We start from the raw sequence: 69,305 nt of genomic DNA, 5'->3' as shown, positions 1-69,305 counted from the left end.
TGGAGCAATTGTTGTGTAAGGACAAAGAATTGGTATCAAACTTGTATCATTCCATGACTCACTTAATGAAATGCCTTTATCTAATCAGCTTGATTAACATGCATGGTATAATTTGATTTAAGTGCTGGAAGAGTTGTTGGCTGGTAGAGTTTAAGTATCATATAATTCTGCTGTGTCTGATGTCCTTTCCCTAATGCGGTGAATTTTTGACTGTCATGTCTGATCAGAGCGCAGCCCATGGTGAGCCAATTACAAGTTGTCAGAGTCCATCTGTGTGACAGTCCAGGTAACACTTCATAACTTTTCAACACAACCTCTACCTCATCCACCCCACCTAGGAGGTCAGATGTCAGGATCATATTCTTGGAGATCAGTGCCCTGCTAAAGGGCACTTCAGCAGGGTGCATCCTAGTAAACAGGGGGCTTTCACTTTTGGTCACACCCACTGGGCCCCACACCTCCCTCTGCAAACAAGCTGATAAAGGCCTGGATTGGATGGCGATATCTCAGTACTGCACGCTCGAACGCACCCACTAGACCTTTGGTGCCATAAAACCGACAGTGCCTCGTGTCTCTTATCGAATACATGTAACATGTGGACGCTCATAAAAATGTTACTGGTATGGTATTTACAGATGCTGCTCATCCGTTTCGAGTGGGCGGACTGGTTTGCGCTTTATACCCATCTGACAGTCTATCCAAAGACGCATAACGCATCAGCACCGAAAACCCACGCGTCCCGCCTCCTGGTAGAAAGCGCTTCATATCAGTTAACCCTTCAGGCACACTGCGTTATTACGCACTCATTAAAATGCACCCCCTCCTTCCCTCTCGTTTACGCATATGCCTTGTGGGCTGTCATGGGCTATTATTGGGATGTTTGGAATGCACACCCCTCTCTCGCCTACCGTTTATTCCCGACACAATTTCCGATCGATGTGTTTGTGGTTCCGTGGAAAGAGGATGGCCAGGACATCCGAGACTTTTTCAGTCCTGGTCGGTCGCTCGTATCCACGGCGTCTGAGCGCTCCATGTGCCGGTGGTGATGCCGGTCGGTATCGGAGTACCCCCGGTGTTTGATTTTGATCGGGGTCCGGGGTTGTCTCCAAAGATGCTGCGGAGGCTTCAGAGTCGCCTGTCCTTCCCGGGGAACCGGGAGCGACAGGGACAGGCTCTTCTTTGCGCATGGTGGTGGTTCCATCATAGTGCAAACAAAATGTAAAGATCCCTTTTAAACTTATTGATTAAATGATATGGATGTATTCGTTTATTTGAAGCATAAAACAAAACGTTTCATGTCCCTTTCTGCCACTTGATCTCTGAGCGAACAAATCAAAGTGACCAAGTCCAGCACAGCCCAGATCTGAATCTTGTTTTCTGAATAACATCAAAAACTGTCACAGTGGTAATCTGACAAGTCATCCAAAAATCATTAATGTCATTGTTTTCAGTGGTGATCAGTTTTAATTTAGTATAATCGTCGCTCCGCCGTGATCCTCACGAGTCCTGGGTTTTGGTGATGAGACACCGGTCCTGCTGCTTCCCCTGAAGTTTGACGTCTCGTCGCCCATGGCGCACAACCGAATTACTATTTATTTGAGAGAATGTATTGCTTTTTATCAGCCACTTATTGCAGAGACACATAGATCGCCGAGGCTCGCTTCTATGCGTGTGTGGTGTGGTATTATTGCTGCCCTATGTCTTTCAGATGAGCTGAAATTTCCAAGCAATTTCCATAAAAGTACTCAATCTATCACGGTTCATGTAGAGCTACGGCATCTCTGTGTGCGCATAGACCGCAGAAGTCTTCAATAATCCCTCCATTGAGATGTTGCATCCAATGATTTTCAGCAAGATGTTGTACTGGACTCAATAACCATCCCTTCTCAAAACATCAGGATGGTGTGAGGAATGGTTGGACATGTCCAAAAACCACATGCGATCCTTTGTTCCTTACTGTCCAGACTCTCTTCTTCAGGTTTTGTTTTGTCAGAATGCATCATAAAAGGACACAAATTAATATTTGCGGATGTTCAGTCATCATGTTCAGTGATGTGGGCCATTATCTTCCCATTCTCATATTTGCTGGAGTTCGACGACAACAGCTTCACCACAACGCTCTCTCTCTCTCTCTCTCTCTCTCTCTCTCTCTCTCTCTCTCTCTCTCTCTCTCTCTCTCTCTCCTGGCAAGCCCAGTCTATCTGTGGTTGGGTGGATGTTCTCAGTGATTTGCCAGCACTGGAGGGTTTTGAACCTGTTATGTGCTCATCCATTATGTTTTGCCCCATGCGTGCATTCACTGCACAGACAGAAAATAAACACAGCAAATTGCTCAAATGATGGCAGTTGAAAAAGAGGCTTACAAGATCAGGCATGACATCTTATCATTTTGTAGCTGAAAATGTCACTTTGATTTAGCCAGTCCATGCTTGAGGAGCCTACATGTTTATATGCCCCCTGGAGTGACAACGCTGACACCTTCCAGTCCGTCCCATTGTGTTGCTGCTCCCAGTATTTTTAGATGAAGAACAAACGTAAACACTATCCCTTTGCTTTGTGAGCTGTGCAGGGCACTCACATTGTTAGGTCAAACTATATATTCCCATAAGGTCCACCACAGCTAATGGTAGCCTACTGTAAACACCTTGGATGAAAGCATCTGACTAGTGACCTTTGTGACAATGAGCTGACTTCTGTCTGTCTGGGATCAATGTTTTACTTCAGTATTTTGGTCTGGAGTGCATTTTATTTGATGCTAAATCAGATCGCACTCTTGATCAGACGGTGCTGGCTATTTAAGTTTTGTAGGTGCTAGTTGGGTTGTGTAGGAGTATAGGGAACATGCTATTATTTTCTACGGATTTTAAAGGATCACATTGGTTGTCTTCAGTGTTTATGCACTGCACTGTACATCGTGTATAGCCTACCTTAAATTCTCATGTCTTAAAGACAGCCATTGTTTTGTGTTTACGTAGCATAGAAATCTGATAGTGACTTAGAATACACATAACAGCAATGTGACATGGACCAATTAGATCTTTTGATTGCTAATAAATTATACAGTTAATTTTCTTCTTCTCTATTTTTGTACATAAGATTGACAGTATTAAGCCAGCATTGAACTGTAATCAAACACTCAGAGGTATTCAAGCCTGTTTTTGATTATACATGTCAAACTGGGATCAATGTGCAGCTGCAGTCTTGACAGTCTTTGGTTCAGTGACATTAGCGTGTATCTGCAGAGGTGTTAACCTTTTGTCCTCACTGAATTGGAGGGGTTTGTAGCTGAACATGACTAGCTTGTGATCAGTATGAGCGTGCCCACATCTGAGACCATGGTTCACTGCTGAATCATTGTGCCATTTTTAGATGGATCGTAATAGCTCTTCAAATGGAGGGGATCAGCTTTCCCTGTGTCTTACACACGGGTGCATTAAATGGAAAATAAATTATCTGTCCTTAGTTAAAGATAGAGCACATTTGCCTCATGCTCTGTAACGGGGTGAAGCACCTGGCTAAAAACAAGTTGGTAACACTTTACTTGAAGGTGTCTACATAAGAGTGACATGACACTGTCATGAACACATGAACCCTAACTCTAACCCTAACCATAACTTGTCATGACAAAAACCAAATGACACATGCTAAGCGTTATGTCATAAGCGTTTATGACTTGTTTATAATGTTTATGACACATTCATGACAGTGTAATGTCACTCTTATGTAGATATCTTCAAGTAAAGTGTAATCAAAAAGTTTCTTTTGAGAGGAGAAGGTTGTTATTGGTGACCTGCCAACCAGGAAGCATCAAGGCTGGACTCATTACAGCTTCAGCTGACCTGGGAGCGTCTTCAGATTCCCTAAGAAGAGCTGAGGCTGCTGGGAAACATGACATCTAGGCTGTTCTGCTTGTTGCCACTCGTGACCCTGACACAGATAAGGAGCTTAAAAAATAGACAGACGGATGTTTGGATGTACTGTAAACCTTTTAAAGTTGCTGCTTCTCTTCTTCCCCTGCCAGCGTAGTCTGAACGCTCTCATGAGTAATGCTCTGAATAGCATGAATGGCGGCACTGACAGCTATAAATTGTTTAAACGTCTTGGGTGTCAATGTGTGAACTAATGCTTCAGAAACAATTTACAGACACTTACATTAAGTTTTCACTTAGGACCATATGTCAAAAAGAATAACATCAAACCAGGAATGTGTCAAATACGTATAAAAATGATGGCAGTCCAGACTGTAGTACTTTGATAAAGCCATAGTGAGGGGCTGTGGTGAGTATTGGTGGAGGTCTGCTACTATCCCACCCACTGGCTCCATCCAATGCTGGCTGGCTGAACTACAGCGCAGGCAGCTCCAACCTCAGGCCTCACACCTCAGGCGAGTGGAGCTCATTAGCCGGAGGCCGCCAGAGACAAAAGCTGTGTGTAATACGCTGCAGCAGGAGAAAAGCTGTGTTGGGGGAGGAGTGGTGCCACTAAGAATTAACTAAAAGTCCACTTTTTTCTTTTTCTACCCTCAGGGGTCCCCTGAAAGCTTTACTTCATTTATCCCCAGTGGTGGCGCCTCTGCTCTCTGATAGATTGAAACAGAAGGGAAGAACGTGACCAGAAAGAAATGTTGGGCATATCTGGAGACTTCCTATGAACACTAAAAACCCTTTTTTGAAAATGTCCAAATATTACCTGTATTCTGACAATAAATCAACATTTTTATCTTGCCAACCCTCATAAATGTTATGGATTTATGGAGAACAAGTGCATAACCATAAACAGACGCTTGGTCTAAAACCACAAAACCAACCCTTTTGATTCATGTTGAGTCTCACAGCCTCACAGAGCAGTGAGAGTGGTTATAGATTTTTAGTCTGGTTTCTATCCATACCGTAATTACTGGCTTTAGAAACAGACTGACACTCTTAAAAGTTGTTTTCCTCTTGTCCAAATGCTTTGTCGCTCTATTTTATTCTGCCTTAACCTAAATTAAATCATTATTTTATTTTGTGCTCATGTCCAGCTGTCTGTATTTCAGAACAAGCAGGACAGAAACAGAAATACACTACTGTTGCATTCTTTTAGATGTAAAGAAATATTGCTTTAAACTACGATTTTCAACAGAGTGCGTATAGTATAAGGCATTATACAAAGGTTTTGATAAAAGACATTAAGCTGCTTTAGATGAAATGGCTGAAAAGTGTGCACAGGTTCAAGTGATATTGTATGTATGTAGCATAAATAGATTTTCTGTATGTTCAACCATGTGTGTTCAGATAAGCTTACTGTAGCAATACATAGTTTTTGTACCTGCTTAAGTATCTGCATCTGGAGTGAGCATCACTGGATATATCAGCACTGACACTGGATCATAAATTAAGCACTAGCAATGCACGTCAGCCATCTATAATGAACAAGAACCCTTGTCTTGCGGACCTAATGGACCTAAAAGTATTCACACATATACTGTGGTACTTGAACATGAACTGCTTTCCACAAAACTCAAAGTGATTTAAACTAATTTGGAAATTGTGTGGAACCTTCAGAGAAAAGCAGCAGCAGCATTTTAACTGGAGTCGAGCTGCAGAAGCTTGGCGAAGGCACGTACAGAAGCATTGCAGTAGTTCAGCCACAACACAAGCATTAATCATTTTGTCTTTCTTTAAAAGCCAGGGTCTAATTTTAGAAGTGTTTTCTCAGCTGAATTAAAAAAAGCACAATTAAACATGCTTTTTTGCTTATAGCATTTAAAAAAAAAATTTAAAAAAGGGTTAAATATGGCAAGCTGAAAACGTCAGGTCGATGAGGGGTCTTGCAGAAGAGTCTTGATTTGTATGTCTGATGTACCGCGAAATACACACAGCCAGCCATGTCTTGTTTTGATGGCTTTGAGAAATATCTGAGGACCCAGACAAGTGAAGGCTGAACACAACATTCAGAAACCTTAACTGTGGGTTTCTTTACAACAAAAACTTGTCAAATTAAATGATACACTCATTCACTTTCACTAACCAATGTCCCTTCAGAATTCACACAAATGTCACATTGGATATCAATGTACAACCGATTTAGCTAAAAGCAGTTACAACTGGTTTTTAACTGGTTATGAAACTCAATCGTGAGTCACAATGTAGGCTAATACTGATGTCTCTATATTACCTACCAACCCCCACCCATCAACACCGAAAGTTCCTTGTAGTTGCTTTAACAACGAAAAGAATATACTGTATATTGAATATTGACCTTGAAAATATGACGACTCTGGGGGTCTGTTCTCACTTTACGTCTTTGCTAAATCTGCAATTGAATTTCAACTTTAAATGATTATTTTTCTCTCAGGGCAGATGACATTCAATACTGTCTCCTTGAGAAAAGATTGCCAGTTTAGTACATGTCCTTAGAAAATGAATAGGGAAGAAATGACAGAGCTGTCTGTTACTGGATGTTAAAAGAATATGTGGAAATAACTGCATTTTCTTATTTGAAGATGATGAAACAATATAACAAAAGTGTTTTATTAAAAGGCTGTTATGGGTTCAGAAAACCCTAAATGAGCAACTCCATGCTGTTTATCAGAATCTCAGATTTGAGTATTGTTTATCTGGGAAACACTTGGGCCTTTAAAATAGTGACATGCATTTTCAATTGCGTTAGATTTCTCTCTAAGGAATTCCTCTCTGAAGAACAGTGAGAACAATTTCAGCACAACTAAACACATGATTCAGTCACTTCATCGGAATGTGAATGAGCACAAAAAGACTCCAGGAGTTTTAACTCCTGCATGCTAACAAAATAAACTTGACCAAATACGAAGGAAAACAAAAACATGCAGACCATTGGAATGTAACATGGGTAATATTCTTCTGTGAAATGCAAGTTTAAAAATTTAAAATATTGCCGTAACATTAGCAGTATGTAACTGATCTAATATTTGAACATAGAATGACATTGAAAGGGAATTTATATATATATATATATATATATATATATATATATATATATTCCAGATAAAGAAAGTAATGATATGGAGGATACCACAGATGAGGAAATGACCACAAAGCACAGTAAGGACTGGAGTACTCCATTGTGGTGTGGAAAAAAAAAATCTTTCCTCTTGCTTGAGTCAGCTGCACACTTCATTTAGCTAGCATCTGATATATGTGTTCAACCTCGCCAAATGGCTCTCCACGTTATACATTCATATTGTGAGGAATAATTGAAATGCCAAGCAGTCTTACTAACACACTGTATGTGGATGAGAGGGTTGTGCAGGCCACGGCAAAAAGTGTAAACTGTGTGAAATGCATTCTTGCAATTTTGATTTGAATATTGGTGGGTAGGGGTGTGTAGAAATTTAGCTTCAAGTGAACTTGTGAAAAGCTTACAGCCAATCACAGAAGGCAGTGACCCCTGCATGTGCAGCAGAAAGACCATCAGCAGCCTGTCTGGCCTCTGGCCCACACTGAGTCTACACATTGGGCATCAGGGAATGCTGGGAAATGGATCCCCTTTCTGCCAGTGGAGGGCCATGAAATATTAATTCACACCTCTTTCCTGACAGTGAGCAATAGTCTGGCAGCTAATGGCCATATGTGTGTGTGTGTGTGTGTGTGTGTGTGTGCATGTGTGTGTTTACACGTATGTAGGACAAGAGAAAGTAAATGGAAAGCACTTACTGTAGGTGGGTTTGTGTGAGTAAGAGAGGGTAAAATATAGGCATGTTTAGATGTGGTTGCAGTAAAATAAAACAGTGTTTCAGCAAGCTATTAAGTCATTTATATTAAAGTGTTAAAAAGGATTCCTGAAATAACTTCAGGTTGTCTTTTTCTTTTTCTGTGGAGGTGCAGTGGTGGGGGCGGACTGTCCTCCTGTCCACGCCGTGTGCATGTGTGTGTAAACAAACACTCGCACACTCATGCTGATTTAAAGCTGCATAAATCCTCCACACGTTGAACAACACGATCGTTCAGGAGTGATTCTGGGATGTGCACATCAGCATCAAGAGTGAGCCACCCCTTTCACCTCTTTTTCACTAACGTATCTACTTGTTTTCCTCCAAACCAATCAGATCTTGCTGAGTTCAGTAGAAGGCAAAGGAGGAGTTAGATGGGAAATGTTGCAACGGGAAGGCAAGGTTTCACTTTGTGGACAATCTGAGGACCAGTGAGACCACAAATGACATGATAACTGGATTTGAAAGCTTCTACAAACTTCTAATGATGTTGTGAAGGTATAATGGCAACTTGAGATGAGAATCAAGTGGCAGCAAAGGAAATAAGAGGGATGAGAGCTGCACTCATAAAAGTGATGCTTCTTGTAGAGTTTTTTGGGTGTTTGGTGGAAAGATTTCAACACTCTGTATATTACTTTGCTGGTGCTTTGCTTTGTTCATCTCACTGCTACAGTCCATGTCTGGATTACATTTGCATGCTGGGGATGTTTAATATTCAAAATTGAATGTAAGCATCTTTAGACAATAAAGACTGTATAACACTTCCAAGAAACAGACACACATTTAGTTTTTCATTTTAGAAACCAGTTGTATTGTTTTACCGCATAGAAGCAATAACACTGTGCTCAGAAACATTGCTTTTATTTCCCCATAACCAGAAATTATCTTATTTTGTCACGCTAAGGTGATATAGCCTACAATTACACAGAGGATCGACTGGAAATGATGAAAATGAAGAGTGTAACAATACTAAAGCTTAGTTCAGGGGGGGATAAGGGTGCGTGTTGTGGTTTAGATTTTAAATCCCTATAATAATATAATCTTGTTTGGGTGTATAAACAGGAGCAGCGTTCTAACTGAGTGGTTTCACCCTCTCCTGAATTAAGCAAAAGGCAGACTTGTATCTTTCTCCTGGACTATCAAGATGTTCTATGTGCTACTGTTTTATAGACTGTTTGTCACGGGGGGAGTGGGCTGTTTTCTATGACTAATCCTGCTATAAACAGCTCTTGTGACATACCCTATTTGGTTACTCTTTGTTGCTCGTATACTGAAACAAAGCTGTAATAAATCATGGCACATGTAAATTTAGTGTTGTGCACATAGATCCGTACAGTGAATCTGTATATTTAAATACATTCCTATTCAACCAAAATGGACAATATAGTGATCGGGAGCAGGTACATTTTAAGCACACATATAGGCACAAGAAATTCCGTTCCCTTCATTTGTGTGTTTATAATTGGTGATAAATGATGGTGCAGTGATCTGCCTTCAGAGCTCTTCCTCTTTCCTCTCTGTATTTGGGAAAATCGCAGGCTTCAGCAGCATGCACCAACAACTGAGCAGGGCGACTGTGTGGGTGGAAATATGAAAGGCAGAAATCTAAATGTGTCTGACACAGCGTCCACCGAGCCTCGGTGGATTCCTCTGAGAACTATAGGTAGACTGGTTGCAGGTATGAGAACATAATTTGAGGGTGCCTGAAGCATTACAGACAAATATCACAGAAATAAATCCAGCGGGTGGGAAAAACACATTAATATAATGCCAGTAGATTTAAAAAGAAACCCCATCATTTCTTCTCAATGTTCTCATTTCCATTGTCCTTTACAGATTGACGATCAAACAGGAGAATTTCTCTGTTTGACTTATTTCTTATAAGGGACATTCTATGACAGACCAAACATACGAGTTTTATGACAAATGTAGGCTACTGCAGTTTATTGCCCATCAGGGGAAAGCACCATCAGCTTAAGGCTCAGCAGGTCCACATGAATAAACAGCTAATCAAAACCTTTCATCCTGATGGCCCCTGAGAGGAAGAGGAGCTCTCTTCACCACCTCTTGCCCGCCCCTAGCACCTTAGTATGAATGGTGCGGCACAGTAATGAAAAGGGCTTAGTATTGCCACACAGTCAATCACCTGGCCAGATGACTTTAAGCTCAGTTTGACCTGCCATTACCTTCAGGGTCTGCCCAACAGAAAATAAGAGCATAGCTGACATTTCAGTTTATTCTTTAGTTTGTATTTTTAATTAAATCTGAATGTCAGTCTCTATATAGTCTTATCCGAGTGAAACATTTCCCTCACTTCTCAGTTTGACACACTCCTTGAGTTGTTTTTATTTCTTGAGTAGCCGGTCTTTATAGCTGCTGACTGAGATAGTTATTAAATTATTCATTCAAGCAGCACAATCCATCCACTCTGCAATAACTTGTTTAACATTCATCCAGGTCACATGCACAACAATACCACTCTCACATAGCTTACCAGAGCCACCCATGGTGCCTGAACGGTAACATTGTTTAACCCAAGTATACAGAAAAAGTCAGACCATTGTTATTAGGCATTATATACATACATCATGAAACACTATTACAACTGATTTTAGAAGTTATTAGCAACCATTTATTTTTTTTCTCCATATTAGGCAATGAAAGAAAAAGACTTGCCGAAGTGTACAAGCAGGATTTTTATTAGATTTTTCGATGCATCCTCCCTCATTTACTTCATGCTTTCTTTCTGCTGCACCCATTCCTCAAGATCCTTCTGCAAGTGCTCAGAAGCATTAGTTTTATGGTTGGTTGCCGAGCCAATAAAGCAAAACATCAGCTGGCTGTGCGTGCTGTCATCACTTACATAATCAGGCTAAAATTATGATCACTACTGCGGACCTCATTAGTTTGCCTATAACTTTTTTTTTGCATTACAACTCAAATGCTTTTGTTACTTTAATGCCAGCAGCAGAGGTTACATTTTTCCCTACTGAAAGAGGACATGATTAAAAGATTACACGAAACCAGGCAATTTAAATCATCCTGCTCTCAACCACATGCTGATTTTGCTTTTTACCATTGATTGTAATTTTACATTAAGTTTTAAAAAGGTTCTCTGAATTTAGCACAGACAATAAGTTTTTTTTTTTTTTTTTTTTTTTTGCAATCGGTTACCCACTTAACTCAAGAAAAAAAAAAAAAAAAAAAAAAAAAGATTTGGGTAAAATACAGAAATATTTCTAGGTTAACCCCCCAAAATGTCAAATATAGATATCAGCGCTAAAGTCTAAAGCTAGAGTTTTTTTTAAAAGGACGACTTAACAACAACATGTGTTAAATAACATTTACTTGCTCACATCACACAGAGACAACCATGGCGGTACAGAGGAGAAGATGGCAGTTAGAATCAAATCGATCAAAATGAATGATCATCATACAGTACGGCTGCATCTCTTGGTCCATACACAACATGAGCGGACCGCTGTGGCGCCACTCTTGGTCACACCAGCTGTCAAGCATACAGGCAAACAACAAAAACACAAGGAGCAGCAAATTCATTCAAAACACCAGACCAGAGGCAGGTTTGATTAAAGCAAACAAAAAAAATTGGACTCAGGAAAATTATCAAGCTTAACTATTTACACAGCAAATAACACAGAAATGATAAATTTAGATGGAAGCCAACACAGGGCAGGATGATGTCACAGAAAAACACTGTTAAGGCTCAAGTGTAGCTGCATTTCCTAGCAGAAGTCAGAGGTAATGGGTTTTCACAATCAAACTGTCAACCAGATAATTAAAAAAGAAAAAGAAAAACAAGGACAGTCATGTCACTGACCAATCACCTGCCACTAGCTTCCATTAGTACCTCCCCAGACTAGAGAGATGGCACACATCTCATGTCCATCGCCCCATCCACCCACCCAACTCAACCATCGAGGTGTGGTGTTTGGACTTAAGACATTTTAAACTTAGCAAAACATAACTCAAACACAGAACATATTCAACTCCTGGACATGTGAGAGTAGACTTGAAAATGGCATCTTATTAGGAGGTGAGAACAGATTTGGATCGTGACCTCCCAAGTGCGTCACTCAACCAGTGTAGAGAACAGACTCCGTAAACAAGTTGGAGGGTGTGAATCAGACAAACAACGTGGAAAAGTTAAAGGCTCGAGAAAATATGCCAGAATGGTAAAAAGCTTCACCGTCAAAATACACAGGCAGGTACATACAGCAGTCATTGGTGGATGGAAAGCTGCACGTAAACCAGTGAGGAGAGGCCTGGATGTGGAAATAGTCATACAGCAAAATATACAACCCTGTGGAAACAAAAACACCCATCTCATTACACAAAACTACTGAACTTTTTACATGGAATTTAGGAAGGCTATTTAAAAAGTAGAGCCTTTCAAGTAAAGCTCGTCTTAATACTATGCAAGTCCCTTTGCCTGAAATTGTGGACAGCATCACTTTAGCGGGATGTCAAACATAAAAAGCAGCCTATTGCTGCCATTGAAAACTGGCCAAACTATCTGCAGCTCTGCTGATACACCACACAACACAGGAATTTAAAAAAAAAAAAAAAAAAAAAAAAAAGTTTAAAAGAAAGTACTTCCATTTGCTAATTAACCATTTTTTTCTCACTGTACAAGTTTTTCAACAGAAAATAAAAAGTCAAAATTAAAAAGGGAGGAAAAAGTAAAAACTTAAATTACCAACACACTAAAATCATATATACACACAAAAAAAAAAAATACCACCAAGAATTCCCATGGAGTGACACAACTGTCCAGATAGCAACAGGCTGCACTCCCCGGCGCCCTCCAGGGGTCACTCACAGGAGTACACAGGAGACAAATCCAAGGACCACCACGCCATAAAAGTTCATTGGAAGAGACCCAGAGGAGATGCCATTGTGTTCTGGCTGTTAAATGGCTACTCCTACAGCAAGAAGCCATTCAGCTGTAGTTAGAATATACGCTTTCGCTTAAGGTAGGAGTCTGCATAATGGCCACCAAGGCCCTGGGAGTGCTGGCCCACGTAGCTGCCCTCAGGGCTCGGCTCTGGAGATGGGATCAACCGGGAGAACACACGCTTGTGGCTACCAATGGGAGTCTACAATTGGATAAAAACAAACAAAAAAAAAACAAAAGTTAAAAAAAAAAAAAAAAAAAAACACACAGCAGCTTGGTCTTATATCAGATCTTCAACAGGTGGTCCAGCCCCCCCAATGCAACTTAATTTTTTACAATATATGTAGTAGGGATCCCTGCTCTATCGCACTCAGTTAAGGGGTCCTTGGCTAAAACGTTGAAGACCCCTGGTCTAGTAAAATTATACAACAAGTAGATTCGACTGGACAATCTGGTCAACTAGACATTTAAAAAACGGGCTCAAATCAGTATGACAGCTCACCCAGAGCCATTTGAGCACATCTGGCACATCACATCAAATATTACTTTGCCATTTCCATGGCAACATTGTAACTTCCAGGGCTGAATTAAAAAAAAAAAATAAAATAAAAATGTAATGTTAGCCTACAATATTGATACAACGGATCATTTTGTTAATTTTGATTAATATGACGGACTTAGTTTTGACGAATGGTTGGAAGAGGAGGAGAAGAGAATCATAGCATGAAAACAACATTTTTACAACACGCTGGAGTTCATAGTTACTGGAACTGTTTGGATGCCACTGTAATGGATAATAAAGTTCGGACGCATAGTAGCTAAATCTATCCATGGAAAAAAATATATACATTTTCCCCAGTAGATATTAGTTATAACCAGATTAAAAAGGAACACGCCGACTTATTGGGAATTTAGCTTATTCACTGTAACCCCCAGAGTAAGACAAGTCGATACATACCCTTCTCATCTCCGTGCGTGCTGTAACGCTGTCTGACGGTTCCAGCATTAGCTTAGCCCAGCACAGATCCTGCAGGTAACTGGTTCCAACTAGCCTACTGCTCCCAATTGTGACAAAATAACGCCAACATGTGCCTATTTACATGTTGTGATTTGTATAGTCACAGCGTGTACAAAAAAAAACGTAACATGAGACACAGCCATCTAACAGTAAACAAACCGGGAACTATATTCTCAGACAGGCTTGCTGCGAGCATATCACTGCGCCAAAGTACTATATTCTTCATCCGGGGAATATAGTTCCCGGTTAGAAGACGGCTGTGTCTCATGTTACGTTGTTTTTTGTACACGCTGTGACTCTATAAATCACTACATGTAAATAGGAACATGTTGGCGTTATTTTGTCACTTATTCGGAGCAGGATGATTACTGGAACCAGTCACCTGATGTTCTGTGCTGGCCTGATGCCGCTGGAGCCGTCAGACAGCATCACAGCACGCATGGAGATGAGAAGGGTATGTATGGACTTGTCTAACTCTGGGGGTTACGGTGAATAAGCTAAATTCCCAATAAGTCGGCGTGTTCCTTTAAGTTAACAAAGCAGTTTGGGGTTTATATGTGTGGTAGTTATTACATTTGGAAAATTCCACGATCTCTACGGTTACAAAACTAATGTTAGCTTTAGTGGACGTTTAACAGGGAGAGACTAGAAAATTGGCGGTTGCCTTTTCTTTATTTTGAGAGCAAATTGCCCCACAATATGAATGTTAAATCAAACCCGCTCATGTAATATTGCTTAAATAGTAATTTAATAAAAAAGGAGGCAAAGACAAAAAAAGGGTCTAAATTACCTTTACAGCATTCCCCAGGCCTGGGGGGTAGTTGGTGGTGTGGCTCACAGGAGGCATTCCCACAGCCTGAGGATAAACAACCAACTTTCAGTGACCTGGACTTCTGAGGCTCATGCACACACAGCCTAAGATTAATTACTGCACATGAGATTATTCTTGGAACCTAATCTAACAGTTTGAAACCAAACCAAAGCTTACTTAAAAAAAATTAAAAAATTAAAAAAAGAATTCTCAAGAGTGAGGCTTACCCTGTTGAGAAGGGTGGTAGGGGGGCTACCATTACTCGGAGCATCAGGCCCTGAGCTGAAGTATGAGGACATTGGTTCGCTGGGAGGATAACCGTAGTGTGAAAAATGCTCACTGTAGTTGGGGTGACGAGAGAGCTGCAGAAACAAACTGTTAGTATAGTAATCCAACACTGACACAATGCTCACACAGTCTTGAAACGGTTGACTGTACACTACCTGCTGCTGACCAAATCCTGCCAAAGCTCCAGTATCAAGGTTCTCCTGCTGTTCATACAAGTGGGCCAGAGGATCCTGAGGAGAAACACCAGATGGGCATCGGACCAGATCACATCATATATGCTACTAAAAGAGCAGCAATCAGCTGCTATACTGTAAATGTCATCAGGTCACCATGACATCTAGGAAAGCTACATCCATTTGTGTCAAACTTTCTAAAAAAAAATAAAAAATAGGTATTTTCATTAACAAAGCAGTGGAAACCTGGTGGTTACCTGGTGTAGAGGAGGATATTCTGGGCTGTAGGAGTCCTGGTAGCGCAGGTTGTAATTTGGCTGAATGCTCTGGTGTGTGTGCTGGTTGGACACATTACTTAGTGTAGGCCTCTTCCTATACGGGTGAGGTCTGCAGCTTCCTCCTGGAGTAGGGGAGGATTGACAGATATTACATGCTGGAATATATTTTAGCATCAGGGTTCTCAAAGTTAAATTTAAGACCTTTTTAATACCACTTAGAATGAACAGCAATGCCAAATCACAGCCATACTGGCAAAAGTAAGAATGATATAATGGAAAGTCAGTGTGGATTGTAAGCCCCTAGAAAAACAATTTACCCTCGCAGGTTCACAGGCTGCACTAGATGATGCAATTTCTTCAGTATTGCTAGAAGTAACCAAAGTGGCGGTTTTTACGCATTGCGGTTTAAGAAAGCTAACACCACACCACCCAACAGAGTGAATTGTAACGCAACACACAAAACATTGTATATAGTTATGACGTTATGGTATTTAATACAATTTGTTTTTGTCCTTTAATGAAAGTACCATGAAGAAAAAAACAAAATTAATTTTATCCGTTTTTAATAAGTCCTTATTGAGAATATTAAATTCAATGCATTAATACTTTTAAGATCCTGTGGGTATTTACCGAAGTTGATGCAGCAAACTAAATGCAAAGCAGGAAAATCAAAACCCCACCGTGCACCAAAACATTTTTTTTTTTTTTTTTTTTTTTTTTTAAAAAGCACCTCACCTGAGGGGAAAACATTGTTGACACCAAGGAAGACACTCTGGGTATGGTTCACATCTTTGGGAGGATCTCCTAGTATGGATAACTGACAGATGGTAGGAGGTAATTTTTTACCATTTACACTTTGATAGAAAGCTGGACAGGAATACAAGAGGCAGAAAACATTATTGAAATTACTCAGGACCTCACCCCTTGAGCTGTAAGGCCATCTGCCCCCATCAGGGACATGGAGATGCCCTGCAGCGTGGGAGAGGAAGTCTGGGGGAAGGTACACGCTGCTGTGGGGGACTCCTGCTCTCTTGCTAGGGCTCTGCCAAGTGCCATTGGCTTTAGGGGGGCCAGAGGATCCATCTGTAGACCAAGGCCTGGGACACCACCACCTAGAGGAATTAAATAAGAGGAATGGTTGTAAATTACAATGACTGTAATCTTCAATGAATGTAAACATACATTGAATATTTTAGAGCTATAGGATTCTACTACATAACATTAAGACTTAAGTTGCATTGGGACAATATCAACAATATCATGGCCAAGGTAACGCAGAACAACCATGATTAACAGGCAAAGAATACAGATGTTTAGCATCATAAGTAAAGAAAAAAATAAATAAAAAAATATGCAGTTTGTGGTTCAAGGAGCTACGGCTGGGGTCGGCGGATGCCAAACCTTGGGGCAGGTCTCCGAGCAGATGGACTCCCTGCTGGACGGGCAAAGAAGCCAGAGGATTCTCCCCGATGAGTCCTGCCTGCTGGCCAAATGAGAGCAGAGTTCAGTGTCACTAGAGGGTCACACAGCCTGGTTGCAACACTTGGGCGGTGAAAAACTGCTGCACTACACAAGCAAACTTAATCTGCACCGAGGCTTACTCACCACACATGAAATTATGTCCTTGCAGAGTGGGTATTTACACTTTTAGTACACAATGGAGCACACCTACCACATCACTCAGCACCACTCAAAAGTACACCCCACACAGAAAAAACAAACCACTGTTTTCCTAGCAAGTTTCACCAAAAAAAATAAAAAATAAAATAAAGACCAGAATCCATCTAGCTTCACCACCACCTCACACACACACACACACACACACACACACACACACACACACAGATAGCCAAACACAAACACCATTATCACTCACACAAGGCACTAGAGGGTTTTCTTTATTGTGCAGCACCTGAGCCCAGAGAAGATGATTTCCCAGAAAGGCTTGCTAATAGTAAAGAGGGAAAGAGCAGAGAGTGGGGGGAAAAAAAGGGTGTATGAGTAGGAGAGGATGAATCAAAAACAGGCTGAGCAGCAAGGAGGCACATGTCAGAGAAATGGCAGAATGGTAGCAGTACCTGCTGCGCCTTGGCCTGGTTCTGAAGGAGCAGCTGGAGCAGAGCGGCGGAGAGGGCGGGGTTGGCCAGCAGGGGCATTGTAGGGGCTGCCCCGAGGAGGCCTGCACACAAAGAGGACATCAGGATCCACAGCACCAAAACAAAACTAAGAATTAAGGCATTGATTAAGAGCTAGCGAGAACTGCCCACCTTGCTTGGGTCCCTGTGACAGTGGGTTGAGCAGCATCTTCAGGGTGGCGGGGTTATTGAGGCCTGTAAGTATCTGCATGGCTGTGGGATCAGGGAGGAGACCTTTACCCCTATTCACAGCCTTGAAGGGAGGGGCCACAAGTCAGGCAGTCAGCACAAAAGCAAAGCCAAAATCATCGACATGTAAATACAGTGCATCAATCTGACTTAAATACCATGGTTTGGGCAGCAATCAGAGCAGCCAACATGCTTCTTCCAGGAGGGCCAGGGGCACAGAAGGACACCCTGATGTTTGTCCCGCCCAGCAGCCTGCCATCAGTGAGTCGCTGTGCCTCCTCGGACATCTCAGCTGAGGCAAACTCCAACATCGCAAACCGCCGGAAACTTCCATCTTGTCCCTGAGCCAACTGTAGAGAGGGGGCAGGAACAGTCGTTCTAATTTCACAGACAGACACACAATTGGCCCAAGTTCTGCTGCTAATAAATACACTAACAAGGTATGAGCTGACTGGCTTTTTTTAAACGTACATACTGCACGTTCAGCAGATACAAGTGTAACATCTATCTAAAAGCACATTTATTTTGAAAATGTCCTGCAAATGAAATTTACCAGAATCACTGCTCAAACAATAAAAAAATTAAAAAATTCTGGGTGTGTTAATTGATAATTGTGTGACTCCCATAACAGCCTCTCATTTAAGCCTTAGCTGATTTAGTGTTCCTCCAAGTCAAAAAAACAAACTTAATTTGTTAGATGCAGCAAGAAAAATGACCATAAATGATGATTAAGATATTAGAACATAAAATTCTTAATTGCGACTCATTTGCAGTGGATGAGTCTTTAAACCATCCACCATTTTAGTTCCTGTGAGAAAAGTTTGATGTGGCCTCGTGAATTAATACCACCAGACCAGTTGCAATCTTATTTAAAAAAAAAAAAAAAAAAAAAAAACACAGTACTGGAAAACTAAACTGATCCCATGATCCTTAATCATCACTACACTTGCTACAATCCTAAAAAACCCTGGAACCAGCAGAAAAGTACAACTATGCGCGCCGTTCTAAAAAGGACACCCCCTCTCTCGTTCCAGAAAAGCCTGTTGAATGACACCACCTGGGGGAGTCAGGTGGTCATCGCCATAGAAACCAGCAATGTCCATTGCTATAGAAACTTTGAGTGGCCACCGGAAAACTGGGGTAAAGGTTATTAAAAAAAAAAAAAAAAAAAAAAAAAGTACACACATCGACTAGTCAATTAATGGACTAAACGTTGCAGCTCTAAGCTGGCATTACATTAATTATTCTTGGCGTAAAATACAATCTGGATAATTTATACTTCTGAAATCACTGATTTGTAGCAGTGTGCAGCACAAGTAGCAGTGGGTTTGGGTGTGTGGTGAATTTGACCTGGCAGAAGACTGGCGCATGGGTGTCAGTCAGGGCGTTGCGGAGGTCTTGGGCTGTCAGCAGGTTTGGGGGCAGGCGGTCCACGCACAGGCATTTAGAGTGCAGCAGTGGATACGTGAGGGAGCCCACTTCAGTCCAGTGGACATATAGCATGCGGGAGCCCAGCTGCTTGCCTAATAGCTCGGACTTGGCCCTGGCAGCCGAGTCCTTCTTCATGTACTCCACAAAGCCATAGCCCTTGGAATGCCCCGTCACGGCGCTGTACACCAGAAAGCAGCGCTCCAAGTTACCAAAGGGTCGCACCAACTCCTCAAACTGCTGCTGGGTAAAAGCGCGGGGCAAGTTGGCGATGCACAGCAGAGAGTCTGTTGGCTGCAGCTGCACAGAGATCTCCCTGTCCCGTAGCACATGCTGGTGGAAGTCTTTGATGGCACACTGCGCCTGTTCCCCATTCAGCAGTGTCACAAATGCTGAGGGTGATGGGGGACAGAGAGAGGACGGGAGACAATAAACACAATTTGGTGTGAAGTGAGGGAGTGACATTTGCTCAGTTAGCATTAAGAGAAAGATTTTTTGTTATACAGAGCAGGGGCAAACCTGGTTGGGGACACCATTTCTCTTTTAGCAGGTCTGATAAAAAGGCAACTGGTGGCACAATATCACTACACACCTAGCTTTCACGTCACTGCAACATTTCCCCTATTGAGACTACAATAGGTGTCATCGTGGCTGACAAGAACCAAAGGCATGTTATCTGACTGAGCATCATGTTGATAGCTAAAAAGTCACATCCAGACCTGCATTACTTTTAATCTTATTGGCACTTTTAGAATGTCTACCAATGTGGCAGACTCTTGTAGAGCCCCACAGTTTGCAGCTCCATGTCAACCAAACCTCCTGTTACCCATATTTTGAACAAGTAGCAGAAGGGGAGCATAAAAGATTGCAGTTATTTATAACTGCAACACACTATATATCTATATAGAATCTTTGTACCAGCCAAATAGATTATGTACAAATACAATTCTTAATGTTACTCATCTGCCACAGTTTGGTAGATGCCAGACATACCCTGAATTTACCATATGGCTGATGCTATTTTCTGGCCGTTATTATCAGCCACTAAGCTGCTGTTTGTTTTGTTTTAGTCCGTTCTTGCTGACAAATCGACTTTGATACTTCTAATTGTAAGCTGATCTTTCATGCACTTAGAATCTTAAAAAATAAAAAAGCAATTCCCCTGATTTGAGACGCAGGTAACATTTTAGGGCATACAAGGTTGATTCACCCCCCCTAAGGATAATTTAACACTGATTATTTTTGTGTTTTAATTGCATGCAATGAATGACTGTGTTGGGACATTGTGACAAGCAAGTTCTACAGTTTGTCAACAAAATAGATCGGTAACTCACAACAATATGCATGATCGTCATAAGAACAGCACAAGTATATGAATTACATGTGCTATGTAAATGAAGCTTTGCATGCATGGTTGCCATCTATTTTGAAACATGTTGGCATTATTGCTTCAATTTCCAATTTTGTCCACAGTAGATTCATTTCCAAAATAGCTGCTACAGAACTTGCTACAGGGGGAAAAGACTCACTGGAAAAATGTTAGCTAGCCAGATGACCTTTCTTGCTAGCAAACTAACTTGTAGCTTGCCATCTCTGCTAGTGCTGCCAAGAGTTAGCTCACTGTTGTGTACTATACAGACTACAGTCACACCTCAAATACATACCAGCACAACTGGGGTACAATCAGTAGTGTTATTTATGCTACGTTTACACGTGGCCGGCTATTTTCATAAACGGACATTTCAACCTCTCCGTTTTCAGAAAAGTGTTCGTTTATATGTACCCGTGTATATATGCCGTCAATGCAGTTAAGAGCATGCCAGACCTGTAGGTGGCAGTGTAATGAGAAGCTCAAGCCCACGTTAGCCAATCAGAATCCCAACAATAGCAACAATAGCAACCAATCACTACCTCTTTCTCTCTCTCGGCTGCCTAAACCTCCGTTTGTCTCAGTTTACATGCAAACGTGGTTTTCCAAAATCTCCACTTTGGCCTGATCGTTTTCTGTGATAAAAACTGGGTTTTCGTGTAAATGAGAGGCCAAACCACAGGAAAATATCTGCGTCTTCCCTTCGTGTAAACGGGGCTTTAGTGAAAGAAGCTTTTTGTTCCTTTTAGTCAATATTTTCCTTAAAGTTAAGAAATGTGTCCTTATAAAGATAGTAGCAAACAGTGAACAGCTCTAAATGCAGACAACCCTTGTTTATGCGACAATTACAAAGTTTGTCTGCTGTTCTTTTATCATTCATTTTTTAGATTATCTGATCGATCATTTACTCCTGTAAACTGAACATGCAACGCCTAACATTGACAAGCAGATAGACCAACCTGTGCCCTTGTATTTGTCAACAAAGCAGTACTTCAAGTCATAGTTGCCCAACAGCTCATGAACCTCCTGTAAATAAGAAAAGACAATCATTACATCCAGACATTTACATGACTACAACAATTTTACCAGGTTCTCACACATAACATGTTTGACTTTCAACGTTGTAACATTGGCCATCATATAGTAGATTGCTTAAGTGTAGATTTTGGTCATCACATAACTCATTCATGTCCTCTGGTAAACTAGTAACAAGTTGCACCTGTGAAGAGGTGATAGGTTAATAACCTGACTCATTGTTAGGAGAAACTGTTTTGCGCTGCTTTTGACCAGTCACAAACGAATGGCGATGCTGTCTAGCATTTTCTGAAACGTTTTGTCTCCACACCTTCCACCTTTTGTTATATTGCAACTCACATCTCGAACTCCCCCCACCCTCTGTGAACAATGGTACCGCCTGCAGGCCCACCGCTCCCCACGAGTCAGGCACGTTCAAAAAAAAAAAAAAAAATATGTGGCATCATGAGTAAATCACTGGCTGGTCGATGCAACCAAACGCCTGCTTTAACAACAGATGGGCTGATGAAAAAGACCCAGCGCACCTGTAACTCCCATAAAGGGCAGTATAATCACCGACAATTTGGCTTGAAGTTGAAAGCTTGAATAGTGAAGAAAAAAAAAAAAAATCTGGAATATCAAAAGTTTTCAAATCCTTGCGAGGCCGGAATGTACGGCAGGTCATACAGGCCACAGATGACAATTATTGACAGTTATCTGACCACCTGGCAGTTGTCCCAACAACGCCAAACGAATTAAAACAATACTAATGGTATTCGGTGGCTGCCAATTAACTCTGTGTTCCCTTTTAAATAAACCAGTTGCAGATTCAATAAAGCAAAATATCGCATCAATCAAACTTAAAAGACAGCTAACGAGTTAAATGGCTAGCAGGCTAACATAGGTAGCATGGCAAAGCATATTGGAGCTAAGCTAACGTTAGCCAAACGACCCCGTCAATTAATCAATCATCCAATAGTTTGAACCTCCAATTTGTTAGTACTTTGTATTCATACCTGATTGCTAACGTCGGAGGGTAGATTTTTTATGATGATTTTCCTACGGTTGTAAAACTCCCGGCGAGTTCGCTCTAAACGGCTCTCAATCTCTTCGGGGCTCAGTGATGTCAAGTCCTCGTCGCCCCTCCGTTGACACTCGCGTTCCGACGTTGAGTCCTCTTCGCCGCGTTCGTGTTCGGGATACCGACCCGGTTCTCCGGACATCCAGTTTTCCGCGGCGAGGTCGTCATTTTCCTGATGTGGACGAGGGGCGAAACTGAGCCCTGTGTCTGTGCTTTCATCCCTGGCAGCTGTGCTAACAGACACGACGGCCGCCATCGCTCAGTTTGGTGGAAGTTTTATCGGTCTGAAAACTCACCCCGAGGTCCCCGATTTGAGCAGTTTAAACAATACACACATGGTCCCAGCGCCGCTTCTCATTGGACGATAGGGGACGCATTCTCCATGACTACGACGTAAGCGGGGGCGGGGCCACATTTGCTCCTTGTTTTCGGTTCAAAACTAGATGATTGCTATGGGATTATTTTTGTGCCTTTAATTCCAAGCAAAACTTCTCAAGTATCAAGTAATCCCATAGATTGCTGGATTGCTAGACAGGGATTCCCCTTAATTTGGAATTACACCGATTTCTGCCCAGTAAAGACACACATTTATAATCAGTTTTAATGTCTCCAAAGTCTATGCTACAGTAATACCAGTCTTGTATTTCTTGGCAGGATCAGAGATAAATGTTTGCTCTATAAAGATTTTTAAATCATTGTTTAACAATCTTGGATAACATCACGAGAATCATGACTAATAAATTAATAGGGTCAACACAGGGAAAACGACATGTTAAAGAACATAATAGCCTATATATCGAATAAAGTAAATGAAGTAATCAATTAAATATTTCTGATTCTGATATAGGACTATGGCAACATCTTAGTGTGTCAGGGCATTATATAAAAAAAATTACTTTAATACATGCATCCAGCCATATACTGCGCATCAGTTTCTTACTTGTGTTAATGCAGTTACTGTTTGTTTTCAATTATACATTTAAGATATTAGTTTATCTATGTAGTATACATATAGTATATTTTTATGTTTTTCCTGCATAATCTTCTTAATTTTTTTTTTGTACTTCTTAATGCCCACTGGTTTAGTGTGTTGGTTGGCTGGTAAGGAGACAAGCAGTCTTGTGTTCCCACAATGCACCATAGTATGCACACAGAGTCTCAGCTGATGGTTGCAATACTCTAGACTATTCTTGTATACCGGACGTGATATCCATTGTTGCATTCCCCATACTACCCTTTGGCCCTTTAGGCACTTTCCTTCAAACACATGGTGAGGCACTTGCAACAGGTCTGTCGTGTTTACAGTGGCTGGAAAGCCCCTGGCTAAACAGATGCCCTTCTATTGTAGTTGTTAATTTGCATTGTCCAAGACTGTGGCTGCCCAGACAGCTTTGTACAGTGGAATATGTGGAACAAATGCCTGCATTAGTGTTGAGGCTCTGTCCATGTATCAGGTTCTATGGTTATAGGAGACTTGGTCTAAAGGTGAATGCAGAACACTGATTAAAACACCTGTTGACTATGAATATTTCCTGCGTGCCAGGATAGGAGGTGTCAGATGACTCTTTACTGGTCTGTGAGGAATCTGAGTAATACGGCCTATCTCCTAACCACACAATCGTATGTGGTTAACGTTAGTATAAATTAGTAAAAGCAGCAGTATTCTTGTTGATTTTTTTCTTGCTGAGCAGCAAGATCATAAGTGCTATATTGCAACAGCTGGACTGGTGTTGTGCAGAAAGGGGTAATGCTGTTTTCATTTTTCACAAGTTGAACATATTTCCTTTCCTACCTATTAGTACATGAACAGGCATCTTAATGGCCAAGACAACACAGGGTATTAGGATAGACTATTCCCTGGGTCTGTGACCTGTCTGAAATTTATTAGTGTAGAAGTTTGTTATAGTACATCCCTTAGCTTGAAATCAGTGAGTTCTTATGTAAAATATACTTAGCTATACTTTAGAAAATCTGGTAACAGATCTAAATGGCACATTCTGTAAAACATTTGTATACACTTTAGGACACATGCATTAATCTGTTTCTGTTTTTAATAAAATGGCATGTGAAAATGTGTTATATTTTGAATTTGTTCTTTTGGTTTATACAAAATTAAACACAAAGTTAACACTCAAAAAAATGTACAAACATTAAACACAAATTAAAGATAGATAAGATAGTATTCTCCCAACCTTACAGGCATTCTTAATACTTACTGTGATATATGCAGACCTATTACTTTTAAAAAGACAAAACCTGACACTCTTCCCAATGCATCGCCCTTTCTCTTTAAGTTCAACTCATCAGTCAACAATAAAAAAACACTTATTGAGTTTATCATTGTGTTAACATCAGACATGAGAGGATAGCAGTGTGCTTTTATGAAAATGAAACCTACAGTATAAAGAAATCTATGTAAATGGAGACTGCAGGCATTTCCCAGCGAGAAACACATCACTGGCTACCCTGTAATATATGGTGGCCATGGTGGCAAAGTGATGACACGTAGACAATTAGATCTTCAGAGTCCTGATCAGCAAATCTGAGCCGAGGAAAAGTTTATATGAGACTGCCAGTCGTATGTTTGGCGAATAGCCTCAAACTTTTCGATGAGGGATCTGAATGATGGCCGTTGTGCAGGGTCTGCAGCCCAACACTGCTCCATTAACATCTTCAGCTGTTGGTAAAAAAGGCATTGTGAAAATATCGAGCTACTAATAATGCCAATAACATATCAGTTGTGTTTAATGGGCATGTTACCTCATGCGGGCAGTCTTTGGGACGAGGCAATCGCTGCTGTTTCTCCAACTGTTTAATGAGTACCATCACAGTCATCTGTCCCTGGGCTCCGTCCATCATTTCAAAGAACTTCTACAAAAACACAAAAGAGTACATTGCGCATTTAACACAGGGATTCAAAATTGACTTGATTAGGCTCACATGAAAATATATGCAGGTTTAAGCTTGTGAAAAAAGGCCAGTGATGACGTACTACTGGAGGGCTTTGGCGATGGTCACAGCGGGTCAGGATCTCGTACAACGTAACGCCAAAGGACCAAATATCAGAGGAAAAGGAAAATTTACTCTCCTTCAAGCACTCAATGGCATACCTATACAGTACGAAAAATACAGTTTAGTGGCCAAAATGATGGAACAAAGCATTGAATAACACTGTAAAGGTGCTTCATGAACTCACCAGAACACTGGACTGTCCCCATCCTCACGGACACGGTAGTAGATCTCGCCTTCTGGGATGTACTTTGTCAGGCCAAAGTCTCCAATCTTCACCAAACTCTCATTTTCCACTAAGACATTACGGGCAGCAAGGTCTCGATGGATGTATCGCTTAGAGTGCAAGTACTCCATACCCTTTAAAAGAGAACAGAAATAAAAGATTGATACACCAAAAGATACAGCAGAGTACAATGTTTTTGAAAAGGAAATGGTTGTCTGTTAAAGTGTCCTTTAGTATGTAGTTTTTAGCCATGCTACCTGCATATATGGCTCTAGGGATGTCAGTGTTTGTCTGTCTGTCGGCCTGTCCAGACTAAAACATCTCAACAACTATTGGACAGATTACCATGAAATCTTGTATAGACATTCATGTTCCCCAGATGACGAATCCTGCCGACTTTGGTGATCCCCTGACTTTTCATTTAACACGCTACACTACGATGGTGAACATGGCTTACATTGTATCTTCAAAACATCAGCATATTAGCATGCTGACATTAGCATTTACAGTAGAGCCACACAGAGCAGCCAATGTAGCTGTAGACTCCTAGTCTTCTTTAACAATGTCCACTTTTTTTAATAAAACTTTAAACCACAAAGTGTATTACAATTTATAAAATTACAAATGTACAATGCCAGGGCTGGCTGGAAATGTACTGACTGGCTGACAAAGATGCAAATGATGTGACAATCAACATCATGCTGAGTGATTGTTTCCTGGTTACTGAGAGAAAACAGTGTATAATAATGCAGGTTCAACTTAACTACTCACCCTAAACAGAATGAATTAATGACATTAAACCTTAATGTGATGAGTTATCTACTTTAGGCTAAGGTGACCAGATTTCTGAGACAAAACCCGGGGACATTTTCAGCTCAGAAGCGTAAATACTTCCAAAACAGGTAATGTTTTTATCTTTGTAAAACTTAAAACAGGGACGGACCTAGAGCTGCACTGGGGCACAAGCCCCCTCTAGAGAGAGAGAGAGAGGGGGGGGGGGTTCCATGGGTATGCGCCCCTGTAAGAAAATGTTGTCTATTTTAACGTTTAAAAGCATCATTCTTTTGCACTTTGAAAAGAAATTCAGAGGTTAGACTTGATTATTCTCATCTATGGATGCCAATATTTGTGCTGTAGCCTGAACTATTTTGCACTTCAAAATTTTAACCATGCACACACACAGGTTGAATAGTTTTTTCTTCATATTTTTGCATTAATGTCAGTAGGAAGCATACCAGTAGAAATATAAATTCATATTTGTAAGTGGGATAAATATAAGTAAGTGGGATTGTCTGGAATCTGGCAATATAATAACCATTATGGTGGGATACACTGGCTAAGCAATTTACAAAAATGTCTGTTTGGACATAAATAGTTTACATAAGAATAAATTATAATTTTGTTGCGATTTCAAAACCGGATTACCCGGGAACTGCTTGTTGTACCGATGCATGTGTTGAGTGAAGAGTTTGTGAGATATTTAACAGAGAGTAATGGGTGTGCAGAGATTTATGCAGAATGCAAATATGATAACAATTCATGTAAGTTCAATGTTAATTTTCTCGCAAACCATTTGTCACAGCAACTGGCGCTAATATCATTGGAAAGCTTAGATTCTGGTTGAGGTGGTTGTACCAGACACACACCTTTGACTGAGTCTCTGTCAGAGGGTGAGCAGGAGTGCGGTTGTGAAGGAGTTGGTAATTTCATGGCGCAGATTAGCACTTTTGTATGCGCAATATCCGTGTCACATTCTCATTAGGGGCTGAGCCCCCCTAAAGGTCTACACCTCAGAGGGAAATGTTGTAATGTTTACTGCACTACATTTATCTGACAGCTTTTGCTTTATTGCTTCACGCTGGGCTTGTTTCAACAGCTCATTGAGTATCTGATACAATTAAAACTATTGAGGAAATAATTTCCTTTGACATTGGTCCAGTATTAAACGACATCGCTGCAGTCGGCAGCGGCAAAACAAGCTGTAAGTTAATAGGACGTCAACTGTCCAGCTTGTATTTACGTTCAAAAAGTGCTCTTTTTGCCACTGACAGGTTCAGATTAATATTCCAAGTGTCTGACAACATTATGGAAAGGATTTCTAAGGAGGTCGATCTTTCTGTTAGAGTAAGATCTTTATTTGTTTTGTTTTTTTAAACATAAAAAGTCCCAGAAATTGCATTCGCTAAACCCACCAGACTCCATGTAAATAAACATGGTCATTTTAGCATCATAAGATATGGACATTCTAGAACATCTCAGTCTGAGCTCTGAGCAGCGCTTGCTCTGGCTATACATTTGGTCAATGTTTTCTTTCTTTCATTCCAATTTCAGTCACAGTGAAAACCGGGGACAGCTCCAGCCGGGGACAGGTCACCGAAACCGGGGAATGTCCCCGGAAACCGGGAACGTCTGGTCACCCTACTCACCTGACAGATCTGCTGAGCAAACATAAGGCACCGGGACATTCCCAGTTTATGTGTGGGAAGGTACTTTTGCAGACTCCCCAGAGGAAGGTACTCCATTATCAGCTGCACCACTTGTCCTCCTGTCAATGGACAATGCAACCATGCTTAACCTCCTATTTCCAATATTTTTCAAAGGCAAGAATATCCTGTTGTGTGATGCTCATTCAGCACGCTGTGTGTTGAAAGCTCAAAATATTGACATACAAGGGAAACAGTGTTGCACTTCGAATAGATTTTCAATATTTACAGAGGAACAGCAGGAACCAAAAATCAATTCCCTGAATCATCTACTGAGCACTGCAAGCTAAAAGAGAGTACTGAGCAAGCACTCCTTTGCACATGCAGACACTGTATGTTGCTATATATTTCAAGAACCGTTTTTGAGGCGTTTTTGACAGCTGAGGACTCACCCAGTTCAGTGCAACAGCCCTTGTACTTGACAATGTTGGTGTGATAAAGGGACTTGAGGATCTCAATCTCCTTTATCCAACCCTCAGGCACATGACCGTTGTCCTGTTTCAAAGCCTTCACTGCCACAAGCTCTCCTGTCCCATCGTTGGCCGGGTCATACAAGTAGAGAGTGACTTTTCCAAAGTGACCCTGGAGACAGAACAATGAGCAGTGGATTACTCTCTAACATACAGGAAGAAGAAACTACAGGCAATGTGATATTAGCACTCACCTCTCCTAAATCCCGCATTTTTTTCAGGTAGCGTTTATGGAACACGCTAGGGTCTGTGTCAGGGAGAGTTTCACTGGGGGAGATATCAGGATCTGTGTGCCAAAAAACACATTATCAAATGCCCCGAGTAGGTTGAAAGAAAAACAATAAGAAAGCTGAGCAAGTAAAGACCCACTTTTGATCATGATTTCTGTGAGCTCTCTGAGCACAGTGCGGAAGGAAGGCCTCTCCACAGGCTCGTAGGTCAAACACATGCTAATGAAGCTGGCCAGTTCCTGGGAGGATGGTTCAGCTAAACGACCCTTTTGCTGATAAAAGCGCTCTTTCTGTTTGGAGGGGGAAGTTACCATGTTACTATTAGAAGTCAGAAGGATAAAATGGGCAGGCAAAGCTTATGGCTGTTGGAAGAGAAATAAAGGGCCTACCTCAGACAATGTGCTGCCACTCATTGGAAGGTCGCCATTGTTGCAGATTTCGAGCAGCGTGATGCCAAAGCTCCACTGGTCAGAAGCACTGAAAATGGGTGCACCGCTGTCAACACACTCAGGGGCAATCCATGGGATACGCTCAAGACGCTCTGCAGTGCAGAATAGTGATAATTAAAATAACAGATGTGACATGTGTCATGTTAAGGTGATTTCAATCTCCAGGTGCCCTGGTTGAACTTCTTTAAAGAAGAACTTCACTTGTTGCAAATGGTTTCTGTACTTGTATATGAAATGACCATTCAATAGAAGTACATATGGAATCTGTAAAGTTAATTTTCTACAAAAATAAACTGCTACTTTATGATATCAGGTCTTTGTTTTTTCAGCCCTGTGTGTAATGTGCAATGACAACACAGTGTAAAAATGTCTACTTCTTCTTCTTGCTCTTCTTTGCTTTGGGAGTACCTTGTTCATAGACTACAGACAAAACTAACTAGGGGGGTTGGAGAAAAAAACAAACACTTCTGAACAGTTTGAGAGGGATTCTTTTATTTTGGATAACCTTAAATGACACATGTGCTGCGTTCCAATACCCATACTACCATACTATTTAGTATGCTATTTAGGATGACCCAATATATAGTATGTCAAATGCAGTAAATTAGACTACCTACAAACAATGACACAGTTTAAAATTAGGATGAAGGACTATTTGAGTACTAAATACACATGTGCTGTTACTGAGCACTGCTGGTGATTATGTTGAGATGATGTTAAATTACCAACTGTCTTTTTCTGTTTTATGTTGCAATACCAAGATGTCCTACTGCATCCGGTCAGATATTGCAGTATGCAAGCCAGGATGCTTTTTTGGTTGATCTGACCCACAATCCTTTGAGCAGCATATATAAGCAAGAGGGTCAAAGTTTAAGGTGCAAAGTAATGAAGAAGTTGTACTGCATGTCCTAATTGTATGCGTACTGCATGCAACAGTACATACTTTGTAAGGACAGCTGCAGTACATACTAAAAGTAAAAAAGATAAAGCATGCGACATTGTAAGATAAAACTGCAACAGGAAATAAGTCACAGGAAATGGTCTGGTTGGAGTTTCTTGTTTCCTAAATCTGATTAAAATAAGGAGGAACAGTACAGAAAATACAGACTGAGAGTTTGTAATAGAGTGAGGTTAATTAAGAGTTTGGGTAAAGAGAGTTTCTGGTACTGACCTTCCCGTGAAAGGACACTCAGGGAAATTCCTGGGTCACTCAGCTTGATAAAAGGAGTAGTGCCATGCTCCAGACCACGCCTTACCACCAGAATGTTCTTGGCACAGACGTTTCCATGAACCAGCTGTTTGGTCTCCTACAATGATGAAAATGGTGCTGCTATTATCTTTTTGGGATGCATGAGTGTCATTAAAATAAGTGAAACACAAACTGCTGTAAGTCATAAGGAAAAAATAAACTTCACTTGCAGCACTTATCGCAAAGTTTGGCCTGATAATAAGATTATTTCATTTCCTGCCTGCAGCTCAGAGTCAGAACATGGCGTTATTAAAAATATTTTAGCAGCTGATTGTAAAGTGTAAGACTCTCTGGAGATGAATTATACAACACTTGCATTACTTCACTCTCAATTCACTTTTAATGTTCACTTAGCTGTGTAGTAATGTAAGTGAATTGCATTGAATATAATATATAATATATATAAAATATAATAATAATAATAATAATAATAATAATAATCTGTGGCATACAAAAACAAAGTAGTGTTTGAACTCACAAGATAATTGAGGGCACTGGCAAGTTGTCTTGCAACAATGAATTTCCACTGAGGAGTCACGGATGCCTTTTCTTTGCGAAGGAAAACATCCAAAGGCCCAAACTCCACAAATTCTTCCACTATGATGTCTGTAAAGGTAGAAACAAGTCTGAGAGGTCCAGTCTCTAGTGTAGCCAAAAGCAAAATGTAAACAAGTAGCATCCTCTTTAAAATAGAACAGGGTGAGTATGGTTTTGCATTTGCGTCATGACTCAATTAAGTCCTGGAATCATAAATTTGACTATAAAAGCAGATCATGTGCGTGATGGGGAAGTAGCAAACAAGAAGTCACGCACCAAAAAGTGACAACAAGTGAGTTTGTGTAAGTGAACAGTGTTATTGCTCTTACTTTCAGATCCTTTGACTGACACACCATGTACAAACACCAGGTGGCTGTGGGATACCTGGCTCATGAGACTTGCGGTTTCCAAAAAGCCCTATAAAAAGACGAGAGTAAGAGTTTAGATACTAGATTAGACATGTTAATATGTACATGCTACCATTGTTATTCTTTTGAGTGTTGGTTAGCATTAGACCTACTATATCAATATCTTTATCGCTTTGGTCTAGAATCTTGAGAACCACGTGGATCCCTTTGTGGTCAGCAAAGTTGTTGTTGCACTCTTCGTCTTCATCGTTTTCGCCTCCACCTCGCACCAGCAGACGTCCTGAGTAGATGTTAGTTCTGGTCCCACGGCCCAAATGTTGTCCCTGCTCAAAAACAACACCCACTGGTCAGTCACAGAGCTGAAAACAACAAAGCTAGTCAGCGGAAACAGATATGAAGGTGGAAAGTGAGTCTCTCTGCCACCTGTATGATCTCTTTGTCCTTGATCTGGTGGAAGCGTAGCTGGGTCATGTTCAGGGACAACGAGTCAATGTGAACACCTTGCCTTATCACTAGAAGGTTGGATAGCTCTACATGACAAAAACACACACATAGATAAACTTAAGTTAAGACTTAAATATCCCAAAAGACACAGGAGGATTTCGGCATGAAGCAGCAAAACAAGAATTGAAATGCCCAATAAACACAAACCTGCTTGTTTTGGCAAACAACATTTTTTTACAGTAAAGCTGTCCGAACCAGACTTGAGTACAAAGGTCTTGAGGCTTTCTGTGAGCTCCTTCACACTGGAGAATTCGCGATCCCAGCCCTCCAGACAGAACATGGAACCCTTGAGCTGAATCCGAAACTGCTTATGGCTTGGCTTCGATCCGTTCTACGAGCAACAAGCACATGTAAACACATTTTCACGATCACTGCACAGCACACATTTCCAGAGAGCGGCGTGGGTGTTGACTTACCTCATTTTTGTTCAGGACAGCTAGGATGATGCGGCGATAGTCAAGAGCACTCCAACGTACGAGGAAAGCTCCCTCCTCTGCTGCCTCCTTTTTCAGCTTCAGCAGCACAAAATCATCACTGGAAATACACCAGAGTTGTGATATAACGCACTGTTTCTCTATTAACCTGCTTGTGTCTGTATGTGCATGTGTAAGAGGAGAAAACTCACTGCATAGGTCCATGCAGTCCATTTGCTAAACTCAGCACTACCCTTGGGGGAGCCACATCATGACAAAGATAGTGGTGGGCGAATGCAGTCAGCCGGTTGTATCCATCTAGGAGGGAGATGAAGGAACGGGCCTGCTGGCTGGAGTTCATCTGAACCTCCTACATACACATACAGAAACACCACTAGCTTACAATCAGAGCTCCCACCTACAGACAAATACAAATTCAAAAACGTAATAAAATGCCCAAAGCATACCAAAAACCCAAAGCTTTTATGGTCATAAACATATAGCATTGGAGAATATTTGAGTATCTAGTCATACATGCATACTGTACTGTATATTCACTCTTTAAAGGCTGAACAATCTGATTAGTAGGCTGACTAATATGCAACATAGCAATTGGACTAATGCATCACAAGCACATTTACCAATTAAATGAATGTATTGCAGCTTTTACATAAAAGGATAAACAAGTACTCTCACCATGCAGTGGTTGTCCTGAGTGCTAATGCACACATTATCTCCAGTGATGGCTATGTGAGTTATTTCAGGGAAATCACAGAAGGAGGTCCATTTATTGGGAGTGTCTGCATTTGGTTGGCTGGACTGTTGTTTTGTTTTCTTCATGTAGTTCATGTAGTCATTCCTGAAGTAAGTATTTGCTTGCGCCTAGGTAAAGAGACTGGATGAACAAAATGTCCACACTAGAAGAATAGAAAACACGCCACAGAATTAGACCATCAGAAGCTTGAACTTGTGTTTTGACAAACCTTCTGACCGGACACCTTCCTCCATTGAATCCCCTTGGTGCCAGACACCATTATCTCATGTGTGGCGGGAACAATGAAGTCGTCTTTCGAGGCACCCTGCGCATGAGTGGTGTTAGAGTAAGAGCTGCTTCCATCCTCGTCCTTTCTCAGTTCCAGGTGGGCTACAGGGAAGGTCTCTGTTCCAAAACGTGGTGCCAAGTGTTCAAGAGTAGAGATGTACTTATACATGATCTCGTGGGCGCCTAGTCGCCCCTTATCCACAGTGTGTTGCTGGAAGGTCCGCACAAACTCTGCAAACACCCGCCGGATCCTGATTTTTGTCAGGAAGTTGTCTTTGGAAATGAGTTTGGCGAAAGACCTTGGAATGCAGTGCAGGAAGCTGAAAGAAAAACAGATGTTTTGATGATTACATTAGATTAGAAGCTTTGATGATGCAGAGGAGAAACTGGATGGTCACGGTAGCAAAACATAGGATAGAAATAACAGTACAACAAACAATCTTTCATCAGAACATATTTAAATGTATATAGACCATTTACCATATTTTTTGTACTTTAAAGGCCCCAATATGCTAATTTTCAGGTTTATAATTGTATTTTGGGATTCTACTAGAACATGTTTACATGCTTTGATGGTTTTTATGATGAATCATGCACAAGTTGAAGGAGTTGATACAATAACATTTTGCTGGTAGATCCTAAAATCGGATCTGCTAGAATGGTCGACGTAGTTAGGTTTAGGCATTGGGAGTGGGGATTGGTTAGGGTTAGGGTAACAATACCAGGGTAAGCCAATCAGAGGCAGAATAAGGCGGGCCACGAGGCACGTCCTTTGGCGTCGACATGTCTGGGGGTCCGATCTTGCATCTACCCATTTCACTGGAATTGTACCTTGTACAATTCCATGTGACAAATAAAAATGTATTGATTGATATTTATATAGCACCTCCACCTGCTTTATAATTAAGACATGGAAATATCACTTTTCACAATATGGGACCTTAAAAGTACAAAGTCACCGTTGCTATTTCATGTACCATACTCACTCCTTCCAAAGTAATTACCTGACTTTTTCTGCAACATCTTGTAAGGTACAGTCTGTTTGGATTGCCTGGTGTGAGAGTTGAAGCACAGCCATCCCCAAGCTCTCATTTTTGAAGCGGCTAATCTCCTCCTCTGACTCAATGTCTTCCATCTGTACTACTTCGTTCACAAATTCAAATTTTGCCTTAGAGACACAATCAGGAAAGAGGTTAGGTACTTAATTATTGTGAACACATAAAAAATGTGTGCTCAATTAATAGACAGTAAACCACTGAAATCATTATAAACACCTGGGAGAATAAGTATTCCAAGGATGTGAAGTCAAGCAAAGGGTAACCGCCCTGACTTGTCCCAGATCTTAGAGCGTAACGGGATACAGTTGGTTCCTTCTCATTAAGTCCGTGCCAATTCCGAAAGTAAAACCTAGATACAAGGAAAGCAGACAATGTGAATATGCCCAGTGTGTTTCATCTGCCTTCCTATTACAGTATTAGAAAAACACAGACTAACCTCATACAGTAGTAAAGTACGAGGCTGGAGTTCTCTGGACTGAAATCATGGTTTGGACTGTACCAGCAACGTGATTGTGGATTGTACAGAGCAAACAACACATGGCACAGAGGAATTATCCCTGGGGAATTACACACAGATGTTACACACACACACAAACTCAATACTTTCATCAGGGTCTGTACGGGTCTTTTTGGTCACTCTCACCTACAGCCTCTGCAGCGGAGATGCACAGCTCCTCTGCTGTGACTCTTCCACTTGTGTGGGACAAATATCTTTCCCCTTCCTTTGACCAGAACAGGTAAACATGGATGCCCTGACCCTTGGGGGGGTCACACAGGCCCGGGAATGCCCCTGGCTTTGAACGCCTGGACCACCGACTTCTGGACATGGTGAGGACAGCCAACTCACTGACACACTGACACACTGACACACTGACAGACACACACACACACACACACACACGTTAACCATATTTGACTGTTAATCAGCTGTTGCATTGGATGGAATCAGGGCTTATGCATCAAAGGGTAACTTCCTCGACTCTTGGTCTAGTGTTAAGCAAGAACGCTCAGTGTTGTTTTGCCAGTCAGGCACAGATTATTATTCTAAGTGTCTGACAACATTATGGAAATGATTTCTAAGGAGGTCGACCGAATATCCTTTTTTTAAACATAAAAACATCCACGAAATTGCGTGTGCTAAAGCATGTAAATGAACAGTATTTTTAGCAAAGTAAAATACATTTTTCATTCAAAGTTGACAGAAACCAAACTATGAAAAGTAGTTTTGAGTCGTTTACCAATTACAACTCTAGTTTTGGTTGAAGTAAACACATAGTTTACCGATTTGCGTGTGAAAATATGTTGGCTCCAGTCACGAGTCTCACGACACACAAAAAAAACATAGGAAAATATGGTCCAGGTTGAAAAAAAAAACCGAAATTACCCTTTAAAGTCTACGTAAAAACAAAAGTAAGAACAATTTAAAAACGACACCTTGCGCTTTTCTGTAATAACCTATTCGATATTTATTGTTTTACACGAGGATTAGTTTAGAGAACGAAATTTGTAGGTTAATAACTTTAAAAACTTATGACGTCGGGGTAATCAGATCAATTTGTTCTTCCGGTGATTATTATTCGTCTAACCGGTTTAACGTTACATTAGGCTACACAATACAGCACATAAGAACAGGTCTAACGTTATGTTTTTTTTTGTTTTTTTTTATAAATCACACTGACTGCGTCACCGAATTACCCATGAACACCCATCATCATACTGATCCTGATACTGATCATACTGTGTATCCATGACATGACAAGAAATATGTTAACATTATTAGGCATATAGCTACGTAAAAACGTAACATGTGTGACAAATAAGTAAAGTTATCTTACCATTTAACGGCGAGCTTTTGACGGTGTTACATTAAAATCTAACACAGTGAGATTAACTAGCTAACAGTCAGGATTCATTCTCTTGTGAAAGCGTATTTCCCCCTTCGCCTACTCTCAGGTTCTTATGAACTGCGAGTCAACAGACCGCTGGTTCCTGAAACTAACATGGTTCCTCCCTCCATCAGGCATGCGCGTACACGCACGTTCACATAGACTGACCTTTCAAAATAAACGTCTGGAATAAAAGTTTAGTGATAGTAATATACTCATGTTTGGTATACCAAAAACCGAATTGTGCAACTAACTTAATGCAAGTGGTGGAATAAGTAGCCTACTCAGATGTTTTACATAATTAAAAGTAGCAAATCCAATATTCAATATTCTGTTGCAAGTAAAAGTCCTGAATTTAAAATTGTAATTAAATTGTAAAAGTAAAAAGGTATTTACATCAAAATATACTTACCAAAAGTACTCATAATGCAGAATGGCCCATTTCAGAATAATGCCTCTTATTATTAATTATTGATGCATTAATGTGTGCATCATTTCGCAACTGGTAAAGGTGGGGCACATTTTTATATTTTATATGCTTCTAGGTAGCTTGAGAACTTACCCCCGGATCAAAAAAGTCTTATATTTTAATCTAAATCTTGTTGTCAAATAAATGTGTTCGAGTAAAAAGTACAATATTTTCCTCTGAATGGAGTAGAAGTACAACATAGCAGAAAAAATAAATAAGGAAAGTACAAGTACCTGAAAATTGTACAGTACTTTAAGTAAATGCATTTAGTTACTTTCCACCACTGCATCAATTTCACGCATCATTAGTGTGGACTACAGACTAAAGAGACTATAGAGTGTTTAGCTTCTATTCCGATATTTTCTAGTGTTTTTAATTTTTGAATGTAGAAAAACAAGAAGTACTATTAGGCCTAATATAAAATAAATAAGACATCACTATTAACTCTGACAAACACACACCCTTTTACCGTGGTGGAAAGTAGCCTAACTAAGTACATGACTCAAATATCGTACTTATTTTTTGAGGCAAATATTTTATGTTATACGGCATAATCTCCAGCAGGGGACCCCAAACTTCCCTTTTCCCACATTAACCAGCTCTGACTGGGGGATCCCGAGGCATTCCCAGGACAGGGTAGAGATATAATCCCTCCACCATCAAATAACAAAGGTCAAATAATGAACCCTCCACTAACATGCATATAGTGAACCGGTTTATTAAATTTTTAGGTCATGGTGTGGGCCTTCTGTTGATCACTAGATATCATGATTTTATCATTTCAACTAGCGAGTTTTCTTCATGTGCATTTGTTTGATGTCATGTGTCTAATATTGCGCGTGCACCTGCCATTTATAAGTTTCACCGGCACCTCAATAGTCATTTAAGGACTTTCGTAGCCACCATTGTCAGTCATGTCAAATTCAGTCATTTCACACAAAAGCTTGGAGGGAAAACAGGCTATTTTTCCCTACAATAGCTTCTGTCAGCATACAGTACATTGATCTGTTTTATTTAGTGATACCCAATAGTCAAATGATGCCTTTGTTTAAGCTGTTTCACTTAGTAATTGTTTATTTTCATAAAGTAAGCTCTGACATCAAGCAAAATTCAAACCAAGCATGCTCACCTTCAAAATAAAAGCATTGAAAGTGACAGTATAGAATCCAACCACACCTATGTAGCACTTTTGGGACTGCATTTAATAATGGTTGTTGTCTTTTAATGTCTAGTATATATCGTGATGTACTGAAGGCCATAGCATACATACCTATGTATCTACTGTACCACTAAATGTCATTGTAAATACCAAATGCTTGATTAGAAAACCCATGCACAGATGCAGTCGCTCTACACTAAAAAGCATTGGTTACCACAACTTCAGGTCTCACGGATGGATCATTTTCTTGTGATTCTCTTATGACTCACATTTATTTTACCTCAAACTTTATGATTTGAAAAGCATGCCACCCACACATTAAGTTTTTAGAGACAACCACAACACATTGGTCTTAGTAGTTGGATATAATTCAACCTTTAGTTAAGCAAGTTTGTAGAAAATGTCACTTTGGAGAAATACATTGGTTGCAAGACCTGGCAAGTCTAACAAAACGTCTTAAATTTGGAAACGACAAAAAAAAAAAAAAGAAATCCAACATTCTAATTCATTTTATGCACAACCTGAATGTATAGAACATTGTTTAACTATACAACAGCACAAATTAAGCAGGTAGGTACTCCCACACAAGTTGCCAGGTGTATACAAATACATGTAGCTGATAACTAACACGAGCAGCACTTTCTTTTCCAAGCAGGAGTTACTGATGCAACATAGTTGTGCAGATAGGTGAACGCTAATCCCTTAAGTCTCAGCTAAATATTTAGAGAAGTCGTTTCATTGTTCCATGATTGGCAAACTAGTCATACACATAGTGGAGTCGCAATACAGTGGGTAAGTACATTTGCAGAAACAAATCATAGGATCAAAGTTGGTCATTCCGTCTTAGTTTCTCCCTGCACTTGTTTCACCTCCTCATAGGTAGCATCTTCCTCTTTTTCATCCCCATCATCTGTCTTGGAGTTGGGGACCCAGAGCCCCGAGTCTATGCACCTCTTCATGTGAGCCTTCGCCTCCTGAATTGTGTAAAACAACCACATTTTTAAAGTGACCCAAAGTAGGTACAAAAATACACGTGAATCAGATACTATAGAACTATACATTTACATAACTGAAATATGACTCCTAGCAGACTTTACTGGCCAAAACACTGTATTACTCTGTTGTTTATTATAAAAAATAAACTGTAGGCTTTAAAGGTCCCATGACATGGTGCTCTTTGGATGCTTTTATATAGACCTTAGTGGTCCCCTAATACTGTATCTGAAGTCTCTTTCCCGAAATTCAGCTTTGGTGCAGAACTACAGCCACTAGAGCCAGTCCAACAATGAGCTTTCCTTAGGATGTGCCATTTCTGTGTCTGAAGCTATTGAGGAGGAGAGTGGGAGGGGCAAGGTGGAGGGTGGGGGTGTGGCCTTGACCAACTGCCACTTTTCTCATTTGAAAGCCATGATGTCTCTCTCTCATGGGTTGGCCAAATTCTCTGGGCGGGCAAAGCAGAGAAAGGGGAGGTAACCTTGCTGCTTATGACCTCATAAGGAGCAAGATTCCAGATCGGCCCATCTGAACTTTCATTTTCTCAAAGGCAGAGCAGGATACCTAGGGCTCGGTTTACACCTATCGCCATTTCTAGCCACTGGGGGACCATAGACAGGCTGTGGGAACTCATATTAATGTTAAAAAACCTCATAAAGTGAAATTTTCATGTCATGGGACCTTTAACAAAGAAACTTACCGTTGGGTCCATTTTGCTAATAGCATCTTGTAACATTTGGATGTCCTTATCATCAAAGCATTTCTGCATCTCCTGCAATTAAGAACACATTTTGTAAGGCATTTTAAACTAGCAAGAGAAGATAAAGGAGAGTGAGGCTTCTTGAAAACTAAAGAACTTACAGCTGGCAGAGACTCGTACACTTCAACAGGATCTAGGCCTCCAGGTCCCAGGCGCTTTTGTCGCTCTTCTTCCTCATACTCCTTCATGGCCTTTTCGATGCGGATCTTCGCTCTGCCCCGAACACGCTCCTTAAATGACTCCAGCTCGTCATTGAAAGCATCCTGGTACTGCTGATCTGCTGTCTGTGACGGGACACATCATTTGGTGTGTTAGTGGCCATAAAAATCAGCATTTAATTTAACATTTCACTTTCACAGTATTTGCATCTATTGTGGCGTCTCCAACACAGGAATATTTTAAAGGGGTGATAGAATGATTATATAGGGTATTTTACACTGTTCCTTAAGGTCTCCTAATAGGGTATGTAACATTGGTTGGGCTGAAAATTGCCCGAATGCTATTTTATTAGGCCCTTAACTACCCAGTGAATATGGCTCTATTTGGAACAAGAGCTTTTCTTCCAAATATGGTATGCTCATGAATATTTAGAATGAGCTGCGTGCTGATTGTTTTGAGCAAACTACATAGAAACACATTGGAGACTCGACAGCAGGTCTCACTGCAAAGTTATACATTGTTTGTCGGGCTATTCCGTTATTAAATTCACTTCTGAGACTTTTTTAAGCAAGAAATCAACTATATAAAGCTCAAATATTGGCCATTTTACTAAAATTGATGGCCAATTGCAAATTTGGTAAGACTGTGTGTCGGAGTTCAACGGCCGGTGCTGCCTTTGTTGCTGCCTCGCCGCCCGGCCTGCCTTCCTTCACAGACCCCGGCCTGCTGTGAGGTAGATGGAGCTCAGCCACAGCACTCCATACCCGCGCAAAGTCACTGTTTTTGGGCTAATGGACTACCAAACACCACTGCCCTGACAGAGCTCCAAGGCCTCCAACTTTAGATTTGGGGTTTTGTTAGCTGCGACTGTCCCTTCAATGTGTAGCTACAAATCACGGATAGTTAGCTTCATTTTCGGCGTAATTCAAGTATATTTACGGTTTGAATTTTGTCACGCCACTTATACAACATCTACCTAAATGTCTTATAAAGCTAACAACGGTGTCCGATTTCAAGTTAATGAATATTTGTGAATTTCAGAGGAATTCTAAGAGGATGCTAGCTAGCTCTCATTGATAGAACTACATCCAGTCGCAGGCTCTATCAATGAGACTCGCGGACAAGCGGAGTATTTATTTTATTTAAATAACTCAACAAAAGCCCAAAAAATGGTGACTTTGCGCGGGTATGGAGTGCTGTGGGCTGCCAGCTGTGACTGAGCTCCATCTACCTCAGAGCAGGCCGGGGTCTGTGAAGGAAGGCAGGCCAGGCGGCGAGGCAACAACCCAGGCAGCACCGGTCGCTGAACTCCGACACACAGTCGGACAAAATTTGCAATTAGCCATCCATTTTCGTAAAGAGGCCCATATTTTAGCTTTACATGGTTGATTTCTTGCATAAAAAAGTTTCAGAAGGGAATTTTGTAATGGAATAGCAGAGATCTGCGCGACCTACATTCAGAAGACTACCTGATCTCAGGTCAGTTGTGTAGTAGTATGTAAATGTTGGGGCGTGACCGTTCTCTTAATACACCCATGGGCGTGACAAAGGTTCAGGTCTTGAGATGCTTACGTAAGCTTCCAGCTTTGTTGAGATTCGCCCATTTTCAGCGGCAGTTTCAAAATATGAGATTTTCATACTAAAGGGGTGTCAATGGCATTTTGAGCTTCTATGTATGTCCTATTTACCCACCGAACTGTCGTTATTCAACTATGACAGGGTAAAATTGGTTTTGCTTTCTATCACCCCTTTAAAAAGGCACTTAGGAACTGAAATAGTTACTAAACACCCCCTGAAAATCTTGTTTTTACAATGGCAGGCACCTGGATAGCTCATCTGGTTGAGCTTGCGCCCCATGTACTAAGGCTCAGTCCTTGACACAGCGGCCGCAGGTTCAATTCCAACCTGCGTCCCTTTGCTGCATGTCATTCCCCCTCTCTGCCCTGTCACATCTTCAGCTGTCCTGTATAATAAAAAAGTCTAAAATGCCTAAATGAATCTTTATAAAAAAATTTTAATCTGGTTTTTGCTGAAGTCCAGCGGTTTAATGTCTCACCTTGCTGCAGTGATGTACAGGTGTACTCCAGTACCCCTTGACATCACTGCTGGGTGTGGTCTTAGGTGAAACAAGCTTAACATTTTCAACCAGAGAGGGCTTATTGCCTGCTTTTCAACCAGATGCAATGATGACAGTGACATTCTCAAGATGAAATGAAATCATTCCATTCAACTTAAAACATATTTTTTTATATAAAAAGAACAGCAAGATGAAGATGAAGAATTTCCTTTCAAACCCTGTTGTTTTTAAACCATCACTGGACTAATTAGCCTATTATTCACGGTTCTTCAGATGAGATCAGATGTCCTCTGTTTCCTAAATAGTTCCTGGAACTTTTGGTCAAAAAGAGCTATAAGATATTTAATTAGATTTTGTAGCATCCAAACACAGTTAGTCACCTTAATCTTGGCAAAAAATTGCCGAAAGCAGCCGCGGGGGTCCACCTTCAGGCTTTTGGCCAACTCTAGAATAAACTGCATGACGATGGTCTGATGAGCCACTTGCTCCATCAATGCGCGTTTCTGAAAAAAAAAAAAAAAAAAAAAAAAGAATAATGAACATATTTAAAAGATCACAATAGCTTTGTTTAAAAAAAAAAAAAAAAAAAAAAAAAAGCTGTGGAAAATAAAGAAGATTACTGGCCATTAAACATAATAAGAGTTCCCTCAGAACAAAATGTTGAAAAACACATTCTGTTTCGTAGCGTTTACCTCCTCAACCTCGAGGTCAATGCACATAATGACCAGGTAGTTGGCAGTCTCTTCACACACTAGATGAGGGTTGTCGGAGAGGTACTTCTGGCTGTCATCCCAACGTCGTAACATGCCTGTAATAAAGACAGCAATGAAGGACCATCTCTACTTTCTTATAATGCCAATCCCCTGTAACATGCATGGATGAATGGATATTAGTAATCCTCACCAAAATGTTTGATCTGCTTCTCGTTTTTTTCCACAAAGGTTTTATGCTTTTGCTCCTTCTCTTCTTCTGTCTCATCAGTAGATTCGGGTTTGGCATTGACAATGCTCTATGGAGGACAAATAGTGGCAGAAAATCATCATTATAGACTGTCTCTGATACCTTGAAAAGAAAATCACTGGAAACTTGAAAATTGCAAGAAGAATCTGGGATATGTGTACATTACCAAGCCACAGAGGCAACAACAGACGCAATAAATGGTTTAAGGACATGAGGGTTTTAAGTAAAAAGATTTGGATGGCTGACAAAGCCTGGAATCAAAGTTAAAAAAAATGAAAATTTACTTTGAATTGCAGCGTTTCAGATTGTTGCAAATGTGTCTATTGTTTTTGTAGCACACTCAATGTACTATTATTCTGCTATTTAGAATATGTACCTTGCAAGACATCACTTATGAACATTCTATAATCATAAGACTAAAGACAAAAACCAACAGTCATCCTAACAAATATTGGCTCTGTAGCCAAAGCCTGAAATAGTTTATTTCTCTGTGCCATCAAACTCCATTGTTATCCAAAAACTATTGAAAAAAAATTGAACCACTCTTTCATCTGGTTGGCAAATTCCTTCCTTACACTGAACACAGCCAGTGTAGTTTATTATTATTATCAGTAGTGTAAACACAAAACTGCCTCCCTGAGCATGCTTATTAGTCTGTCTGCCCTACAAAAGGCTACTCTCCAGAGATTGTAAATGCAATGATGTAAAGTGCCCAAGTTCATGGTAATGAAGAAATATGTTGCTCAATTCAACAGTGTGTCTCATTGATGTGTTTTAGACAAAAATGACCTACACTGGTGATACTTGTTTTTTACCAGGATAGATTCATTTTTGGTTTTGTTCTCTTTAGGGAAGTGGCTAACAATAAAAATATAAAAGTGTTATTCTTTAACACTGATGTGCCTGTTACTATTGTATAATTACCATCTTCTTAACCACTTTTTGTTAAAATAGGGGCTTGTAAAAAATGTAGGTGAAAAATATGACCATGCCATACCAATTCAAAAACAGGCTCTAAGTCATGTTTTGTTAGGTGTGTCAACTATTGAGCCCCCCCCCCTTTTACTGTATCTGCCTCACCTTGCTGAAACCCTCCTTGCTGAGCGTATCAACGTTCCATGGCATCTTCTTCTCTTCCCGTACATGTTCCGTGACCTTCTTTTCCCAATCCCGCTCCTCTTTTTTCAGTTTCTTCTCCTCAGCCTGGGCTTTGCTCAGCTCTGCTTTGGCATCATCCGTTGATGAAATGGTCAGCTCTTTTACTTTCTTCTGTGCCTCTGCCAGCTTACGCCGGCATTCACTGAGTGCCTTGTTCAAGTCTTCACCTTTTTTCTTAAAATCCTCCATTCGTTCCACACGTGCCTGAAGTACAAAAACCACAGATACAAGGGTTATATGTACAGTATGTTCTCTTCAGGGAACTGGCTGAAGCAAGTAGTAGAAGATGGAGGCCCACCATAACAGAAGGCTATGATGGACCTCCACCAGCTACCACTTCCTTATTCCACAATGGAGTTAATTACAAAATCAGAATCAGTTTTAATGGCTAAGTGTAAACACATACAAGGAATTTGACTCCAGCTTTTTGTTGCTCTCAAAATACACACACAGAAATAGACATAAGGCTTAAAACAAGGACAACAAATCTGAACAAGGTAAACATAAACATTTGACTATGTACAGATAGAAGGATAACATTTCTAAGTTATTACCTACTCGAATATAGATAATAATTTGCAATTCTATAACATTACAGCACCAACGTGAGCACAGGAAACATTTAACGGTTAACGTTAACAACTCACGGTACATACAGTCATAGAAAATACCACTATTCCATTTCTATTCTTACAGTATGATGTCCAGCAATTACACCTTTTTAAATATGTAACGTTACCTGGTGTCTCCATCTGAAGAGACTGGGTGTGTCGATGTTCGGGTGGGTGTCATCTTCATCGTCCGACACCTCAATGTGGTCCCACACGCTGTAGTCTATCCGAGACATTATGCCGATAAGAACCTAACGTAAACAGCGTTAGCTTTGGATATGACTCGGCTAAGTTAGCTAACGTTAACGTTAAGTTAGTGGGCTGAACGAAGCTAACCCGAATCTCCAATCAAGAAAGCAGATAACGCTTAAAAAGAGCACTTTTTAGAAATGTGTATTAGTATTCAATGCAGCGGCTGGCTGTGTTTAGCCAATATAAACTTAGACAGACCTACCTAGCGCGGGTTAGCAAGAAACTGCTACAGATTTCTAGAAAGAATTGCTGCTGCAAATTTCCGTTTGGCGTCAGCACGTCATTGCGTCATACGGACGTACGACATGGACGTACGACGCCGTTGTCGTGCCTTGGCTTGCTTGCGGGGACGCGCATTGCATGCATTCAGTGAAAGTGGATATACATTATTATAAGCTTCGTTAAAATTGTCCTTGGATTTGATTACTCAGTCATCATATCTTACTGTTTGCAGTGTTGCTGTAATTCAACCTTTTGTAAGGAATGTGTTCATTCAAACAGCCTACTGTATACCCTACAAATAAGCTATAGGCCTAGCCTAAAATAGCCCAAGTCAAGATCACTGTAATCAGTTTAACACATTACTCGACTCAATTTATTTGATTTGAAATGTACATTCAACTGAAGGCAGTATTGTAAACAATATTGTGTTCATGTAATCCACAGTTCCATTGACTACCTTTGGGTATTGTTAATGTTTCTGAATTCCCCTTCCTTAAAGAGTAGGCCTATAATAATAACCGTAATAATCATCATGATAATAATGCATTGGATTTATATAGCGCTTTTCATATAACACATCATCACCTTGTTGTATATGAAAAAGTATATCATTCCTTGTTTAACTTATAGGGGGATTCACATTCTTTAAGCTGTTTTTTTTTCTGTCAGCCACCAGATGTATCCCCTCTGTAAATGCACGTCTGTGCCCTACGATCCAGTGTTTTGTTTTGCATATACTTTTCATAGATTATGCCTAATATAACCTTGATGAATATGGCGAAGTTTCTTCTATCCTCGCAAACGTTATAGTGGGATTTACATTCTTTTAGACTGCATTTTCAGTCTGCAAGAATATACCTCCTCCACGTTTGTCATATACATGTTTGAGGTCTGCAAACAAAATTGTTTGCAACTTTCCTGACCAAACATCACATTTATTTTTATTAATTAGGTGATCATGTAGCGCAAATCAACATTTGTACATTTGTTATCAAAGGCCCAACTGTGTTTTGAATTATTGTAGATGATAAGACCACTGCTAAAGTTTAAGATGTGCTGAGCTATACAGGAAATGATGTGAGGTCAATAGACTTAAGTAGCCTACTGTGTACAAAACTGACAGGAGTCAGCGAGGTGTCAACCAAGCACAGTCTGTAGGCCTACACAATCACACTGGGAAGAGGTATCTATGGGTCTACAGTAATCAGCCAAAAATAATTTGAATCACCTGTGTGGATTTGCCATGGGTGTGCAGGGCCTTTATAAACAAGTCACATCTGCAATATGATTGTGCCTCATATTTTGATCAGGGTGTGGATACAATGATGTGAAAAGCCAGAGAAAACAATTCCCTTTAATAAATACAATATGTGCCAGCTTACATTATAATGTTCAACTTTTTGTTGTGTTAGAGAGGTGTGGCATTTTGACCTGAGTTAATAACATGAATAAGGTTTACACTCCACTCCATATACTATGTGTGCCAGCCTACAACTGTGTCTTTCTGCAATATGTCAAATTGTTTGCTATAAAAAAGATCGTATTCAATTTTATATAATACAGCTAAACTAACTCAGTCTATTGCACTGTTAGGCAATAAAACATTGATACAATGTTCCTTTCCACCATAATTCCCATCAAAAGCATCCCACAGGGAACTATGCATTCCTTTTGTTCTCCGTGGGTTTGGAGTCCTTGAACCCGGAGCAGCAGACGGAGTTTCTAGTCTGAGCCTCACAGCACCGCCGCATCTCCCTTATCACATCCTGACACATGCTCTCCGCGTATTTGTTAGCTGCAGGAGGGAGATTAGGTCAACTAGACGATAATGGGGGATTTGCTTTAACAACAAATCCTAATGGCATTCAAGTGTTTTTAATGTACCTTGTAAACACTGTTGAATTGCACATGCTTGCTTTTGACACGGATCTTTCTGCGGCATACCTAAAACGGAACAGGGAATGTGTTTAGAGGTTGTTAATATAACGTTATATCAGGCACTGCATCACAAAGTACTGACTCCCACCTTTATTCAAGCAGGATAGTTGGCAAGGACGTCGTTCGCCGTTTAGTGTTAACCGCTAAGGTAATGTCACTTCCGCCAGGCTATGTTTTGATTGCGTGACGTGTTGCTAGCCAATGGAATCATCTCTTTAAAAGTGCAGCAGCGACACATGGTGGTCAAAGGTGAGTGCACCGCTGACGGTCAAATGACAAATTCCACTAAAGAGATAAAAAGTTGCTTTGACCAGGACTTGTTAAAGAGTACACAATTGCAGTGCTCTTATAAAATAAGTTAGGTGTAGCCCTCACACCCAGCAGTAACATACTACACTAAAACATATCCTAACTATAATAGGTATGATATAAATAAGCAAACAATGTTTTTTTCATTTTACTTTTATTCATAAAGATAAGAAAATTAAGAAAAAGAAATCATATTTACAGTTAATGGCCTGCTGATCTTTAACATTCTGTAGTAAATTCCCAGCATACATAATTGATTATGTAGTCATCATTGCTATATCAAGAGTAGCGACACATGTAATGTTACAAGATAATTTCATTAATATGAAAAGAAGTCTAGCAAAAATATAAATTACACACAGGATATCACATGGAAAGCATACAATATCCTAATCCACCAATCTATTTTACAGAAAACACTTTTTGTTAAAATACTGACAAAAATAAATGACAGTTACCAAACATAATATATTCAAAAATGTTTTATGATCTAATTCTGCTTGATAGCAAGATCCTCATAAATATTTGTAATGCATTGTCGTTTCCGTCTCCAAAGCAGCAGCAGTCAAATGCCCTTAGTTGGAATCTCCTAGCATGTCCAATGTAGTCATCTGATCCCATCTCAAGATTTCTTGTTTCAAACACCTAAGTAAAAGCAGAAGAGGATGCTGATTAGGATGCAGTGTATAGAGACAACATGTGCACTTCAGAGTCCCCTCATACCTTTGGTTTTGGCCTTGACGATGAACTGCTTGCTCTTCTTCTCCAGTGTATTGGAGGCAGTGCAGGTGTAGGTCCCTGGGAGCAGTGAGGGGGAGGTAAGAGCTGCTTCATCCTCCATCCTCTCCTGAATAGGATTGGAGGATTGCCAGCTGTACACAGGTGTGGGGTTTCCTGTGGCAGTGCAGTTCAAGGTAATGTCAGCACCCACTATAAGGTCCAAAACCTCTGGTTCGGGACTGAGGAACATTGGGGGGACTAGAGCAAAGATCACAGGGATTAGATGCACTGTATTCAATGTATTAAAACATATGAGAAGTCTTTTCAAAGATTAGCTTCGCGACTTACAGTACACAGAGGCATTAAGAGGCTCCGAGGTCACAGTAGGAGGTGGTTGTGGTCCCTCTGGTCCGAGCTCCAGCTCTGCGACGCACCTGTACTGTGCTCCATTCTCAGCTTTAGTTGGCGTGACCATGAGGATAGAGGACACTTGGACAGGCGAGGACGATGTGAGGTCAGAGAAGGAGTGGTTATAAACCTCAGTCTGCCCCTTGTACCACCTCAGGGTGAGGTACTGAACAGGAGCAATATTCTGAACCTCGCAGAGCAGCTGGTACTCTTTTCCTTCCACCATGGGGCCAGTGTGGTTCACAGGCCTGATGGAGACGCTATCTGGGGTTTCTAAATAAATAATAAGACAAAGTTAATGTCAAACAGATTTATGTGAGTCATCCACTTCTCCACTGCGCATTAGAACAGGAGTTAACTTACTGTAGAGGACAAGGTTGAGCTTCTCCTCACACTGTCTGGGAGCTGTGAAGAACACACCATAACAGATAGGCTCCTCTATCCAATCAATGAGACTGTCCACCTTCCACCGGACAGAAAGGTCCCGTTGAGTGTGTGCAGCACTGATGACCGATTCCCAGCCCAGGACACGTACCGGGCGAGTGGCCTCACAGCTGACTGACACCGGCTCCCCAAAACCCACCACAACCCGGGAGGGCTTGAGGATTAGGGAGCAACCTTCACCTGACACTGAGACACACAGTAGCAGTCATCATCATTAAAGCCAGTGCCATCACCACCACCTTCTTCCACTTGTAGCACTTCAGTGTATAGTAGGACTTCATTTTTAGTATAGGCTACCAGCAGGCTGTAACTATTATGTAACCCTGTTACAAAACACAGACAAATCACAAGCAACACATCGGAGATGGCTAATATTTCTTTAAAATACGCCTGTGTAGGCTATAATGATTAATGTATCTTGCTTATTATTTATTTTATATGCTTTAGCAACAAAATGTGTAGCCTACTTTGCAGGCCTAATGTGTAGGCTACAGAATTACACCAGTTGGTAGCCCGTTACTTTAGTAGCGGTTGTGTAGTCATCCAAACAAAAAAGGTTACAAGATCATTAGGATATTAGGAGGCTCTGATTCCGCGAGATCGGTCCTTTAAAGGAAAAATAAACCAATGCTTTGACGTCTTGTTGCACTGTCGGTCGTTCTCATATTCATATTATCACCGACGAAAGGTCATAGTTTGAAGAAAACAATTACCGCACCAAACATAACCCCAACAAGTGGGGGGGAAAACTCGTTGCCAACAACACCTTACCTGAATAAAACATGCAAAGCGTCAGAATCCATTTAAGAAAGTTGTTTCCCATGTTATTTTCTGCACTGAGCCGTCGATTAAGGGACAAGTGAGAACAAATTCCAACTTGAACAAGCTTGGCAACTCTGCAGGGAACTATGTTGGAACAAAAGGGCCCCCTTCATCCCAGCTGACTTTGGGGGTGGGTGGGTGGGTGGGGGGACGCTGGGGGGGGTTAAAGGGAAAGAGGGAAATTTAACAGGTGGCAGAACTCTGAAAAAAACATAGGCCAATCCTTTTCACTGCACTGATCTCAAAAGCATTTCAGCAGGACATTACAGACCTACAAACACCACAGCAACTTTCCCACCAGGAATAATGTAGGGGCACGGTACTACAGTGTGGAAATAATATGAGATTAATACATCCATTTTTCATTTATAATATCTAGTTTATTATAATGTGTAATGTATATGTGTAATGTCTAATGTAGTTGACAAAATCATTTTATAAGTATACCAATACATTTGAGATGCCTTACAATGTGTGCATAATCAAGTTCAAATTATATGCCATCTGTAGCCCAAACTCCTTTCTTCTCTAAATTGAAAGAATAACCTTTGACCCATGTAGATATAGACATACATCTGAACTTTATTATACTGAGTCCCTGATTTTTTGAGTTTTTTTTTCTCTCTCTACATTTCAGCCTTAGGTGTGACCATGTTATGCTTTCAAACCAACGATTTAATCTGCTGTCTCATTATCTGATCATGACTGGCTGTGAACAAAAGCCTGTTTTCGGTTTCGCTTGCATACTTCTTTCCTATTGCTTCTGAACTCCATGCTTTGTGAAATCCCAGCAGGCAGAAGTATTAGTGCAGCATGTAGCTTGTAAGTCTCACACTGTGACCAGAATGCTACACAGCATAACCGCTCTGAGCGCAACTGCAGTGCAAGTGAGCAAGTAATCAGATGCTTTTGGGTGTATTCATGGAGAGGCCTGCTGGGAATCTCAATGTACAGTTACACTTCATTCTTGCTTTACTTAGAATGTGCTGCTCTCTCTCTTCAAGTTTTCTAGGGAAATATGTTAAGCTTGTGTGTCTATAATAAAACATTTTTTCTTTAACTCTGTGTCAAATTGAGGAATACTTGGCCAGGTTGTTATAGCAACACAGTCAGAGCATACACCCTTTAGTGGGAATGACAGGGACTGGACATACAGAACATGGTTTCAGAAAAAAAGAGGTTTATATTGGCAACAGTAGGCAGAATAACAAATGCTTTCCTTTACATTCACTTTGTGCAGGACAAATTAGTATGGGCATGAGAGAGATTGAAGAGAGAGAGAGAGAGAGAGAGAGAGAGAGAGAGAGAGAGAGAGAGAGAGAGAGAGAACATCATAGAAATGGCATGGTCAGATTTTTCAGTACAAAAATAATTAAACATTCCAGAGCTGTACCAGTGCATATGTAAAAAAAAAAAGTACAATTACAACAGTACAATTTATTTATAAAATAATAATTAAAAAAAACTATCCCTTTCAACATGGTGCACCATTGTAGTGTTTAAAGCACTCTCAAGTAATTACTGTAACTCTAAGTGTATAAAATATATGTGGAGCAACTCAAGTTTTGCCTTAAAATGTGGTCTTGTGTGGCTTGTACAATGAAATAGGGATAAGTAGCAAGGCAATATAGTACAATCAATAAGGCAACATTTGCTGTTGAATCAGTACAGTTAAGTATTACACATTCATACATCTCCTATGACTTATTATGAGAATGTTTGTTATTTAAAAAAAAAGACCTTTTCCAGAGGAGTGCAGCTACTGAGTGACCAAAGGCACACTGAAAGGATAAACTTTTTGGCCACTTGGAAGCAGAAGAACTCTACAACAAACCCCCGGCCCTGACTTACTATGACCTTATAAATGGAGTATGTAGGTTCATCAGAACTGTTGCTGCAAACAACTTCCTGCTGATACAAGGTTGATGAGAGCGGCTCAGACTGAACCATACAGCAAATGTGCAGCCCAGTTGGTGTTAATGCGCCTGGGTTCAACAGTAATTTGATTTAATTGGTGTGTTTGCATTTACCTAAGTACCGGGTTACAATCAGCTTTTTACATGTGCACATGTGCAGGACACAGACTTCAGACAGGGAAGGTGTTGCTGTGACAGCAGAGCAGAAGGATGAAAGGAGAGAGCTGCTGCATGTATACACAGATTTACAGTAACCAGGCCACCACAGTGCATGTAAACGTGTTCTCCGATTACCTGCGTACCTTTGATTCTCTAAGTAGTCACCTGATTTCTTGAGTGTACAACGTCCAAGCAAGAGCAAAAGTGCATCAACTAACCATGCAGAACAGACCTAGGCCCTTTAAGAGACATGCTACTGATATGTTTATCCAAGCGCAGAAACAAAAACATTTAAAATGTACCATTTTCATTGTAAAGCCATGCAAAATTAAATAAAAAAAAAAAAGTGTGTCTCATACGGGTCCTGATGAGGTGGGCTGTCCTCTGAGATAGCTGCCTTTGCTGAAAGAAAATGTGCCTTCAGGTGTCACAAAAAAAAAGCCGCCGATGAAGAGCAGGGCTGCCACACACAGAAATACTCCAACCAAGGCTGCAAGGGTTGTGCGATTTCCTGTAGGAGATGGGAGTTTGTGTTACATTCTCTCTCTTAGCTCATCTGTTCAGAGTGGAACAAGCTGAAAAAGGTCATGACATTTGTAACCATATCTTACTTGTAACTTCGACGACAGTAAAAGTTTTGGTCTTGGTGCCCTGGGTATTAGACGCTGTGCAGGTATAGGTCCCTGGAAACTGAATGGACGAGGCCAAAATGTGCTGATTCTCTTTTTCATTCTTCTTCGTCTGTTGTATTGGGTTTGGAAAATGCCAGCTGTATACCGGCATTGGGTTTCCTCTAGCAGTGCAATCTAAAATGATTTTACTACCAGCTCTGAGTTCCAGTGTCTCATTTTCGGGCTTGGTGAAGGTTGGTGAGTCTAAAGAAATACATGAAATTAGAATCCAGACAGAAAGAGAAAAACAAAGAGAAATTAATTCACAATCAGAAAAAAAGCAAAACATACCCAATATTATCTTACAAAACCAAAAACTGATGTGTGAACTGAAAGTGATGGCATTAAAAACTTACACAGTACAACCACTTCATGGGACTTTGATAGGATTGTGTGTAGATTTGGCACTAGAGGCGAAAACTCCAGCTGTGCTTCACACCAGATCTGAGTGCCATTATCACTTCTTTGGGCAGTCAGAGTGAAGACGGATGACGTATTGACTGGAGATGGACTGGTCTTGTCAAATGCCTCAGTATAGATTATCTTATTTCCTTTGTGCCAGGACACAGAGAGGTTTCTTACAGGTGCAACATTAACAATGTCACACTGCATGTGATACTTTTCGCCCTCTACCATGGGGCCCATTTGACTTGGCTGAGACATGGACACACTGTCCGGCATTTCTGTATTAAGAAAAATTAAACGTGTCAAAATGTTTATCAAAAATTATCCAAAATCTGAAGAATCTAATGATACAAAACTATAAGGGGCCTGCTTGGCAACTTCAGATAAAGTTACTTACTGTAAACAGTGACTGATAGGGTTTCTGCACACTGGTTGTTGTCAAGGAGATTGATGAAACAAAGTGGTTGAAGGTCCCAGTCTGTCACAGAGTCTATTTTTAAGGAAACAGAGGAGACCCCATCTTGACGTCCTATGCCTGTGCCATATGGAGACTCCCAGCCCATTGACTGTATCTGGTTGGATGGTGAGCTGCAGTTGACCGAGAAGGGATCTCCAAATCTCACCACCACTCTAGAAGGGCTCATCTTAACTGGACAGGAGGACCTCACAGGCTTTCCTACAAGTACACAGTATGTATTATAGCTTACATTACGCAGCCATGTACAACATGTGTTTTTAAGCAGCATTAAAACATTGTTTTTCAAAGTCGGAGTTTTGATCCAGCAAAGGCTCATGGCATGGGACACAAAAGCAGCCTACGTACCGTAACACTTCAATCATCTCCCAGATGATAGATTATAACTAACCTTGGGAACAATGTAAATGCATGTATAAACTGCTTACACTAACAGTATGTGCAGGACCCTGCTCTTTCTGGTGCTTGAAAAATCATTCCAAGTGATTACAATAAAAACACTAATGATATTCACAACAATCAAAACATATTTTTCTTGTTACTACAAAATGCATGTCTTGTGAGAATCAGGCTTAAACAGTTTATTGGAACATGAATCAAACATGGGCGTAGGCTAGCCGAAAGAGTCGACGCTGTAGATAATGTTTAAAATGAGTTACGATCTATGGGACTTGTAACGTTAATGAATACAAAACAAACTCGACAGAAAATAGATTTACCTGTACACGCTATTAAGCCGCTTAATATGAAGAACCACTTCATGGTTTCGCCGGTGTGCTAACCAGAAACACTAAATGAAATACAAAAACGGTCTAGTTGACAGACTTATTTCCAAATCCGTGAATCTCTCATCTGTTGTACTTTCTCTTTCACCTGGGATCAAGTCGCGAAACACTACCATAGACAGTATGAACGCTACCCTTGTCTGTGATGCATTAACGTGCTCCCCGGTCGGAAGTTTTTTGCCAGACCACACTTCACAGCGCTTGTCGGAAGTAAACTATGTCGAAAAGTAGCGTGTCTGAACCACGAATTCAGGTAGCCTATTTCCCTAACTGGCGAACTGTTGAACGTTTTCACTGTTTAGCATTAATTTTACATCAACAATATTACCGTACCCCCACGCCCAAAAAGGCACATCCAGCAATTCAGGTATAAGAAACGCCCTTATTCCCAAGTAGGCGGTAGGAAGTATTTCTTTCCAACTATTTCCGACAGCACCTGAAGGCAGCATATATTCAGTTCAGCTCGTAAAACCTGCTGGATGGGCAAGTTGCAGCACCCTCAAAACCTGCCTAAAACATATATTATACTGTATATGTGCAAAACGTAAGGATTATGGTGACTTTGTGTATGTTTCCCAATTGCCAAACAGACCCATAGTTTTTAGGATTTTTACATATTTGTTTCTGAAAAATCCAACCCGTCTGCTGGATAGGACTGGTGCTACCCCTGCATCCCTTGTTTCTCCTTCAAAAACAGAAATTCTAAGTTTGGGCTTTGTCATAGGCCTGTGCTCAGAGGTGGATTTACCAGACATGAAGAAAGTAGCAGCCTTATAAAATACAATATTATTATTGTTTGAAAACACAACAAAATGAGACTTCGGTGTTGAATCATACATTTCTGCATGTCAGATACATTCAGGCATGTGAGGTTTCAATGTCAATCAATCGTTTTGAAAAGCCACATTTTTTAATATAAAATACAAATTGACATCAGTCACAAATATTTACATCACAAATGTATTACGTCTTAATTGTCCTTAACATGGCAGATAGGACATTTGCAACGTTCTGCAGTTATTTTCAATACTAGATTGTTCTATATCTTTGTGGTTTCTCGTAAATAAATATGTTTTTCATTTACATAAAATATTATCCTGATATACATTTCTGATAGGCATTAGGCTATGTCTGCAGTCATTCATACAAAAGCATACAACTGTGGAACAAGACAATTTGTCCCATAAGGCCTGACAAAGTTTGGCACAACAAAGCTTAAGGCACAAAAAGTGCTACAAACTCAGAAAGAAGTGCAGAGTGGCTTACAAAGAATAGTGAAGGGACAAATGGGCTCAATGAAAAGTATGCACAAGCAACAGTGTCCACAAATTGAGCAGAGCTGGTCTCCTTTTTCACAGTTTCAATGTCACATCTTCATAGAGTCCGGAAGAATTGCACTACTGTTAGTGTTACTGTTAAAACCACAGCAGTTTCAGGGTCATCACTTCTTATATGCATGCTAAAATCCCATTTGGTTTGTAAAGATAATTACATACAGAGATCTGTGTTTGAAAGCATAAGGAGATAGATATATATATATATATATATATATATATATATATATATATATATATATATATATATATATATATATATATCCTTATGCTTTCAAACACAGATCTCTGTATGTATGTATATATATCTCTATATATATATATCTCTATCTATCTATCTATACATACAGAGATCTGTGTTTGAAAGCATAAGGATAGATATATAGAGAAAGAGACACACACACACACACACACACACACACACACACACACACACACACACACACACACACACACACACACACACACACACACACACACACACACACACACACACACACACACACACACACACACAAAAAGCATTAATGAATCCAAAGTTAGAAAAAAAAAAAAACATTCAGTATCATATCAAAATTCCCTTTGTGCTCATGAAAAACAGTTTTTCTGGAAAGTCTGTGCCAAACATTTGAGTCCTTGCTCCTTCTCTTCTTTATTCTGTCCAGTGAAAACAGGTAAAATCCAGTAGTTAATATAAAATCCTACATTTCAAGCAAAGGTTGCTAATTTTTATAATTAGATTTTCCCTTGAAGGGTAAAATACTATTTTATGTGCGAAAATGGATGTAAGGATGACTCATTGAACCACATTGTTTCTATGGTGTGAACAGTCCAGTGTGAGCCTGCTGGCTGAGTGGTATTCAGGTTTTCAAACACTGTAGTTTCTGGTGGCAGAGAGATGCAGCTCATTCAGAGTGGTCAGCTATCCATTCTGTGCTATCCACAAATGTACTGTTAAGACAGTTTGGTCATAGGAAACTGCATGTCCCAGCCGTTGTGGGCTACATTGCCACTGTGGGTGTCGAGTTTGGGGTTTTTAAGACTGTAGCGGCGCATCCTGGTGTTCTTGTAGTAGATTGAGTAGATGAAGAGGAAGAAGATGGAGATGGCAACTACTGTGACAGCCACAAATCCAGCTATTAGGGGAAGGTAGTCCTCTGTAATGAAATCAACCAGATAACATATTAATGTTTACGAATTTCCAAATAAACTGCTATAAAGACAAGTGTCTCCATTTCTACCATGCTTCACTACATTTATGTGAACCTTTAGTCCTTAAAATTCTATTTGTTTTTTATTTTGTACTGCATTATCAATAAAGATGCACATCACTATTTGGATGCAGATGCACAAATGAAAATCATGAAAATGTTGCTAATTCTCTACTTAAAAGGAGAATTCTGGTCGATTTCAACACGTAGCTCTGTTTGTAAATTTGGAGTGCTGTCAGTAGCGAGAAAAACAAAGACAATCGGTGCTGCTTACACCGTGTTATCCTCCTGCTACAGTTTGCACCCAGGCGGCTGAAACAGGGCAAACTTTAAACGTGCTTTTAGCATCTTAACATGTTCGAAATGTCATTAAAAGTGCCTACCCAGGTGAAGTGATTCCTTCCGAGGAAACACAGTGAATCTGACTGCAGTAGATGTGAAAGAAATGCATGATAACAAAATATTGATTAATTTAATATTAAATAAGGTAGTGTCTCCAAATCAACCTCAATTATAAATTGTCTCCTGCTAGTTGTACTACAACACTTTAAAAAAATAAGCATATGCCTATTTTTGTATCTCTTTTCGGTGTTGTAGTTTGTAGACTGTCCTGAAGTACTCGTCTTGCCATCTCAACACCGGAACTAAACATCATCAAACTCCAAATTTACAAACAACGTGTTGAAATCGACCGGAATTCTCCTTTAACAATTTAACATGACTTAGGCTCAGACAGGAAGATACAGTAGGCTAATTGTATTTGTATAAAGAAAACATGGACGCCCTTCTGATGAGAACATCTGACAACAAAAAACAATGCATTGTTTAAAAAGCTTAACATTTTCAACAAAACTTACCTTAACCTCCAACCACTCCACCAGCCTACACACCCTATTGTTTGTACACGATCCATCGCACCTGCACAGCCCGGTGCTAAATACGGCACCGGTGCCAAGGACCGTTATCTACCGGACCAAATAGCAATGCAGATTTTGGTGCCTAATTAGGTTCCACTTAAATGCCAGCGCTTCTCTTTGATGTTCCGAAAATGGACGTTTGGGGGAACTGAAACATCGCTGCACGGGATGCTAGTTAACACTACAACTAGGCAGCAGGTAACGTTAGCCTACCGTTAGCTAGTAGCTGGATTAAACACGGTTAAAATGCTGACAGCTAAACGGTGTAAAAGTGTGTCTGTATTTCACTGGAGAGGATTGTAACACCAGGCTGTGGCTGCTGTTGTCTGAAAAACAGACTCAGCCTGAAATAAGTTATTATTACATTTTTAATAAATCATTTAAATTTGACCCTGTGGCCTTAGCAATACACAAGCCGTTCTTTAATGTCGCCCTTTGCTCGTTTTTTTTTTAAGATCAACTTTTTATTTTTTTTTATTTTTGAACATACAGAACAATACAATTGAACAAGGTGCTTCGTTTTTTTGTGGAGGTGGGGTAGAGCACTATAGGCCTCTGTGGGGCTAAGCTTTTGTCCTTAATGGCATTTTTTCCCCCTTACATTACTTTTACTTTTATACTTTAAGTAGTTTTGAAACCAGTACTAAAAAAAAATCTTCTGATGACAGAAAACAACGATTTTTGCGTCATCGTAAGATTTTTTTGCCCAGAGGCAATGGACTACAGCCAAGTGGGTAAGCCTCTCTTCAGAACTTGAACCTCCTATGGCACCATTTTGATGCTACCAAACACCCACCCGCCATTAGCATTCCATTGAATGCCATTCATTTTGATGTCACTTTGACAGCGAATAACTTTACATCTGAAGCGTTTAAAGACTTTTTGTCTTATATATATAAAAATAGGCTAACGATTGTGTCATAACCACGCGACTTACTGTCACATAGTAGAGGAATTACCGTATAGTACAGGATAAGCTCACAGGCAGTTTCGACTTACATTAGCCGTTTAAGTTTAATTACTACTGTTAACTAGCATTTTAGTTAGCAATAATTAGCCTGTGCCCATGTTATTGCCTTAGATAGACCTACGCTCTCCAACTCCGTAAGATTGGGAATGATTGAGATTTCTCTTGTCACAGCTACCAGAAGACTTACAGACACGTTGCTCACGTCACATTTACGTCGTCTCTCTCAGTTGGAGGCTGCGCAGTAACGCTCAGCCATCACCGGAAAAGTGTCTCTGTCCAGAGCAACGGGATCTGTTAGTCCATTTTATATACTATCTATGAGTAGTAGGAGCTACTTCCACATGTTTTCAACCCGCCCATAGGTGGTTGGACTGGTCTTTACACAAAGCTTACCGAAGAAAACCTGAAGAAAACTGAGTGTCAGACATCTTGAAGCTTCGCTAAACAGGCTCTTTACATCAGCAAACTTTTACAACAATTATGTGCATTCAAACTACCGCACATGTGTACCACCGGGATACATTGGTACAGATCGGAGAATATGCAGGAAACTTTATTACAGACGGAATACTCGACACACTACGCGAGATTTGCCTGCTACGGAGACCAGCACCTCAGCCTGTGGTGTCGCCCGATGCCAGTAGCCGGTAAGGGGACATTCTCAGCGGTGAAACGCGAATGATGGCTGGAGTATAAACTAGCTAGGTGGAAAGCTGTCCGCTCATTAGACAACAAACTGGACTACATCCAACTACAACAAAACTCCCAACGCGAGTTCAGAGACTGCTGTGTTTTTGTTGTTGTGCAAGCATTGGCTGAACAACAGTGTACCGGACTATCCAACTACCAGACCTGCTGCTCTGTCGCCGGGTAAGACTAGTGGAGGTGGGCTGCGTTAACGGACTGGTGCAGAAATGGGGTGATTTGTATCCAACTAACTGCTACCTGCTGGTGGAGTCTGGCGAGTCTGGCGAGGTCGGTGACTAGAGTCTGTTCAGTGTGTTCCGTGCAGTCGTCCGTCTGAGGGGCGGTCGGCCTTCATTTTGGCCGACCTGACATGTTCAGTCGGAGACAGGGCAGTCAGGACTCTCCCGGAAATGACGAGCGGAATGAGCGTGACTAGAGTCTCTCAAAATATGACGAAAATCTTTTAAACTGACCTTTGTTGATCTGAAATGAAGACAGATTCAGCAAATGCATGGCCTATTTCTCGCTTAAAATGTTTTCAGAAACATGTTTTAGTTAACTATTTTAGTACAATATGAGATCATATTCTGAACAAGCCGCCATGACAGTCTGGCTTTGAATTTCCGGAGAAAACAAACCCACATGACTCGTTCGTCCTATCAGCTGCCGGTTTTCATTTCTTGGGCAACAATACAGAGTAGCGCCGCCTGCTGCTATGGAGACGTATTACGTTTTGCGCACGCGCAGCGTGTATGCTCAAAGTCGGTGTTGCCTCAGTGGGTTCTGAGGCAGTTTTTTTGACCTCGGGGACCCGACTGATCAGTCCGACTGGCTTTTCTGCCAAAGGTTGGCCGTCTGGTTGGTGCGTAACTGCTTTAAAAAGGCACCAATTTAAAAATAAAAAAAATAAATCACATTTCTACTACATAAGTGACCCAATTTAAAGATATATTCGTCTTTCCAACGGTGAAATATCCCTTTAAAAAGATTATTTCTAGTTACACAATATAAATTACAACATATATTTAGGCTGTCCAAAGCATGATTATATCTATAATTTGCAGATGCAAAGCAAATTACAATATTGAACAACAGAAACCCATGAAAAATGATTGTATAGTTTGTTTATGGCTTATGGCTTACTGGCTTAAATCCCCTTGCAAGAGATTTGTCTTTACTTTTGTTTTTTTACACTTTGTTTTTTACACTTTACAGAAAGACATACATATTTTCTTCTAAAAATTATACAATGGCGTTTAGTGTTGTTACCTTTTAAAATCACTTGGACCTCATGAGAGATGGAATCAACTTGATTGGTGGCGCTGCAATTGTAGAAGCCTGCTTCAAACACAGTGAGTGTGTTTCCAGACAGACGGGGCACTAAGTCTGAGCTGTAGAGCCACTGGATTTCCGGAGGTGGGTGGCCGTCAGCTTCACAAACAAGCTCCTCAGGATAACCTCTGAACACTGGGATCGTCTTTGGAAGCTTTGTGGTATTAATGCTGGGCTTATCTGTTGAGAAATAAAGGCCAATAAAACAGTAAGAATATGCACTTTTACAATTTCTTACTGTAAGGAAAACCACAAGCTCTGCATAAAATGTCCATCAATAGAGTGTTGTTTAAATGATAACTGAGCAGCAAATGTAAGTGTGATCTCACAGTTGACGGTGATGTTAAGAGGACTGGACATCATGTTTGGAGGAGGCTGCGGTCCCTCAGGTCCAAGATCCAACAGAGCGTCGCATCTGAACTCTGCTCCGTTGTGGTTTCTGTTCAGAGTGATGCTGATGGTAGACGACACGTTCAACGGGGATCGGACAACACTGATGTCACAGTTTGTGTTGCTCTGAGGCAGGCAGCCAGTCACTAGCATTGAGAGTGAGGGAAAAATATAAGTAGGAAAAAGACAAATGGAGATTTTGTTTAATTCATACTGCCTGATGTTTGATTTTACAATTACACACTGGTGGACTAAACACTAAAAACCTGTTTACATCACGCAATGCATTTCTTGTCCTTCAACTGATTTGCTGATTTTTAGAGTATCTTGAAATGAGTCAAACACACTGATAAAAACAAGAGATACGCTGGCGAGAGCTCAGTACGGTCAATCTTTTGGATGTTGCATCATGTCTGTGACGAAAACATTATCACTTCAACAAACTTCCCTCACAGTACACAGGACTTATGAAAACCATTGTCTAGTAATCATGCTGCATGTTTAATGAGTAATACCTGATTCAAAAGGAAATTAAGCGTTGCAACATTAGGATAACTAATGAATGAATATAAATGTTGACTTCAAATGTTTGCACTTCTTCTTAACCTACAGTTTATGATCTCAATGAATACACTTTGTGGCTGTGCATAATTGTTCCTCCTAATGAATGCTGAATAAATCATTATTTAATCTTGGCACATGTCTGTTGATGCTGCTGTATTGCTTTGAGCTACACCAGCACCAATAGATTTACTCGGCCTCGCAGAAAAGGAGGGTAACTTAGTGTTAAGAAAGACTCCCCACCTTTATTAAGTGGCTCGAAGGTTTCATTCCCTCGATACCACCGCACAACAAGGTTTCCTGCAGGAGCAACGTTGGTAATGTGACACTGCAGCTGCAACTCTCTCTCCTCCAACACTGAGCTCAAGTTATTAACAAGTCCAATGGAGACGCTGTCTGGTGTTTCTGTAGATATCAATACAAAAATATTCAGGATAGTTCCAAAATTTGAGAAACAAGTTTAAAGTTGATGACAGTGAAAGTACAAAAGTTAGAAATACATACTGTAGAGGGTGAAGTTTAAATATTTCCGGCATGTTTCTGTTGATTTAAGCATTGCGTTACAAACGGGCCTTGGGGCCCAGTCTTTATCGGTGTCAGCAGACCAAATTGTGCTCTTATTTTGGACACCCTGCCAGTATATTTCTTTGACATGACTGTCGGTTTCTTTGCATGTCGCGTTCTGGCCTCTGCTTTGGTATTGTACCACCATCCTTTCTGGAGTTATTTTGATGGGGCATTCTTGCCCGGCACCTGTGGAACATAGAGTGGGGGCAAGGAATGTTATTCCAAGTCCAAGTCTATACAAATACGTTATATTAACGCAACCTTTCCATTTGAAATGGTATGGACAAGTCTGTAGAACAAAAGCTGTGTCTTGGGAGGCAACAGGAAAAGGCTCAGGAAGGATATACCCCTCCCTTAGGAAAGTCTGCACTTGCTGCCCAACATTCTTTGTGCAGGACTTGACCAAATATCCATATCCCAGTTAAATGAGTCACATTCCACACAGCCCATTTTCAACTATTATAACAGTAATGCTTATTTAGAAATATACTATTTTAACAGAAACCTATAATAGACTGCAGGATGTGAGCGGATGCTTAAAACATTAGATTAGATAGACAAAATGTCATAATGCCTAACGTTACTAATAATCAGACACACAATCAATCACCAAAGTTTTTTTTACTCAGATTCTCCAACACACAATTATCATTTGTGGCCATTCAAAGCGTTATTCACAGTCTCTTAAGTTGTTTTTTTAAACTTCAGGGTTGCTTTAAGTTAGCTCCTCATCACTCAGCACGCTACACAAATAGACCAAAACAATCCCGCGTTTTGTTCCATATACGTCTATTATTAGCCTAAAAACAAGCCATTTCAATCGACACAAAAGAAAACATGAGACCTATAACTTCGCTCTCAACTTACTCGATCCTGTCCCGTTAGAAAGCAACAGCAGCTCTAAAGTCAAAAGGACTGAAAGGATACGAAGATAATTTAAATCATCCATTGGAATGAAGTGTCTCCAACTTATCGACCTTCTTCTGTTACACTGACTGAGCTCCTCTGAGGTTTCTTTCTCCTACTTCCCCTTAGCTACTTGTTGACTTTTTTTTGGAGAAAGCTAAGCTAAGCTATGTCTGCATGCACTGCACAGCTCCCAGCTCTGGCTCTACATCACCCGGAGAGGAAACTGCCTGGAAAACAGCCCTCCCCCCAACACATGGGCACAGGCACTGCAAGCCCTCACACCCACTGTGTCTATTAATGTAACTATCTAGCTGAGCCAGTTGGCTACAGACGTTATGACGTTATCCATGGCACTAATGGCTTGGTTGCAGCAGAGACGGTTAGAGAAATTGGTATTTTGATTAATTTAAATTGTTTGCCCGACATTGACAGACAGACAGATAGTTAGTTAGGCTATGTATCTAAATGCACACTTCAGAGAAAAAGAGAATAGTACTTTGGTAATGTAGCACAAAGATTTACAGTAACCGTAGCTTTCAAAACGACTGTAAATATGACAAAATAAGAGTCTGTATAGTGGCTCTGTGAGGATGTTCACATGAGGATGTTACTCTCTTTTAGCTTGCAGTGCTCTGGATAATTCAGGGAATGGATTGTTGGTTCTTGCAAGTGCAACACTGTTTCCCTTGATTGTCAATGTTTTTGAGCTTTTAACACGCAGCATGCTGAGCTCCACACAGCCCCTTGAGCAGCAGGATAGGCAACAGATCATTCTTGCAATTGAGAAGTAATGGGAATAGGAGGATAAAAGGGAAGCATGTCTTGATTTACAAAATTCCTGGTGCTGTGTGCAAACTATTGAAATATTTGCCTATTTAACAACATACATTTTATCATAAAAGTAATACAAGTGAGTATCAGGAGTGAGTACTTACATCACACATACTATATTGCACATAACAAACCACAGCACTGTATCTGTCTGATTAGATTAGAGAGAGATTACCAATGATAGACATGTTCTTTAAATGATTGCATTATGCCACTGATTACTTTAAAGTGGTAGATACATTTGTTGACCCTACCTTTTACAGTAACTCTGGCTGTTTTAGAGACATTTCCTCTGTCATTCGAGGCATGACATGTGTAGGAGCCCATGTTGTATATAGTAGCATTGTGGATGTGCAGACGGGACACTCCATCTTCATTTTCCTCTATCACATTGGCAGTCCGGTAATAATTCCAGAAATATTTTGGTCGTGGGTTGCCCACGGAGACGCACTTCAGCCACACAGCGGAACCAATGTCAACTTCAGAGTCTTCAAGCTCAACTATCTGTGATGGTGGGTCTAGAGACAAAATCAAAACAATATAAGTAAGGGAAAAAGCAGATAACATCTTGAATCATGACTCATGCTAATAGTAGATATTAAGATTAACTTACATATGACATTAATCTCGACTGTGTGGTTGACACTTGACAGATTGCTTGAAGCTGTGATCAAGTACTGCCCTGAATCACTTCTTGTTAGGTTCTCTGGAAGTTCCACCTCCTCACCATCTTTGGACCAGATGATCTCAGGTTTAGGATAGCCCTCAACAATGCAGGTGAGGTTGTAAGGAGCTCCCTCAACTGCAGTGTAATTGTTTGGACACGTTAACTCGGGTCCATCTGAAAGCAGAAACACTTGACAGTTCATCAACTAGCCAGTGGTGGATTGTAACAAAGTAGAATAACTCAACTACTGTACTTAAGTACAATATTGAGATATTTATACTTTACTTGAATATTTCTATATCATGTTATTTTAAATTTCTACGCATTTTAGAGGCAAATATTGTAATTTGTTTACTTTACTAGATTCATCATGCAGCTGTTACTTTAAGATTTTACATATAAAATATATGATCAATTTCTATAAAATTATGTGTAGATTAAACCACCTAACATTATATAAAATTGCTAAAATTAGCTCCACCTCAACCAACTACAACAGCAAAATTCAGCTAACATATATAATGGATAAGTAATAATAATCCACTTTGGGCGTTGTGCACAAGGAGCTTTACTTTAAGTATATTTTGCTGACAATACTGCTGTGCTGTTAATTAAGTGACATTTCAAACCCAGGATGTTTACTCTTAATGAAGTAATTTTATTTTTAAGTATTGTTTTTTTACTTAAGTAAAAGATGAGAACTTCTTTCACCAGAACGTGTACTGGAGCATCCTCAGCAGCTAGACTCAAGCTTTATTTGTGCATCAAGCAATTTGCAGAACAGACATTACAGAAGAAATCCTGACGATATGACAAGTGAAAGTCTCTGTGTAAAATATGTGACACTTACACAATACAAGAACCCGGAGTTCCTTTTGGCTTAACCTAGCGCCTTCAGCTTTAATGGTGTACAGGCCTGTATCCTTTCTGCTGAGAGGAACGGTCGGGTCCGTGGGCTGTCCATCTTTCAGCCATGTGACATCGGGGGGGGGATGTCCTGTCACATTGCATTGCCTCTCCAATGTTTCTCCTTCCAGTAACTCCAGTTTGTTCAGTAAAATAGAAGAACAATGTACATCTGGTCCAACTAAACAGAAGCAAACACAGCAACCATTTATATTTTACTGTTATTTAGCAGATGCAAAGCAGCTGAGACACAAATGAGGCACGAGAACGGACTAAAATATTGGTTTTCTTCTTTAACACATGTATGATCTTGTTATGCCAACTTAATTTACAGCTGAATCTGAAACATTTGTAGAACTCATTATAGTATAGTGAAAATTAGAGCTGCAACTAACGATTATTTTCCTCATCAATTAATCGTTTTGTCTATAATACTTTTTTTTTTAACTGTAAAAAAAAATGCATTTCACAATTTTCTAGAGCTCAAGGTGACATCATCAAATATCTTGTTTTGTCCACAAACTGTCCAACACCCAAACATATTCAGTTTATTTAGTAAGAGAAGAAAAAGCAGCAAATCATCACAATTTAATAGCTCAAACTTTCAAATGTTTTGGCATTTCGTCTTGACAAATGACTTACATGTTTAGTCGATTATCAAAATTGTTGCTGATAAGTTTTCTGTCGATTGACTAAACGCTTAATTGAAAAAGCGTTGCAGCTCCAGTGAAAGTAGTATAGAGAAATTGAAATCCAAACTCCAACATAACAGACATTACAATTGTGATGTTTGGATGTACATTTCAGATTGGTACACATGATATACTTACAGTAAACTGTAATGTTATACTCTTGTGAAGATGCATTAAGTTGTGGACCTTTTGGCCACAGGTCCAAATGTGCCTCGCATCTGAACGTGACTCCGTTGTCTTGTCTGGACGGTGTAAAGCTGAAGACAGATGACTGATCCACTGGTTCCTTATGGGGATTGTCAAAAGTGTCTTCATAGACCATCTCACCTCCTTTGTACCACATTACAGTGAGATTTTGAACAGGTGCTATATTGTGGATGTCACATGTGAAGTTATATTTCTTCCCTTCATTCATCACATAATCTTGGGCACTGCTGGGGCGGATATTGATGCTATCTGGGAATGCTGGAGCAAAGGTAAAGGTTATCAGACACAATCAGAGTCATTCTGATTTTGTGCAAAATAAGCAATACTTACTGTAAAGGACAACTTCTGGTTTATTAGAGCACTGTTGGAATTTACTATTCTGTAATGAGTTGATGAAGCATATGGGAGAGATGGTCCAGTCTGTTAGGTTCTCCACAGTCCAGACCAGATGGGTGGCGTTCGTTATACCTGTGCCTCCTTGCGTAGCCTCCCAGCCCATTCCTTCATACAGGCTCTCTGATGTGCTGCAGTTGACTGAGACTGAGTCTCCATATCTCACCACAACACTGGGGGGACTCAACTCAATGGGACAGGAGGCATGTACACCTACAGCATGGGAGTATATAGCGTGCTACATTTGCATAATTGCCACATGAGAAACATTTCATTGCAACTTTTGCTTTTTATGTATCATCAGTAAGGAATATTAAAATATATTTAACATATGCCTCCCATTTGGGTTTTGAGTGCATGCCCACTCTATATATAAAGACTCATGGAAGCTGTATGTGATGAAAAAAAATACTTTTAGGTATAAAAATATATGTTTCTGGAGTGTCGGGGCTAACTGACCCTGTCTTCTCCTTTACTTTGTCATCAAATTAAAGATGTTCCGACCTATCTAATCAGACAGATTACAAGACGTTGTATTTCAGTTTCTTGACGCAGGCTGGAGACAGGCATTGTGTTGTTTAGACTAGATAACTAAGAAGTGGCACAACACCTCCATCTGTGACCTTGATTTTTTTTATATAATTGAAGGTGGAAAGATTGTTTCTTTAAGTAAACTCCATGCCACTGTTATATTGGGTCCCAGGTTTCCTAGTACTGTACTGTAGAGACTAATGAGAGCCACGCAGTGTTTTTCATTCACCAAAATAAAGACTCACTGACCTGAAAGTACAATTTTGATTATTCTCTGTAGTTATGATATGAAAAAGGTTGACAAATTAAGACTTAGTCAAAAGTTAACTGGATTAGTGGCCGGGTTGGGTCAGTGGGTAGCGCAGGCGCATATTTACTTTGAGGCTTATGCCTCGGCACAGAGGTCCAGGGTTCAAATCTGACCTGAGACGATTTCCTGCATGTCTTCCCCTTCTCTTTTCCCTTTCTCATCTAGCTGTCCTATCACTAAGGCGGAAAAGCCCAAAAAATGATCTTAAAAAAAAAGTTACCCTTCATCTCTTTAATACTGCTTTTTTTTGCTGATGTGTCAATTAGTTGAAGAGGGCCTTTAAAACATTTGTTTATCATCACATTTCATGCAATATTTCCTATTCACAGGAAACATCTAGTTGTCTAGTGCAGTATGAAAAATGACTTTCACTTATTTTGAGCAACGTGTGTGGGAAAACCCCAGCAAAGATAAGCAGGACTTAAGGATGTCCTGCAATGGCTACTGTCCCAATTAGTCACAAAAAGTATTCACTTTGTGGTTAATGTTCTCTTTATATTTATTGAGAGTCTTAGATTTAAACACATTATTTCCTTACGTTTGCTCTATACCGCTCCCTTCTGGTTAAAACAAAGTTCTGCACATAAGGGCATGTCACAATACTGTACCTGCCGCTATTGTATTGTTAATGATGGTTGATTAAGCAGAAGCTCATAGAGTTTTCACATGTCCGTGTAATTCATATGGAGTTCGTGGTTTATCATTAAAACATGATCCCTATAAAAATGACAATACACAAATATAGATTCTAGCCTAGGCTACATAAAGCCTGGAGAGCATAATTTGATTTGAGCGCCTACCTGTCGCACTGAGTAGGATCCCCACGAAGAGTCGAACAAATGATGTACTTTCACTCATTGGATTTGTTTACTCATTGGCTTTGAACAATGACCCGTCTGTCGTTTATTCCAGCTCTGCTCGGCTTCTCTTCTGGGGCTGCACTGTTCGGATCCCTAGTAAACCAATGAAGTGCATTCAGAGGAGAGGGAGAGAAAGAAATGCAGCCAACACACTGGTACTGTAGGTATGCTCTCTCTCTCTCTCTCTCTCTCTCTCTCTCTCTCTCTCTCTCTCTCTGTACAGTCGCTGGTGATTTGTGTGTGGGATTTTTTCTGTTATTCATGAGTCAGGCGATGTTACATAGCCTGGTAGTTCTGCTGGGTTATTTTTTTTTTTTTTTAGCTCATTTACATAGAATCGTGTCTACACATTAAACAAAATACATGGTAAGACGCTTTATGTGTGTAACACCTTTCAATAACAAAGCAATTCAAAGTGCATGAAACATAATAGGCCACAGAAGATAGTTAATGTTGAGCTATACTTTACACTCTCTCTGTACTCAATAATAGCTCTGCAAATCAGTCTGCAAATAGGTTTAAAAAAAACAAAAACATTTGTGTTTAATGATCATATAACTTTGAGCTAAATTCGCATATTGAAGTATTTTTTAATGGTTTTAAAATGGTTTTGTTTGCTACTGCTGTGTTTACAGATATCAAAAATATAAACAAAGAAACAAATAATAATGCAAAAAGCATATAGAAAATTGGACCAATCATATCTCACTGTATGGAAAGGTTCTAAAATATATATAGGCTATATATAACATATATGGAAATATATGGAAACAGAACAAATTAAACAAGATAAATAAAAGAAAGTA

General features: G+C 40.3%; 8 protein-coding genes across 12 annotated transcripts in view; all 8 read right to left on the bottom strand.

Annotated features, from left to right (window-relative positions):
• pde4a (phosphodiesterase 4A, cAMP-specific) overlaps positions 1-2,112 on the bottom strand; it is a 49,386-nt gene extending 47,274 nt beyond the window's left edge. The window contains exon 1 of the mRNA XM_028598676.1: positions 909-2,112. Within this exon, the coding sequence (XP_028454477.1) occupies positions 909-1,204 (296 nt within the window). The 5' untranslated portion in view covers positions 1,205-2,112. The remainder of the gene's footprint in view (positions 1-908) is intronic.
• Positions 2,113-11,058: 8,946 nt separating this feature from the next.
• raver1 (ribonucleoprotein, PTB-binding 1) lies at positions 11,059-22,799 on the bottom strand. 3 transcript variants are annotated; one of them, XM_028599229.1, is made up of 15 exons: positions 22,364-22,799; positions 21,293-21,359; positions 18,887-19,356; positions 17,695-17,886; positions 17,480-17,600; positions 17,291-17,391; positions 17,089-17,160; positions 16,614-16,692; positions 16,134-16,324; positions 15,948-16,029; positions 15,192-15,334; positions 14,917-14,991; positions 14,701-14,835; positions 14,453-14,518; positions 11,059-12,846 (listed from the first exon to the last, which is right to left on the bottom strand). In XM_028599229.1, exons 1-15 carry the CDS (start codon positions 22,682-22,684, stop codon positions 12,700-12,702), a joined length of 2,262 nt encoding a protein of 753 aa, XP_028455030.1. In that variant the 5' UTR covers positions 22,685-22,799; the 3' UTR covers positions 11,059-12,699. The 3 variants fall into 3 exon arrangements, with proteins under 3 accessions (XP_028455030.1, XP_028455031.1, XP_028455032.1); XM_028599230.1 differs by lacking the exon at positions 17,089-17,160 and having other exon boundaries at positions 16,614-16,695; positions 22,364-22,798; XM_028599231.1 differs by lacking the exon at positions 17,089-17,160 and having other exon boundaries at positions 22,364-22,798.
• Positions 22,800-24,461: 1,662 nt separating this feature from the next.
• tyk2 (tyrosine kinase 2) lies at positions 24,462-36,493 on the bottom strand. The gene is made up of 24 exons (XM_028599308.1): positions 36,302-36,493; positions 35,110-35,336; positions 34,903-35,023; positions 34,683-34,815; positions 34,413-34,576; positions 33,350-33,728; positions 33,063-33,248; positions 32,579-32,736; positions 32,370-32,487; positions 32,101-32,284; positions 31,873-31,979; positions 31,602-31,772; positions 31,411-31,498; positions 31,023-31,150; positions 30,467-30,602; positions 29,236-29,387; positions 28,986-29,136; positions 28,811-28,902; positions 28,539-28,728; positions 28,090-28,208; positions 25,625-25,797; positions 25,421-25,538; positions 25,189-25,299; positions 24,462-25,105 (listed from the first exon to the last, which is right to left on the bottom strand). Exons 2-24 carry the CDS (start codon positions 35,291-35,293, stop codon positions 24,962-24,964), a joined length of 3,507 nt encoding a protein of 1,168 aa, XP_028455109.1. The 5' UTR covers positions 35,294-35,336; positions 36,302-36,493; the 3' UTR covers positions 24,462-24,961.
• Positions 36,494-37,877: 1,384 nt separating this feature from the next.
• Positions 37,878-45,254, bottom strand: LOC114569620 (cell division cycle 37, HSP90 cochaperone). Its single transcript, XM_028599576.1, has 8 exons — positions 44,827-45,254; positions 44,010-44,291; positions 42,873-42,978; positions 42,662-42,777; positions 42,350-42,472; positions 39,835-40,017; positions 39,674-39,745; positions 37,878-38,954 (listed from the first exon to the last, which is right to left on the bottom strand). Exons 1-8 carry the CDS (start codon positions 44,932-44,934, stop codon positions 38,814-38,816), a joined length of 1,131 nt encoding a protein of 376 aa, XP_028455377.1. The 5' UTR covers positions 44,935-45,254; the 3' UTR covers positions 37,878-38,813.
• Positions 45,255-45,586: 332 nt separating this feature from the next.
• cmc4 (C-x(9)-C motif containing 4 homolog (S. cerevisiae)) lies at positions 45,587-47,297 on the bottom strand. The gene is made up of 3 exons (XM_028600336.1): positions 47,199-47,297; positions 47,057-47,116; positions 45,587-46,967 (listed from the first exon to the last, which is right to left on the bottom strand). The coding sequence occupies exons 2-3, from the start codon at positions 47,112-47,114 to the stop codon at positions 46,831-46,833; spliced, it is 195 nt and encodes a 64-aa protein (XP_028456137.1). The 5' UTR covers positions 47,115-47,116; positions 47,199-47,297; the 3' UTR covers positions 45,587-46,830.
• A 340-nt stretch (positions 47,298-47,637) lies between these two features.
• LOC114570283 (hemicentin-2) lies at positions 47,638-49,911 on the bottom strand. 2 transcript variants are annotated; one of them, XM_028600529.1, is made up of 5 exons: positions 49,763-49,911; positions 48,911-49,177; positions 48,488-48,820; positions 48,143-48,397; positions 47,638-48,064 (listed from the first exon to the last, which is right to left on the bottom strand). In XM_028600529.1, exons 1-5 carry the CDS (start codon positions 49,812-49,814, stop codon positions 48,057-48,059), a joined length of 915 nt encoding a protein of 304 aa, XP_028456330.1. In that variant the 5' UTR covers positions 49,815-49,911; the 3' UTR covers positions 47,638-48,056. The 2 variants fall into 2 exon arrangements, with proteins under 2 accessions (XP_028456330.1, XP_028456329.1); XM_028600528.1 differs by lacking the exon at positions 47,638-48,064 and having other exon boundaries at positions 48,074-48,397.
• A 1,060-nt stretch (positions 49,912-50,971) lies between these two features.
• LOC114569867 (intercellular adhesion molecule 1) lies at positions 50,972-54,380 on the bottom strand. Of its 2 annotated transcripts, XM_028599986.1 has the most exons (6): positions 54,286-54,380; positions 54,159-54,242; positions 53,362-53,640; positions 52,916-53,242; positions 52,500-52,763; positions 50,972-52,399 (listed from the first exon to the last, which is right to left on the bottom strand). In XM_028599986.1, exons 2-6 carry the CDS (start codon positions 54,199-54,201, stop codon positions 52,242-52,244), a joined length of 1,071 nt encoding a protein of 356 aa, XP_028455787.1. In that variant the 5' UTR covers positions 54,202-54,242; positions 54,286-54,380; the 3' UTR covers positions 50,972-52,241. The 2 variants fall into 2 exon arrangements, with proteins under 2 accessions (XP_028455787.1, XP_028455786.1); XM_028599985.1 differs by having other exon boundaries at positions 54,159-54,380.
• A 1,667-nt stretch (positions 54,381-56,047) lies between these two features.
• LOC114570051 (hemicentin-1) lies at positions 56,048-68,692 on the bottom strand. The gene is made up of 11 exons (XM_028600248.1): positions 68,440-68,692; positions 66,736-67,011; positions 66,337-66,663; positions 65,451-65,687; positions 64,547-64,774; positions 64,188-64,451; positions 62,131-62,379; positions 61,870-62,031; positions 61,005-61,211; positions 60,613-60,855; positions 56,048-56,715 (listed from the first exon to the last, which is right to left on the bottom strand). The coding sequence occupies exons 1-11, from the start codon at positions 68,495-68,497 to the stop codon at positions 56,513-56,515; spliced, it is 2,454 nt and encodes an 817-aa protein (XP_028456049.1). The 5' UTR covers positions 68,498-68,692; the 3' UTR covers positions 56,048-56,512.
• Positions 68,693-69,305: the final 613 nt, after the last annotated feature.

The sequence above is a fragment of the Perca flavescens genome, chromosome 15 (assembly GCF_004354835.1).
Source record: "Perca flavescens isolate YP-PL-M2 chromosome 15, PFLA_1.0, whole genome shotgun sequence".
Taxonomy (NCBI): domain Eukaryota; kingdom Metazoa; phylum Chordata; class Actinopteri; order Perciformes; family Percidae; genus Perca; species Perca flavescens.
The sequence above is the reverse complement of the archived record's forward strand: the minus strand, read 5'-3'. Positions and strand labels throughout refer to the sequence as shown.

Excerpts from the sequence above, each read along its gene's own strand:
- raver1 (XM_028599229.1), bottom strand. The coding sequence starts at position 22,684 with ATGGCGGCCGTCGTGTCTGTTAGCACAGCTGCCAGGGATGAAAGCACA. Across the intron at positions 17,601-17,694 it reads TGATTGCTGCCCAAACCATG|GCTGTGAATAGGGGTAAAGG; the intron begins GTATTTAAGTCA and ends CCTCCCTTCAAG. Across the intron at positions 12,847-14,452 it reads GCCTGGGGAATGCTGTAAAG|ACTCCCATTGGTAGCCACAA; the intron begins GTAATTTAGACC and ends ATCCAATTGTAG.
- tyk2 (XM_028599308.1), bottom strand. The coding sequence starts at position 35,293 with ATGTCCAGAAGTCGGTGGTCCAGGCGTTCAAAGCCAGGGGCATTCCCG. Across the intron at positions 32,488-32,578 it reads GGACTGCATGGACCTATGCA|TGATGATTTTGTGCTGCTGA; the intron begins GTGAGTTTTCTC and ends GTGTATTTCCAG. Across the intron at positions 25,539-25,624 it reads GGGGACAGTCCAGTGTTCTG|GTATGCCATTGAGTGCTTGA; the intron begins GTGAGTTCATGA and ends CGTACTGTATAG.
- LOC114569620 (XM_028599576.1), bottom strand. The coding sequence starts at position 44,934 with ATGTCTCGGATAGACTACAGCGTGTGGGACCACATTGAGGTGTCGGAC. Across the intron at positions 40,018-42,349 it reads AATTTTTTGCCAAGATTAAG|ACAGCAGATCAGCAGTACCA; the intron begins GTGACTAACTGT and ends GTCCCGTCACAG. Across the intron at positions 39,746-39,834 it reads TGTACGAGTCTCTGCCAGCT|GAGATGCAGAAATGCTTTGA; the intron begins GTAAGTTCTTTA and ends TCTTAATTGCAG.
- cmc4 (XM_028600336.1), bottom strand. The coding sequence starts at position 47,114 with ATGCCGCAGAAAGATCCGTGTCAAAAGCAAGCATGTGCAATTCAACAG. Across the intron at positions 46,968-47,056 it reads AATTCAACAGTGTTTACAAG|CTAACAAATACGCGGAGAGC; the intron begins GTACATTAAAAA and ends TCCCTCCTGCAG.
- LOC114570283 (XM_028600528.1), bottom strand. The coding sequence starts at position 49,814 with ATGGGAAACAACTTTCTTAAATGGATTCTGACGCTTTGCATGTTTTAT. Across the intron at positions 49,178-49,762 it reads GCTTTGCATGTTTTATTCAG|TGTCAGGTGAAGGTTGCTCC; the intron begins GTAAGGTGTTGT and ends TGTGTGTCTCAG. Across the intron at positions 48,398-48,487 it reads TCTTAATGCCTCTGTGTACT|TCCCCCCAATGTTCCTCAGT; the intron begins GTAAGTCGCGAA and ends TCTTTGCTCTAG.
- LOC114569867 (XM_028599985.1), bottom strand. The coding sequence starts at position 54,201 with ATGAAGTGGTTCTTCATATTAAGCGGCTTAATAGCGTGTACAG. Across the intron at positions 52,764-52,915 it reads CCATGAAGTGGTTGTACTGT|ACTCACCAACCTTCACCAAG; the intron begins GTAAGTTTTTAA and ends GTATTTCTTTAG. Across the intron at positions 52,400-52,499 it reads TACTGTCGTCGAAGTTACAA|GAAATCGCACAACCCTTGCA; the intron begins GTAAGATATGGT and ends CATCTCCTACAG.
- LOC114570051 (XM_028600248.1), bottom strand. The coding sequence starts at position 68,497 with ATGAGTGAAAGTACATCATTTGTTCGACTCTTCGTGGGGATCCTACTC. Across the intron at positions 67,012-68,439 it reads GATCCTACTCAGTGCGACAG|GTGTACATGCCTCCTGTCCC; the intron begins GTAGGCGCTCAA and ends CCCATGCTGTAG. Across the intron at positions 65,688-66,336 it reads GTATAACATTACAGTTTACT|TTGGACCAGATGTACATTGT; the intron begins GTAAGTATATCA and ends GCTTCTGTTTAG.